A 72,089-nucleotide genomic window follows, 5' to 3' on the forward strand; every position below is an offset into this window, starting at 1 on the left:
ATGATACATAACCCCTCCCCCCCAAGAATAATAATTACAAAACTGTTTGGTCCTTGAATCTATTAAAACCGATATGTATGTATGGAATGGTAATTTCCATTTCATTGTATCTGAGGAAATATACTTGTGCACGAAAGCTTACACCTTGTTCTTAAAGGCGCCCCTGGACTCAAACTTTGTTCTTCTGCTTCAGACCAAGACTGCTACTCACCTGAATCTAACACTCAGTGGGATAGTGAGTTCAAAGGGGTAGGTCTGATTGACTGGGATCAGTTTCATCAAAGGTAATTAAACTTTTGAACCATGGAATAATGCACAGGATTGGCCCAATGGCTGTAGGGCTTTAATGAACACATGGTCCATTCCTTTGCAATGTCAGAACATTTTAGTTGTAACTCTGCTTAAAAACAGCTGAGCAATTCAGAAAGCCTTCAGTGACAATCGATGGAGCTGTCCAACGTGCTGAACTCACCGGCTCTTCATTCCATGGAAGTTAGCTCTCATTCTTTCTTCATAACTGCCAGATATTGATTTCTTTCTTTGCATCCCTATAAATAATGCAAACCTTGTTTAAGTTCAAGTAATTTTCATCTTGGATTTTGGAGCTATTGATTGGTCCAGACAACTGAGAATCCGTATAATTTTTCAGCAGTGGTTATTAATTCAAATGCTTACGTGTGGCATAAAAAAAGAGAAAAACTTTCACGGAGGTTCCCAACTAAAAATACAAGAAAATAATCAAGAAAATAACATGAGCAATAGCCATCAAGGTCTATGAGCATTGAGACTGAAGGCAACATTTGACACATCATACAGCTAAATATTTCGATGTGTATGCCCTCCAAAATAGGGCTGTCTTTTCCTGGTGCCTGAAGACTGGCAACAAACAACCTTTGTTACTCCATACTCCAGTTTGAGGTTTGTGGTGTAGAGTGAAGGGAAGAAAGGGACTACACCTTTCATACCAGCCTAAGACAACAAGGTTTTGCCAAAATCAGAAGTGATTAGGCCAGAATTAAGGATCTCCTGTAAACTCTTCAAGCTACTTTCATTCTTGTTGCCATTATTGTGTATCTTATCTTCTCATTTGAATTGTAAAATACGAGTAATTAACTTGCTAGGAACATTGATGCCATGGATTTCCCCATTTATAGGAGGGTAGGTCAAAAAGTATTGCTACAAAATCATAGAAACCTTTAAAAAACTAAAATATCAAAATGTGAAGCTATTGTTTCTTGACATATCCTTGACATCTAGGTCTATATTTTTTCCAGTTCCATCTCTTTAACCACTCCCCAAAGAATTCAGTTCCCCAAAGAATCCTTCAATTTCCACCACATCAAAACAGCAGTTTTGGCACCCCCGAGGGACACAAATTGTATTCCTTTTAAATGTTCTTTGAGTTTGGAAAACAAAAAGAAGTCTGAAAAGCTGTAGGGTGGGTGGGGTAAGGATTCCCAATTAAATTCTCATGGTACAGCCCTTGTTATCCTCAAAGAATGAGCAGAAGAATTTTCATAATGAAAAACAATTCCTAGATGCTTTTTCTGGCCTTTTTCTCACCAAAGCAGTTTTCAGTTTTCTTTAAACTTCTTCATAATAAACCCCTGCAATGATGTTCTGTCCTTCAAGACAATTGTTTTGTTTGGAATAAACATTTTGTTTGAAATAAACTTTTAAAAATAAACCTGTATAAATAAACCCTAGTAGCAATTCTTTTGACCTACCCTTGTATATTAGAGCCTTTTATTAGCTCTCTGTACACCAAATACTTTAGGACAATTTGCAAAGCATCCTAAAAGACAGAATATTCCTGATATTCTTTCCACTCTTATCTATTGGGACATTGGGACATCTATTGGGACATTGGGACATCCCAAAACTATCCTATCTAGGATAATTTCTTCTTCTCCTGATGCTAGCTATAGGAATCTGCTGGAAGAAATTGTGAAATACAGCTATACTTTCCCAAACCATAGCAGTCATGTAAATTATGCCGGCCTACCCTTGTCTTTGACCTGGAAATTACAGATGGTACAGAACATGGCTGCATGGGTCTTCACTAAATCATCATGCAGGACCCATGCCCAGCCATTGCTGATGCAGCTGCACTGGTTGCCAGTCTGTTTCCAGATCAAGTTCAAGGTATTGGTTCTGACCTTTAAGATTATATGTGGCTTGGGTCCTACTTACCTTGGGACTGCTTACCTCCTTATGCCCTCCACAAAGTGCTTATTTCTGCAGGTATGAATCTGCTGATGGTCTTGGGGAAGTACGCCTGGCCTTGACCAAGGCCGGGACCTTTTCTGTCCTGGCCCCTACTTGGTGGAATGAGCTCCCTGAAGACCCGTTGGCCCTATCGGAACTCTCTGGGTTCTGCATGGCCTACAAGTTGGAGCTCTTCCACCAGGTGTTTGGTTGAGACTGGGCGCAATGAGTACTGGGGAATAGCATCTGGTATCTCCCCCCATGGGTCTTAGGCTAAGGTATTAGACCAGCCAAGAACCCTTCATTTCTTTTTTCTTTCATTCCCAGTTTTCTGGCCTATACTGGCTACAGCTGCAGCAGAGGGATTTTTACCGCCATCTTGATTTTATTAGGTTTTGGAGGGTTTATTGTTTTATTGTGATAACTAGTAATCAAGCCCGCTGTAATCTAAATACAGCGGGCGCTAGACCAGGGAGCCCCTGGCAGTCGCGCGGAAGGCGGCTGCCGGGGGTTCCCTTTGTGGGCGGCCTATCAGGCTGCCAGGCATGGAGCCTGGTCTCATCTTCTTGAAACTTGGGTGGTCTTTAGAGAAGAAGGTTTTCAAGCTACGCCCCCCCCCCCCAGGCCATGGAGACGACAGAAATAGGAATATTCCCATTGCCTTAAATGGCGGCATTGACTTTAATGATGCTGAATTGCTTCGGAGCCCAGATCTGAATAATCTGTTTTGGATGGCTTTAAATTGGTCCAAATCGGGTCCTGATGAACCTGAAATAGTCTGATTTTGTTTTTTATTTTTTTCCCACATGCCTAGTTTAGAATATAGTGGTTTGCATTGAGGGGCAAAAAAACCAGCAACCTTATGTAGTATGGAAGAGCTGAAGGGGAGAATTAGGGTTCATCATGTATTTTCCAGATTCCCTCCCTTGCTAGGGTATCAACTACTATAGACTCTGTCTGCTTTACAGGTAGCCTTTGGGGCTGCAGGTACTTAGGAGCAGATCATTTTTTCCTCTTCACTCTAGCTAATTCCATGTGACAGAGCCCTGAAAAGTTTCCTGTATCCTGAGTTGATAGGATGCTGTGAATGATGGATTAGGGATGGTTCTGTACACTTCCAACCATGTACCCTTCAACCCTGTTCTTACCCTGTAGAATCCTATAAATGGACAGGAAGACAAACAGACCAAAGGTCTGGCCCTCCCCCCATTTCCAGTTTCCCTCTCCCCCACTTTGGTGGACCCTCAACATTGCAAGATTCCTAAAGTGCCACCAGCATGCTCATTTTAGGGAAGGCATTATTATTTTCCACCCCATTGCTTTTCTAAATGAAATTGCAGGACATCCCTCCAACTCTTTGTGGGTTGCTCCATTTCGGTGTCCTACTGAGAGGCAGAAGAACAACACATTTAACATGAGGAAGAGTGGGGTGGGGGAGATCTCATTGAAAAGCTCCCAAAGCAAAAGGAAGCTGCATTCCCATCCCCGTACACACAGACAGAGCTCTAGTATCCTTTTGCCCCTACAATCAGACTGTATCAAGTGTAGCACTTAAGTGGCAATTCCGATTGATGGTGTGATTGTGAGAACTCTCCAGGTCCATTAAATGGCGTGGGGGGGAGGGGGGAGGCTACAGTCACAGGAACCTTTACAAGTTATAAATATTAATGGGCAAGATGTTTAAAAGGCTGGAGGTTTTGTGGTGGCTTGCCTACCTTTATGATATGATTAAAAGGATGATTAAAGTGAGTTAAGGGTAAACTAATCTGCATTCAGAGACCATAGAAACCTTTCTTGAAGTCTGGAATAATGACTTTAATCTGTATTAACTATTGTGAGGCTAGAGAACAAGAGGGAGACATTTTTGCCAGAATAAAAGCCCACGATGCCTTAAATGCCTTCACCCCACTCCCACTGCCATTTATTTGTTCCTGCCTCTTATCTTTGTACATGTGCCGCTCTTTCCTCAGTATAGCAATTTAAGACATGAAATATATCAGCTTTGATTATATTTCCATTAGAAAACTGGTTAAAGTGCAGCCCTAATTGCCCTAAAGAAATTAAATAGGCTTATACTACCTTAGCTAACTAGATTTTTCATTACCTTTTGAAATAAGAAGGGGACACTTTAACCACTGTGCAGTCTCTGATTACCAGAAGGGGAGTTTACGGAGAATAAAGCTAACCACAAGAGAGCTCTGCTGTTTTTCCTCCGAATGCAAATGAAACATATAGAGTTCTGCAAGGGAAAAAATTAATAATAAAAAATTGAATATCAAAGCTATAAAGTTCAGATTACATTTGCTCCCTGGTGCAAAAATGCTTCTGCACGCCTTCAATGTTTAATGTCAGCTAGACTCATTACTGTATATTTTGTTTTGCTTCCTGAGACAAGGGAGAGCTATAATCTTCCCTTGCCTCTTTCTTTCTTGTTGGATAGATTTGGATCCTGGGGGGCAAAAAGAAACAGGGAACACCAGTGAGCATTGCAATCCAGCTTGGTGCATGCGTGCAAGAGAACCTACCTAGCTGGGTGAAGGTTCCAGGCATGCAAAGAGATGTTACATACTGGGGCCTCTTCCACTCTTGCTCTTGAAAGGGATGGGCAAAGTGCCACCAGAAGCCCTGTACAGTCTTTGCAGTTTTGGAGATCCAAGGGGAGAGTCATTGCTAATTTTTGTGAATTGGGATAATACAGGCATTTCCCACTTTTCTGCCAATGCATTCCCCAAAGAGTGGGGTTCTGATCATAGAGATGGATATGGGGGAATATACATGTTGTTCTGTTCACCCAAAATGGCTGGCAACTGCACATAATGATAGGCTCATGTTTAACGTGGTCTTTTACATTCACATTGTGATGAATGAACAGGGCTTTAGAGAATGGGAAATGAAGCTGATCAGTTTTGGGTGTAAGAGTGCAGAATCAGAGTTTAGCCACCCCATCTCCCTCCCCTGCTTTCCCATAACTGGATCAGGCGACAGAGACTTTTTGACATTGATGACTGCCGAAGGATGGAGCCTGGGGCAGCTGTGACCCCAGAGTCCTTGACCTGCAGGCCACAAACAAAGTCATAGTCTCTGGGGAAGGAGAGGGTTCATCCTCGTCCTTTTCTCCCTTGCTCCTCGTACCTCCTCTGACTGCCAGGTTGAGATATGGCCCATGCTCCTTTAGCTGTTCTGCCTTTTGGTTTTAAAGGATTTTCTTTAGGCAGGACAATCCTCGTTGAAGCCTTCATGAAAGGGAGCATAGAGCTGCTGGGTATAAGTAACAGAGGGGGTGTTGTGGAACAACCAGGCCCTGGAGACAGTTCTGCTGAAGAACAGCTGGATTTCATGCCTATCAGCCACCAGTCAGCTACAGAGGAGCAACCAGATGAGAAATCACAGCTGGGAGGCAAGGAGGTATTGGTTACATTCCCTGCCCAGAGCTGACAGTTCAGGGTCAGCCATATATTTTGTCTGCTCCAGGATCACCAGATCTACAACAGCAACTTCCCCTGGTACCGTGGCCTGCCTGGCCCTTCCTTGTCTGGTGGGGTTTCCACTGGGGGCTTGCTCCATTCCTTGGTGGGGTCTACATCACCAGTCCTGAAGCCTCAAGCCACTCTGGCCCCAGGCCAAATGTATAACCGCTATGTAATATATAAATTCTGCTTTTCAGTCAAAATGGCTCATATGTTAAGCATGCATCCTGGTCTATTTCTTTCCCATGTGTTTACATACTCATATTTATAGGTAGGCTGAGTGAATACTGTGACTCCATCTTCCCAGGGTGAAAGGTTTTCAATGCCCTGAAAGCCAAGAAGGAAGGAGCTAGCCAGGCGCTGCCCTGCCTCTTTTGCTGGAATAGCAAAAATAATGAACTGGGAGGGGTGGGTCCCAGTGAAGAAACAAATGCGTCTGAAGCACCACAAGCTAAGTTTAGCTATTATATGACCTTATACACTAACACTTATAAATTCCTTAATAAGTTGAAGTTGGTCCTTAAATATTTAAAAAATCCCTTGAAAAAGCTATAAGGTGAAACGCGTCGGGACTTGTGTGAAATAATAATAATAATAATAATAATAATAATAATAATAATAATAATAATAATAATAATAATAATTCAATTTATTTCCTGCTACTCCCTTGCGGCTCAGTAAAAGAATTATTGAAGAGAGATGACTCTATATAAGTCCAATTTGGAAATTTTATTGTTATATTGGTTTCCCAGTGCATCTGTATTGTTCTTTCTTGCTGGAATGGCATTTGCTTGGGTTTACCTGGAGGCCAAGTTCAGATCTCATTGCTTTAAGCTAGGGATGGCAAGGGGAGCAAAGCCATTTTCCAGCCCCTTACATTCCACATGTGATTGTGTGCATTCCTTCTTTCCTGACATTAATTTCAGAATAGCATTTTGAAGTCAAACCAGCATTTAACTTGTAACTTTTCTCAAACCAGTGTTTAAAAAAAACAAAATGTCCTCAAGATGCTTAACTGGGAGGAATTAGATTACTTAGCCTCTTTCCCACTAACTGTTTGTCTACTCCAGATTTACTTCCCAGCTGTTTTTCTACCTTGTGTTAAGCAGCTTGTTAAGGTGATTTTGAGTAGCAAGAAACTGAGGGGGGGGGGGAAAGTTAGCTTCCCCTTTTCTTTTCCCTCTGCCTTTGCCATTCCTTTGCTTAAACCCTCAACTTTGCAGTTTTACTTTTGCTTTAGAAATCTGTACAAAAGTGAAGCCTTACGTACCTGTGCAGATATTTTAAACCCAAGTTTGTCTCCTTTAAAGCTAGCATTCTAGGCACTGTGCCACACTAGCTTTCATTGAAACCAGCTCTAATAGCCTAAGATGTTCAGACAGCATAACTTCCAGGCGGGCAACATTATGGGTTGAGATAAGAAAATATATGGCAGCTTTGGGGGAGGCAAAATATTGTCACGCTTAAACTGCAAGGCATTTTAATTGCTCATCCAAAGGCTCAAGATAGTCAGGAAGTCAAATATATATGGTGCTAAAAGTCAATGTTAAAATATTGCAGTTTTAATGCTCCTCACCTCTTTTAGGAGATGCGGAACAGATGCCAACAAGAACCACATTCTTGGGGGAGGACAAAATGCCAAAGGAAATCAGAAGACAAGTCAGTGTAACTCATCCAGAAATGTCATGGTGCAGAACCTGATTTCTATCAACGGTCTTTGGACTGATGGGCAATGTAAGGAATTAGAGGGTTTTATCCTGTATTTAAAAAAACCCCAGAAGGTCCATATAAGGCCATGTCTGCACATGAATACGGACTTTGATCTGTGAAATTGTATAAAATCCCCAAACATGGCTGAGCTATTCCCCAGTCTGGTTAAGAGACACCAGCCAAGACTCAAGAAGTGTTTCTGACACACACAATCTGTGTATTTCCATAACATTGACTTCAGAAGCATTGTGCGCCGAATTTCCGGCACCACCGGGGATTGCCTTATGACAGACTCAGCGTGGCATTAGGAAGTTTTGCTTAACAAACTATGTGTGATTTTAATTGCAGAAGTTGCAAAGTACTTTTCTTTTTCATAAAGACCTAATGAGGACAGGTCTGAGAGCTGCTGAATGCCATATTTTCGTGCAATGCTGATTTTTTTTTCTGAGGGAGGGGGGAACCCTAAAATCCTTTGAAGCATTTCCAGCCAACTCCTTGGAGAGGCGAACACATTTTCTGAGGCATGATTCTAGGTTAAACAACGATGTCCCACGCTTGTTTACAAAGCAGTGCAACAGCTGCTGTGAGCCACTGCCCCCCCCCTTTGGACAGGCAGGAGGCACTGGGATGTGTTGCACTGAGCCATGCAGCCATCAAGTCATTCCTCAGAAGGCTTCAGCTTGTGGTAACATGGAAAGCCTTGCCAGTCTGACGAACAGCTAATGACATCAGGCTTGTTTCCGTTCTGCTTCCCTTCTCTTAGGAAGCATCATTATTAATCACCAGCAGAGAACTTTCCAGAGCACAAAAGCGGTCTGTTATTTTAGGCCCCAGCTATTTGTGAATCTGGAATACCATGAGAACATAGCTGTCCCCAGAGCCATGCATACCCTTGGGAGAAACGGTTTTCAGTAACGTCAAATAAATAGCATCGAAACGTTCTTCATGCTAATAAGCCCTGTTTTAAATTTCCTGCAAAATTTTAGAAGCCAGACAGGCATGAAACTTCAGTCAGGTTCTTAAGATAGTTTTTAAATAGCTTGATTTAAAAGCAGCACCTAAGGCATCTCCTTTTATTTTGACCGAATCAGAGAATGAAATAAATGAAATCCCTGCTTTGTACTATGAAGCAAAGGACTTGTCAAGATCTCAGAAGCTAAACAGGGGCAGCCCTGGCTAGTATTTGGATGGGAAGTCTGGGACTGTGACACAGGGTCAGGCGATGGCAAACTGGCTCTGGATGTCTCTGGCCTTGAAAACCCCAAGGGGTCACCATAACTCAGCTGTGACTTGATGGGGAAAAGGGCACCTCCCTACAGCTTTACCAAATGAAGGAATAAAACAAACAAGATTCCTGCTATTCTGCTACAAGACAAAGGAAGCTACAGGATACAGAACTATGCAGGATCCATTATATATGCCAATCAGCAAATGAAATCAGTTGTGCTTTAGAACAAACATTTTCTATTTCATAAGACTGCATTGCCCTTTGAACCCGAGGCATTCTAAACTTTAATGGGCAAATTAGAACATCAGATCTAAGGAGATGTCCACTTAATAAGTGCAAAGAAACTCTTCCGTAGAAGTGGACTCCTGGAGACTCCTGGAGTCTCATTCCACACTGCAATCAAGTGCTGAGGAGGTGTTGCACCTGTAGGTGCAAGAAAGAGCACTCTGACAGTGTAGATGCTACTGATATTTTAGACACAGGAGAGGTGCCTTGAAGAAGTGTGGAGTCTTACCCGACTCAAGCAAGAAAGATTAATGTTTGTCGGCTACCATATGTGTGCTTTGCTGATATAGATCTGGATGCACATTCCCATCCACAGCACTGCCTTGACGGGTATTTTGATGTGTATGGGGATGTGCACCACCTGGGGCCACCAGCTGTTGCTGGATTAGGGCCTTTGTGATTTGGATAGAAATGCACTTTTAATGTGCAAAACCCAATTAATTATGAGGAAAGGCCCCCAGTCTTTCAGAACAAGTTCCAGTGCACCTTCCGTCATACTGTTCTAGTTCTCAGTAATTGATGTTGTAGATTACTTCCACTTAATTCTGGGATTCTGGAAGCAAAAGAAGTATTACATGAAAAAAGGAACATAACCTATGCTGGTCCAGTAAGGGCTTATGGGAATGAGAGTAGGACTTCCTAATATTATCAGTACATTTTGAGTCCACCTTCCTTCCAGGGAGTTTACCTTGCTCGCACCTTCATTTTATCTTTACCATGGGAAATTTTACCATGGGAAAGTGTTTGGCTGTGGAAAAGTTTCTGGCATAGACCAGTGGTCCCCAACCTTTTTATCACAGGGACCAATCAACACTTGACAATTTTACTGAGGCCCAGGGGTAGTCTTTTGCTGAGGCACGTTGCCGCCTGAGCCCCTGCTCCGCTTGCTTTCCTGGCGGTGCTCCTGATTTCCTGCTGTCCACTGGGGGGCACTGCCAGCATCATCTGTGCAGTGCCACGCCGAGGTGGAGCCCCAGCCATGGCGGTCGCTGGAGAGCACCAAAGGTGAGCCGGTGGCAGAGTGACAGGGCAGCCCCCGGGGCAGCAGCCAGGGAGGAGGACTAGGAGGAGCCACGGCCTGGTACCGACTGATCCACAGACCAGTCCCGGTTCCTGGACCAAGGGGTTGGGGACCACTGGCATAGACTGTTTCTGCACTGGGAACTTCACTGCCCCGGCTCCTGTGAGGGAGCACAAATTCAGGGCAGATGAGGTGCCCTGCGGGACTTTCTGCAGGGCCTGCAAGATGGAGCTCTTCTGCCAGGCATATGGTTAAGGCTAGAGTGGCTCCCGGCGCTGTCAGCTGTGAACTCTAGCCAAAACCAACTAACTCTCTCACTCCCAGATACAGAGTAATAGATCTTTGCTGGACGGTGGGAGGGGAGTGGGTTAAATATTTATTATCCGCCATTATATTGTATTTTAATTATGTTTTAATGTTTTAATTATGTTTTACGGGATTTTATTGCACTCATGAATCTTTGTAAACCACTGAGAGACATTTGAGAGTGGCGGTTTATAAATATAAACAAACAAACAAATGCTCCCCCTGCAGCCTGGTGCGAAGCCTCCAGTGGGGAATAGATCTAGTGACACCCACTAAGCCTCATGATCTCAGTTAATATCAGAGCCTTAATGTTCCTGGTCTCAGTTTTTTACCCACTGCACCACATTACCTCACTATTATCTATTTCCTCTATTTATACCCCACTTTTCTGCCCAATGGGGAGACATTCTGGGAGTAGGTGGCTGGTTCAAAGTCACCGAGCAAGCTTCCACGGCAGAGTGGGGAATGAAGCCATGCTGGCTCTTTCAACGTGTACCTTGAATGTTTCTCCCTCTAATGCAAGAGTTTTCTTTGAAGTCTGTAGAGGACTTTGATTTGCATAAGGAAAAGAATGGATCTGTGTTGGAGCCTTCCAGTGCTATGAATGGGTCTATAAATGCAAATTATTCTACAAAGAGTATTAGTTCCTAATATTCTAAGGTCTAATCTGAAGCCAGTAATTGTTTATGACTTAACTTTCTATCTGTTCCAGTGTGGATTGTGCAAAATGCCTCAAGTGGTTATTGGCTAGTGTCCCCCAGCTTTCTATAAGTTCGCTTTTAATAGAAAAGTCAAAATACTGTATTCTAGAAAGTGTTTTATGAAATCTGTGCTTTAAAAAAAAGACTCCAGAATTGCTAAAGAAATACTCATGAAAATCAAAGAGCAACTTTGTGGGCAGGATGGAATGGAATAAGAAGACAAGCAAGTTAAAACTTGTCTGGAAACATTTCCATTATTTTGTCATGCTGAACATTCAATAATGTTCTTTGGTTGGCCATTCCCAAGGTGCTATAAAAGAGCAAAAGCAAAGCATACAGTAACCAGACGATTCAAGTTTGGGACTTGTATGTTGTCAGGTTTATATTTTTTCCTGACACATAAAGTGCCATGGAGTTAAGAGATGTAGTCACTCAAATGTTAACAGCTCCACCAGATGTCCTTAATAAAACCAGGTAATTCACAACAGGCAAGTTGCAACTTGGATAGTGTAACAAGCAAATCCTATATCCTTTAAGATTTGTGGGAAAGATCGCAGTGGCTGACTGCCCCAATTATTCACTATCTACTCGCAGACACATTTTACACCTGGTTTCTGGTTATCTGTGTCGCCATAGATTACAGTTCATGATTGGCATAAAAGTTGTAGTCCCAGCAAATGGTCTAAAGGCACATGGTACAAGTAGAGATACAAGAAAACTTGAAACAAACTCCATCAGCATTCAGATTCGCTACTGGACGGTTTGTCTACACACAACGTGTAGACAGTGTGAAGCCTTGATGATGTCAAGGAAATTTGTGCCAGCTTCTACACATTTTGTTGAATAACTCGTTTCAAGTGCTGCTGGGTAATAGGTGTGTGAAAGTAGCCAACTGGAGTGGTGGTTTGTCCTGATCAGTATAAAAATGGTGCCTGTGGAATCATGGATGCTCCTTGCTCTCCAGATAACTACAATGCCACAGAAGCCATGTAAGAATGTGTATGCACCAGTTCTTTCCAATCTGAACAGGTTGTCTGCCTTTCCTGTTAAGCAGTACTAGGCCACATGACCATGGCTAAAGATGCACCTGCGTTATATGATTGTTTCTGGTGTGTTCTGGAGGCTGCATTTGGCACCAGATGAAACCGTCTTCAAAAGCATGAACATATTACAATATTCTAATCTGAATGTTACCAAGGCAGGTAAACCCAATCTGGAGCCTCTTCACACTGCTACATTCATTCTGTAGTCATAATTTCATCCTTAAAAATCTAATAATAGTTGAATGTTTGTTATTCATAAGTTCTCAACACTTCATAAGAATCAGCATTCAACCAAGTTGTCTCTCACTCTGAAGGAGTATTCTATAGCACTTTTATTCACCAAAGGGAATTCTATGGCACTTGTAGTGAATAAAGCGCTTTCAGAGATTTATTTGTTCATTCTTTCAGTCACCATTTGAAGAAGGCCATTAGAAGCTTCATTTACAGACAGGTAGTGGATTGAACTTTGTATCCAAATTCAGGTGTTCTGGATCCAACAAGCTATAGTGGCTCTATCAATGGCGACGGACAGCAAAATCGATTCAACACAGAATTGTTCTGCTCTTCATATGATTCCTCCTCCATCTAACAAGATTTCCCTTTTAGAGAAAATAAACTTAAGCCATTGAGGCCGTGAATTTCCTTCCCGGGGAGCTGCTGTTGTCATTGCCTAGCACTGCCTTTCAGACAAAGAGGATGCCAACGGAGCCTTTGAAGCCCACAAATCCAGTGTGGCCAATCAGTCCTAGTCAGCTACAATATTGCTTCCCTTTGCAAGTGGCCATTGCCCAGGTTATTTATGACTCGTGGCATGTGACAGGTCCCCATCACTTCTCGATGCTCATTTATAGGTACCACTTCTTTCTTTATGACTGCCAGCCAAACACCTGTCTGTCATTGTTAATGGCTTAGTTCTCACCGACAGTGTGGAAAGGGCTCAAGGCAGAGTAGAACTCGACCAAATGCTTCATATAAAAAACCCGGGAAAACCCTGTCTATAGAAGGCTGGATTTCTTCAGAAGGGGTTTAGCCTAGTTCCCCTGCCAACACGCCGGTTTTTTATGTTCGCAGAATTGTTTGTCGTGGAGAAGCAATCCACCTGGTTAGCCCCCACCTGCCATGGGACGGATCATACTCAAGCTCTCCTTAGGAGCTGCTGGCGAGAACCAGGTTACTGTCTCTGCATAACAGAAAAGAGTCTCAGCCACTATCCAGTGTTTTATTATACTCCCAATGTAACATTTTATCACACATTCCTTTCACAAAGCCTGTCCCACCTTCCCAGCTGGCAGCTCTAAAGTCTACTAACATCAATCTTCTCCACAATGCTAGGAATGGGACCATGAATGATTTATTGCAATTACCCGTTCTGGTAAAGTGGAGCTCAGGTGAGGCGGCCTCAGTTGTAGTTAAGGGGATGGATTCTCTCTCGGAACAACCCAGGAGAGAAAAATATATTGGGTTGCCTTTTTTGTGCCTGCCTTCCTGCATAGCCTGAGACATGATTCAATTAAACCGAAGGCAAGACGTGCATGTTATGAGACTGTGAGTTGCTAACCCTGTCAGACAGGAGCCTGGGTGTTCACATTGATCTGCAGGCTGCCACACATTCATAATCCAAATTTGAAATGTACTATTTCCTTTGATCTTAATGCTTTACATATGAAGCGGCAATGAAAATGTTCTAATTTAAGATAATGCTTGTTTGTGAATCAGTACCAGTTAACATTATCGTGGTTTACTGAACATTTTGTAGAATAAAGTGGCTATACAAGATACATGGATCATGGGTCCCCAAATTCTGGTCAGCCTTGGTAGCCAGGTAAAAATCATGCTGTTGACCCCCCCCCCCCCATTCTTTCCCTTGAAGGACAAATCTGGTGTTTGAAGTCACATGGAACTTTGGAGGTTCTTTGAGCATGTCTGAGTGCACTACAGATATGAAAGCAAGTCCTCCTCCTCCTTTCTGATTTCAACTGTGAAGTGGAAGCTTATCTCTGTTCCTCAGAGAGATATTCAGAATGCAATGAGACACTGACTTTAGGCAGGCTTGGGGGAAATGAGATATGTTATTTTCCAAGCTTCTCTGAAGCACAACACAACAGGGACAAGTCCTTGTCAGTCTTCAGATTTGAGAAAATGGTGGAAGCTCTATTTGACACCTCACTGAGCCTGCAAGGCCCTTGTATGGTTGCATGACATCTCACTTTCCCCCAGTCTGGTGAAGGGTAATCATTTTTGCCAGAAGAATGGCTACAGGGACATTCCCGGGGAGATTGAAGGAAGCTGTGGTTTAGCCCCTATTGAAGAAATCACCTCTGGGTCCACAGGACCCAGCCAGCTACTGCCCCGTCTTGCACTCAGAGTTTCTGGAGAAGGTAGTTAAGAGGGTGGCTGCAGTCCAATTAAAAACATATCTAGATGAAGCATTGGTTCTGGACCCATTCCAATCTGGTTTCTGACCTGGCCATGGGGTAAAAACAGTTCTGGTTGCTCTGACAGATGAGCTCTGAAGGCAACAGGATCAAGGTGGATTGGCACTGCATGTACTTCTAGATCTCACAGCTGCATTGGATCTTGTATATCATGAGCTTCTGACTCACTGCCTTACTGACATGGGGATATAGGGGTCAGTCTTGCAGTGGGATACAAAGTCAGGGATAGAGGGTCACTATTGGGGAAGAAAAATTGTGCCACTGCCAACTCAAAGGCAGACTATCTCAAGGTGCAATTATCTCCCCAATATTATTCAACATATTTATGCGCCCTCTCACCCAATTTGTCCGGGGGTTTGGATGTGGATGACACCCAGCTCTTCCAGTTAATGAGTGGCCAACAAGATACCTCACCTGATTCTTTGGACAGGTGTTTGGGAGCTATCTGAGACTCAGCCCCTTGGAGAGGGAGGCACTGTGGCCAGGAAGGAAGGGACCAGAGGAAGAAGAGTACTTCCCTTGTCTTGGTGGGGTGCAGATGTAAGCGGCATAAACTGTCAGGAATTTGGGGGTGACCTTTGATGTCTCCTTTACTATGGAGACACATGTCACAAAAGTAGCTCATGGGGCAAAGCTGCTACTGCCCTACCTGGACCCAGAACACTTAGCCACAGTGATCCATTTTAACCTCTTTCCCTCTATTTCCTGCCAAGAATGCCTTGAACTGTTGTTCAGATTCCTCAAAGTTTGGAAAGAATATGAATGGTTGTGACTCAGCTTGGACCATGGTTGAAAAGGAACCTGCAGGGGCTGAGGTGGGAAATACATCTATTTGTATGTCTGGTGTACTCAGTCTTGTGGTTTTCCTTCATACTTTTCTTCCAGCCAAGGCAGTGAGAATAAATATAACAATAATTTGGGTAAACTCGTGTATAGATTTCCAAGCCCAGTAAAATTAACTTAACGGCTAATGTAATGAACATCTCAATTAATTCCTCATCATAGAAGTCTGTGTCTGTTCGTGACATTAAAACTGTTGTTGAAATTAATTGTTTTACAAGTAATTTTGTGATGTAATAACAACACAGACCAAAAATATTTTTTCCCTGGGGGCAATCCACTCATTTATTCCATTAACTCAACTGAAGTTACTGAGGGTTTTTACACTGGCACATAATTAGAATGTAACCTAAGCCCAGATCTCTTATTGACGCCATTTTGTGCTGCATGACTCTATCTATATCTTCTTGAAACTCACTCCCATTATGTTCAATGGGCTTTCCTCCTAAACTGAAAGTACAGTAGCTTAATACCCCAGTGAAACTGAAGCCATATGGAAATGTGTATGTAAAAACAAGTCTTGAGATATATAATTGTGTATATTAATTTGTACATTTGTCCCCATCTGTAAGTACTAAACTTTGCATCTGGATTCCAAATTCTTGAAAACAGAGAGGTGTGTGGTGATGAATAGACACCTACTTGAACTTTGTGACAAACAAATTAGAAGCAAAGCTTTAAGACACAGTTAAGTTATGGAAGGGCGATATAAAAAAATCTAATAAAATAAATAAATGATATTATAATGCACAATCAAATTATTATATGCTGTATAATACAATCATTCAGTAAAACCGTATTCCAAAGATAATTATATATTTCGTGTGTAAGATGTACCTCAGATTAAGAGACTGTGGGTTTATTTATTTACCTTTCTACTACAGTTAAATGCAACTGCAGTTCAAAGCGGGTTAAACAGAATGCCAGACGACCTTTGATTCTAACGGGCTTGCACTAGTAATATGAAACATAAGAAGAGACTTCCTGGAACAGACTAAAGATCTATCTGATCTGGCATTCTTTCTATCAGGAAAGGTCATGAGCAGGGCATCAAGAGGATGGTCTACAGCCTCTGAATGCAGAGGTCATTTAGGTACCATAATTCATAGCCACTGATAAACCCATCCTCAGTGAATGTGTAGCCTTTTAAAGCCAGCTAAAGAACGTAATGGCAAACTACCTTTGTTAGTCTCTTACCTTGAAAACCCTGCAGGTTCACCATAAATTGGCTGCAGCTTACACATACACACAAGCTAAAGATTGTCATCAAATCTTGGGGTATTGAATTCCACGTGGGAATTATGTTGGTGAGCAGAAATATAATGCATGATATATTTCTTCAAGATTATCAATCTATTTTGTATTGCATTATGTAATGTATAATAGTTCCTAAGTTATGTATAATCTCTTTTTTCTTTTCTGTTTCTCTATCTCTTTGTTGACTTACAGAAAATATTACAATTGTAATAGAGTTATTGTAATATTGTAATCTATCATTGTCATAGAGTTATATTTTAGGGTAAATTGTTGAGATCAATAACATGGTATAGCTATCATAGTGTAATTGTACATAGCCTGAATTTCCAAAACAGCCTTGGCAAAAAATGTTATAAGCTGTCTCTTCAAGTTGTGAGAAGTTCCAGGGGCTGGTGCTTACCTAGGGTGGGTATCTTTGGAGAAGACGGGGCTGGAGCGTGGTAACATGCTATACAATGATATAGGCTAGATATCAGGAAAAATAATTTCACAGTCAGAGTAGTTCAGCAGTGGAATAGGCTGCCTAAGGAGGTGGTAAGCTCCCCCTCACTGGCAGTCTTCAAACAAAGGTTGGATACACACTTTTCTTGGATGCTTTGGAAAGCTTTGGGCTGATCCTGCGTTGAGCAGGGGGTTGGACTAGATGGCTTTTGTGGTCACTTCCAACTTTATGATTCTATGATTCTATGTTTATATTAGTTCCTTGTTTACAAATATACAAGTCGAGTGCAGATGGAGGGGCACTCTTGAAAGTTACCAGATTTGTTACCCTACATCGGGTCAAGATATACTCACAGCAATGACTGCTCCTAATCTTTCCCCAAGTCTAAAAAAACACCCAATTTTCATGCTTTCATTTATTCATCTCCTATATTTATTTAGACATGTTTCTGCCTCCTTTCTGAAGAACCTGCTTGAGGCAACTTACAAAGTAAAGCAAAAGAAACCATCAATCATAAAAAGCATTAACCATTAAAACCCCAGCATGAAAACCAGCAAGAGCATAATATTAGCATAAAATGGCTTCTCATAAAACTGTTCTCAGGCTAGATGCAGACTGTAAAAAAGATTTTGCATAGACACCCATCTGTCCCTTTCCTCAAACTAGGCAGGAAACTCTTGCTCTGTGACACTGCTGCTCAATGCTCACTGACTTGGCAGGAACCTCCCACTGAACCCAGGGGAATTTAGGTATGGTTTCGGAGAGGACTAGGTTTTATTTCTTACTAAAATACATGATATAGATGATTTACCTGTGTGTGTATGCTCAGTAGGATGTTGCAGTCATCATAATTTTTGCCATCTCTTAGGCATGGTTTACTTTGCCTCTGTAGACAGCCAATTATTTTCTTAAAAACCTTAGACTTTAGAAGGACTTCCCATTGTAAATTGATGATCTGACATATCATGGGATAAAAACATCAGAGGAGGAAAAAGCCAGACCTGTACATAATTATCTCCTTTATAAAACCAAAAGAACCTACATACTTTGCACAGTTAGTTCTGGAGAACGTGTAATATTTTCATGCCAATCTTGAGAAAGCATATCTAGGATTCTGGGAGCCTGTTAAAGAAAAAGAAACGAGGGAGCAGACAGGGATTTTGGAAAATGAGAAATAATGGTTCTACTGAAACTCCCACTCAGATATCTATTCATACTGGATCCCCCCCTTTTTTTTTTGTTTTGGGTAAGAAGATGAGGTCCATTATAAAGCTTTTTCTAAAAGTCAAAGTCATTCTGAGGACCGCATAACGAGTACAATTCTCAAAATATTATAAACTTTATTTATCAACAGTATTTGTACCCTCCCCCGATTGTGTATACGGAGCATTCTTTCAAGTTTTGGTCCCAATAGTTAAATAGTGAGGCATCTGAGGCTGACATTTTCAAGGCCATCTAGCTGACCTTTACACCTGAGTGTGAATTTGAACTCAGGACTCCCTGGTTCAAATGTGCCATTCCCATCCACTGTAGCACAGTAACTGCCTATTAGAGTTGTATCATGAAGTGGCAGAAGCACATGTTTCGCTGTGCAAAAATGCATTTATTATGTACTCTTTGCTCACCAGTGCTTAATAAAATATACATAAAGATTATGAGTTCAGACATAACCCAACAAGGTCACATCAAGGCCTATCAGCACTTGGATAAAAGATGCTAATGATTTCTGATTCAGCTTGCATAAACTAGTCCGAATCAATGGCTTTAGGCTAGTTTCGAAAATTCCCCCAGTGAAAGTAATCCAGCTTGGACAGAATTATTAAAACATGGGGTGGAGCCAAAGCTATCCATATGTTGAATGCCATAACCAGGGTAGACCTGTCATGGCTATTCAAGCTGGGAAGGCAGGCGAAAAGAAATTGGCCTGAAAGGACAACATGTATCCCGCCATGAAGAAATGAGGACAGAGGGCTGTGGGCGAAGCATTGTCCAGTGACTGACATTTGTGCTGATAGGAGACAACAGTGGGAGTGCAGCCATGTCTCGGCAAACTTGATTAGGGTGGATGGGACCCTTCAATCCAGACGTTAAAAAACCTCACCATAATGCAAAGCATTCTCTTTTGATATGTTTAATAAAAACACAGAGATACTCATGTGAGCAGATGACTAATGTATCTACGGGACGCTACAGCCATGGAGCAATATGAAAAACAACGATGACTCAATCCAGAGTCATACATGTGCAATAAACATTAGCATTTTCAAATTCAGTAGATTAGTCAGATACAAAGCATGCTTTGGGTCCCTTGTACTCACCTTAATAAAGCCCATGATTTGTAGAAAGCTCGGTGCGACATTTTTGAAAGATGTCTGACAAGAATAACAGATTTTCCTTCCACAATGAATGTATGCAGTTGAACACATTTCGGATCCATCTTCTTGTATCTATTAAATTAATAAGATGTTTGAAAGGATGCAGGTTTTGATTTAATTATGAAAAATTAATTACCCAGATTGGTTTGAACACCCTTTGACAGACTTTCCTGCGTTAGGTGATACAAGTGCAGAAACGCAGAAGACGGGCTGTTGATGTTTTGATTTACTAAACTCCCAGACTTGCATGCATCTTAGTTAATATCATTAAGATCGCCCACAAAAATATATTCCGTAAGTCCATAAGGCCATTTCATTTTATTCATGTCCATGGTATATCGAGCTGCCTCAGTTTCTCGTCTACAATTGAAATGATCCACTTGCTAATAGCAAACCATGTTGCAGAATATGTCAGCTCATGAACAGGAATGGAAAGATTACCTATCCATAGGTAATTCCACAGGAGTAATAGAAAACAGGCATACTGTTAGGATAGGTAAAGGTAAAGGTATCCCCTGTGCAAGCACCGGGTCATGTCTGCCCCTTGGGGTGACGCCCTCTAGCGTTTTCATGGCAGACTCAATACGGGGTGGTTTGCCAGTGCCTTCCCCAGTCATTACCGTTTACCCCCCAGCAAGCTGGGTACTCATTTTACCGACCTCGGAAGAATGGAAGGTTGAGTCAACCTTGAGCCGGCTGCTGGGATTGAACTCCCAGCCTCATGGGCAGACAGCTTCAGGCAGCATGCCACTGCCTTACCACTCTGCGCCACAAGAGGCTCTACTGTTAGGATAGCAGATGACAATTACAATGTATTATAAAGGTTGTTATCTGTGACTCCTTTTTACAATAAAGGTGATCAAGAATAATGAAGGCTCTGTGGGGATCACTGATATGCAGGGAATGCAAGAAGTGGAGATGGGCACAATGCCTGCTGCCCTGCCCTGCCCCTAATATCCATTGATTAGGCATCCTCATGCAGTTGGACTCTACTGAAGTCCGCATCAATATATGTAAAATCGGATAATAAAGCAGGGTCAGTTATCCTAATCCCCTTTTGCATGTACTAATTATCTCAAAATTTCATCCATCTGACCAGGGCTAATATCATAACTAAATTCATTTATTAGGGCAGCCAGTGACCTAGAATGATAGACAGCCCCTCTTGTAATTAAACAGTGGGTTGGAGTCAGTGATAGATTTCTGTGAAGAAACAGGATTTGTATCCATGAAGCAGGACTCCCCCCCTTCAGTTCTTGGAGACTCAAAAGGACATCAGTGGGAGTTAGAAGTCTCCAGCAGGAAGGAGAAATCTGAAAAGCACTTCCCCCCCCTCCACCTGTGTAAATCCTCTGTGGGATACAAGCCATTAACTAGCACAATTTTATCTCCAATGCACAATACCAGATTGATTTTTAAAATGTTTCAGAGTACATTTTCATCGGGTTTAATATAGTCCACTTTAGATCAGGGTTTACGGATAATCCATGACCAGAAAACGAACAAAGAACTAACATTTTTGTTATGTGAATGTCTCCAGGTCAACACTGCAGTCGTAAGCAGAGTTGTGCCCTTGAGGTCAACTGAACACTTGAACTCCGCTTAGGATGGCAATTACAGTAGGGAAGCAGAACATCTCAGCACCATTTAATTAAAAGGCAGGGTCTTCTTCTCACTAGCCTGGCTGCTGTAGGCTTTATTGGTAATATTTTGAATGGAATACAAACATGTATAACTGAGCTGACCAGCCAGGAAGGGGCATTAGACGAGAGGCTTGCTTTGCTTTACCTTGTCTTTTAGCTGGCCTAAGTGGTCAGAATGATTGTCTGTTGTTGAGAACGGATTTATATAAAGGCACTCGCATCTCTTTGCTGTCTCTTGTTCTGTTCATTCCATATTGCTAAGTGAAAGACATTACTGAGAAGAAATTCACTGAGATGAAAATAGCATTTGGTGGATGGGGGAGCAGGGAGGGGGCAGCTATTTCGCAGACTTCAAAGCAGATAAAAGTATTCAGTAAAGTTTTATCTTTATTTTATAAGCACATCCAGGAGACTGAAAAAAAAAATGAAGCAGTGGTCAAAAGGCATTCTGGTTTAATGTTTTTCTCCAAGATGTACATAGCAGAAAAAATACTTTATTGAAGCTTACAGTAAAAACTTGATTCCCGTAGCATTTTTATAAGAATCCTTTCAATTTTTTTTTACATAAGTCCATTATGGTGGCTTCAAAATATTTATGGTATTCAGTTTTTTTTAAATTGTAGGCTAATGATATAGGCTTAATTCAGACAACGCATTAGACCAAAGCTTGTAAAAGCTGTACTTTTGAACCTCAACTATGATTTGAGACAGACCATGATTGCAGGCTGTTTTGCATGCTTTCATTTTCTCCTCTTTGTGTGCAGATTTGAAGACAATCACATACACACACCCCTTCCATTAAAGGTTTATTTCAAATATCCACAGATTCAATTTGGATAGGGGCCACATGAGAATAGGAGAGTGGATTTAACCCTTCAACCCACCCATGTTGTTGGGCTAATTGAAACTGAACTGACAATTTTTAGCATTTCCAATGGAGGAAAGATACATCTTTTTAAAAACATGGCCCATGATCTTCGTCACATCTGTCGGTGCACTCAGCACTCAACTTCATATGTTTATACCAGGCAGAGCAAAGGAAAACTTAGCAGTAAGAAAAACTGCTGCTAAGCACATGTCGCCTAGGCGTGCTTCCTTTTATTTGTTTATTGATTGATTCAATACATTGGGTTCCCTCCTTTTTCACAATTAGGGTCTGTCAATTTGGACATCATGCCAAACTGTGGCTGTGCATTCTTAAATGTAGTTTTGGTATGAGAATGGAGCCATAGGAATCCATAATGAAATGGAAACCTTTCTGGAATTTTTAGAACGCGATATTAACATTAACAAATAAGCTCGAATTCTTTTTCTTCCCTGGACATTGTATAAGAACGTACATTTGGTCAAAATATAATTTAGCCCTGTCATTTTAGAGGGAAAATTCTTCTGTAACAGAACTCTCTATTCAGAGATGAGAACCTTGCCTGGACTGAATAGAAAAGGGTTTAAGTGGTTGTGTGAACTGGCCCTTCATTATGGTGAATTGGCCCTTAATTACTGAGATGGTGATGACAATAATTTTTTTTATCAAGAATATAATTCCAAGTCCACAGTGGAGAAGTGCTTGGTGATTTATTTCAATTTTTGCTCCTGCAGAGACTTCATTTAGGTTGGATATAGAAGGGAGGGAAGTGCTGATTATAAGATAATGAATTTCAGGAAGAAACGTGTTGTTCATTCTTGGGTTTTATTGATCAAGTGCTTGTTGTTTACAATTAATAACAATCTGAACTTGGTCTTTGTCCAGGAGATGTAATCCTAGCTTGCTGTTTTTCAGCTCCACAGTGATACACTTAACATCCCTGTGATCCACTGCACAATCTGGAATTCTGAGAACAATTCTAAGCCTCCTTGAACAAAGTGGGACTTACTACTGAATAGTCCCACTGAAGATTGCTCTCCAAACCTCAGTGTCTTGAGCCCGAGTGAGAAAAGTGGGTTGTAAACAAGGTAAATACATGAATAATAGCCCTACTTGTCTGACTGGAAATGTTTGGAGCTTCTGATTCCAGTAAGATAAAAATCTCCCCAGTATACTTTGAGCATCATCTTTCCTCCTCCGCATTTTGTTCCACTTCTCCCTCATGTTCCATAACTTTTCAAAAATATGTTGATGTTATGGATTATTAAAAAAAAAAATCACAAGAGGCTTTCCTGCTACTCCTTAGTAAGGATTCTGAGGCACTTCCGCATTCAATAAAAACAAAAGAAAGATAAAAATGTCTACTGCTCTTAGTAACAATAACCAGAATTTGTCACAACCAAATCCTGTGGCACCTTAAAGACTCTTTATATGATGAAATGGGCTATGGCTTCTGACATTTTATGCCACAGTATATTTTCAGTGGTTAGGTAACAGAAGACTCTACATGACCATCTTTCCCCTTTGCCAAATAGTTACTTTTCTACATTCAACAACATGCTGAATCACAACAAAGGATCTCCAGGACATTGTGCCATCGAAATAATTTACCTCCCTTTACCCCATGTCCCACTGGGGCTGGTTCTGTGTCATGACCTTACTCCTTTCCATTGTTCACTGATTCCAGCAGAGATACTCCCTGTGGCATTTTGGAAGAAGTGAGCCAATTTGTGGTATTACTTCATGGTTCTATAACATGGAGGGGCTGTGGTTTATTGGCAGTTCAAGGCTCTATCTTCAGCATTTCCAGTTTAAAAGATCAGATGGTAAATGATGTGAAAGACCCCTGCCTGGAACCCTGAAGAGCTTTTGCCAGTCTGAGTAGACAATATTGGCCATTAAAGAGCAATAGTCTGATTCAGTATAAGGCAGCTTCATATGTATTCATTTCTAATCCCCACATGGCAATGAGAGCCAGTTTGGTGTAGTGGTTAGGAGTGCAGACTTCTAATCTGAAGAGCCGGGTTTGATTCTACACTCCCCCACATGCAGCCAGCTGGGTGACTTTGGAGTCACCACAGCACTGATAAAGCTGTTCTGACTGATATCAGGGCTCTCTCAGACTCACCTCCCTCACAGGGTGTCTGTTGTGGGGAGAGGAAAGGGAAGGCGACTGTAAGCCGCTTTGAGACTCCTTTGGATAGAGAAAAGCGGCATATAAGAACCAACTCTTCTTCTTCTAAATCCTCTATTGCACCCAATAGCCAGGAAGGAATTTGTGCCCTCTGCCTAGGGATGCCAGATTCTATTATAGCTCATCTCCAGACTAAAGAGATCAGTTCCCCTGGAGAAAATGGTAGCTTTGGAGAACAGAGTAGACTTCATAGCATGCTCCATTGAGGTCTCTCTCCACCCTAAATCTCACCTACTCCAGACTCCTGTCTCCAGGTATTACCCAACCCAACCCAACCCAGCTGGCACCCTACCTCTGTCCCACAAAGAAGACTCTAAGCTGACACTCCCAAATAGAAAACTTCCTCTCAGCAATCACATACTGAGGAATGAAATTACTTTTTAGTGGGATGAATAGGCTGATGTGTGATGATGACCGCTGTGTTTCAGATGTTCCCCCGTGTGGGAACAGGAAGAGGTGGGGCAACTTGCCCCAGCTCAAACTTCAGCCTGCAACCCAGCACAAAGACTCCAGATTGGAAATGGTCTCCCCGAGTCTACTATGGTGATACAGCCACCATTTTAGGAATGAATTTCCCTCTTTCCCTCAGTGACTGTGGCATGAGAGTAGGAAGAGTTTCTGTTCTCCATTGTGCCATTTTCAGGAGCCCAGCTCCCCAGCATTGGGGCTCTTGAAAAAGTCACACGGGCAGGGGGAACAGGCCTCTACCCTGCTGGGAACCCCAAATTTAGCAAAAACTGCAGGCTTGCATTGCAAATACTGAAATGTCTGGGTAGGATTGCCTCAGTCACCGAGAAATGAAGCAAACAAAATATGTGTATTTTTGTGTAAATGAATATATTTGGGCCTGTGGATTAGCATTTCCACCTATCTGTTGTATGAATCCTTATTCTTTCGCTCATCCAGAAGTCCCTGCCACAGGGCACAGTGATGAAAGAGAAATGGCCACCTCACGAGATCATCCTTGGTTTTGTAAAGGTGTCAGACACGGAAGTATATTTGAGCTATCTGAATAGCTATTTTCTCCACTTCAGAAAAGTACATTTCCCTCAGTATCATGTAGAATGAAATCATACTCTATCGGCAATGTGCCATTGGTAGCATGGTGATTTCTTGAAAACATTTGGCTCTGAGAAAGGAATGCAACAGCCTCATGCCCATTGTCTTGAGCTTAATACACAGTTTGTAATAGAAGTGTTATGAAAATTAGCTTGCGTGCTTCTGGCGGCCACTCTTCTGTCATAAATAACACCGCTGTTTAGATTACACACATATATGCCCAACCCCCAAACTCCTCCAAAAAAGATCTAATGCTCAGTAAGCTGTGTTTTAATTAGAAAAGTGTGAACTAATGAGCATCTAAATCCATCCAATAGCCTGTTTTTGGTATTAACTTAGAAATTGTAGGGTTTTATGAATTCATGTCAGACCCTTAGGGGTACATTTTCAAAGTGCTGCACAGAATTTTAGCCATGCAAATCCCATTAAAGACAGCAGGAGATGTGTGGCTAAAACCCATGCAATGCTTTAGAAATGATGTACCCCTTAATGTTATCTGAATAGGGGTTTGGCCTGTACATTTCTTGGCTTTAATTTTTCTTTTTTTCCTGAAAAAAACAAAACAAAACAAGATGTAGCTGCCTTTTGAAGAATAGAAAATAATATAATTTGGAAATATGAAAACCCTCCTGGGAGTGTAACTGCTGGGCTGCAATTATAACGGTGTGGCAAATCTAGATTTCCCCCCCTTAAAATATAACAGGAAAAACAATGTTGCAAATGTACAGAAAGTTCAACTAAAAGATGCAAATAAAGACAATAGTTGGCATGTGTGAAATAGACTGGATGAAATTAAGAAATGAAAATTCCATACAAATGAATCTCATAGTTCTGGCACCCTGGCATCCTGGTCAGAAAGTTCTTGGCTGTTCTCAAAGCTGCCATTGACAATAAAGTCATTATTTATATAAACGAATGATACGCATTTCTTCAATACCCACATAATTGTATTCATTAATAGTTGCTGTTATTGTCATTTCACCATCAAATTGCCAGGTGCTGCAGGGAAAGGCACAAAGGATGGTTAGGGAAGTGGGTAAGGCTTAGGCCTACTTTCAATAAGGAAGCAGGATTATGCTAAAGACTTTATGAAAAAAGATGAAGATCTGAAAGAAGTGAGAGGTGGTATCATGGAAGTCTTTCAGGAGGGACCATAAGGTCAACCAGGGGGAAAGGGCCAAGTCTTGATTGGGAAATACTTGGAAATTTTGGAGGTGGAGCCTAAGAAAGACGGTGTTTGGGGAGGGGAGGGATTTTAGCGGGGCATAATACTACAGAGCGTCTTCCAAAGCAGCCATTTTCTCCAGGTGAACTGAACTCTGAGATCTGGAGATCGGTTGTAATTCTAGGAGATCTCCAGCTACCACCTGGAGATTGGCAACCCTAGTCAAAATATTTCAGGGGCAGGAAAATTTTGGACATTTGAAAGCGGTGAAATGGAGAAGTGAAGGTCATTGATGAGGATGAATCAGGATAAGAGAGTTAGAGAAAACGAGGCCAAAGGAAACAGAAGGTTTGAAAAGAAGGTCAAGAAGTTTATGCAGTGAGGAAGCTTACAGAAGTCTTTTGCACCAAATTGACCCAAATCCTCAAATTGTCTCTGCCGTCATGCTCCAGTGTGACAGTTTCACTCCTGGGTATGGTAGCCAGTCTCCAGGTGGTGGCTGGAGATCTTTAGGATTTGGGGAGGAGTGGGACCTCATTGGGTAAAATCCCATAGAGACCATCCTACAAAGCAGCCATTTCCTTCAGGAAACAGATCATTGCTTGGAAATGAGTTCTAGTTCCAGGACTTCTCTAGGACCCCCCTGGAGGTTGCCAACTCTAAACTCCACCAATTAGCCTTGAGCCTTGAAATGGGAAGGCAGTTTGTGAGTTGTAACACAGAGGCCCATATTCATGACAACTCCAGACTGAATGTTTGGCCTGCTCATCTATGAAGACATAGGGGCTTTTCACACGCCTTCAAAATCGCACAATTGTTGCCAATTGAAAACGCTACTGATTTGCCATTATGCACAACGTCGTCGACAATCTGCCACACACCTGAAACCGATCCGCAAAAAGCGCTTCCTTGTAGCGCTTTCAGGGAAATCCCCCAAAGTGGATTCACCCTCCGGAAAGCGCTACACTCCTGCAACCCTGCACGGGCTCAACCCACCAGCGAGCCTCTGTTTAGAGGCTTCCCCGGCTTCAGTCCCTTCCCAGAGCTGTTTAGTCACTAAGCACAAACAACAGAGAAGCCCGTTTGCTGATGTATTTTCCCTTTATTTTTTACACTGTTTTCGGCCGAAAATCGGGCCCGTGAGGGGGGGGATTTTTTTTTTCACTCAGGGGGAGCGTGGCAATGATGAAACGACAGCTCAAACACACCTGCCAGCTGGATGGGTCTCTCCGTTGCAATGAATCAACACAGATTCGTTGCAACGGGTGTGTTAAAAAAAAACCTTTCTTAAAGGGAAAGGGGCTGTTTGGGAGCACGCTAACGGCTGCCCATTGGCTGCTTGATGGCCAGGGGCGGGACGAGCTCGGCAATAGCGCTTCCTTTCTAGCGATTTTTGCTGAGACCGGAAGCCTGTGGGAAACGCTCCAAAACGCAACTGGATTCCACTACAAAGGCAGGTATGCATAATGACGAATTCCACTATTTTAAATGGTGATTTTTTGTTCAGCAAACAATTTGCTATAAGGATCCCGGTGCGGAAAGCCCCATAGAGCTGGGTATAATAATTTCCTTTCTAACATCCAGTAACTGGATATATTTTCACATTTTCTTATTCAGATGTTAGCTCACTGGCCAATTAGCTCATAGCCCATTCTCTAGTTCCAATCAGGGAGTTGATTTTCTGATGACCTGTTTATCTCTTAGTTGACTCTTCCATGGCTGCAACACTATGGTCCTTCCTTGCATTATAGTGCGCAAAAAATGGCTTTTCACATGTGCACGTCCTTGCACAGCCAGATTGAATTCCATTCCCCCACTGCCCTGGCTGACTCACTACTCCAGCAAGTAGGAAACTGTTTAAGCAGACAGTTAAATCAGGTGCAAATCACATAAGTCAGTCATAAATAAATAAATGCTATGTTTTTAATATCCTGCCAGTCAATGTTCGCCTAAGTAGTCCTTAGCGATACTGATAGCTGCTGATCTGTTTGGACTGGCAGTATTTTTGTGCATGCGCAATTCTGGGAAAAAAAACACCCTTATGTTCAGCAGGCATCTGAGTCATTCCATGCTGAACTAAAAAGAGCTGGTGATTGGCTTACACTGGAGATTGGAGATGCCAAATTCAACTGTAATGGGATACCAATATGGCAATCATAAATCCAAATAGAGTAGTCTCTCTTCAGTTTCAGATGTGTTTTAATTCTTACTTCATATAAGTCTCAAACATTTCTCCTGCTGGTTTTGTCAAGGGACAAATTATTAGTGTTTCAGACAAACTTCATATAAGCAAATAATTGTCTCTTGGACAGAGTATAAGGTCATATTAACCGCAGCTACTCCTAGCTAATGGCGTTCCAGACTGAAGAGAGACGACTCTATTTGGATTTATTATTGCCATATTGGTGTCCCAGTACATCTGTACTATTTCATATTTGTTTCTTCACTGGAACCTACCCCTCCCAGTTCATTCATTTTTAAATTCAACTGTAAAACATGTTCACTGTGAAATTGGTGGCATCCTTTCTTCTTAAGTTAACTGACACTGCAGAAGTCCAACTTTGTGCTGGAGCTCCAAATGGCTCCAGCTCTTGCTGGAGAGAGCCAGTTTGGTGTATTGGGCAGGAGTGTGGACTTCTAATCTGGCATGCCAGGTTCGATTCTGCGCTCCCCCACATGCAACCAGCTGGGTGACCTTGGGCTCGCCATGACACTGATAAACTGTTCTGACCAAGCAGTGATATCAGGGCTCTCTCAGCCTCACCCACCCCACAGGGTGTCTGTTGTGGGGAGAGGAATGGGAAGGCGACTGTAAGCCGCTTTGAGCCTCCTTCGGGTAGGGAAAAGCGGCATATAAGAACCAACTCTTCTTCTTCTTCTTCTTGCTTCCTGCCTTTTCAAGGGCCAGCCTGATTCCTTTTGTGGGCAGTGACCTTTATTAATTTAGGGTCACTTTGACTGTTTCCACACTGGAGGCTCTGCACCAGTTGCAGGCTGGAATTTGAGTTGGGGCAGGTTGCCCTGCCTCTTCCTGCTCCCATATGGGGAGCATTTGGCCCAGTCCACCTCTGCCCCGGATTTGTGCTCCCACTTGGGAGCTGGGGCTGCAAAATTCCCAGTGCGTAAATGCTCTGCGTACTTTTCTCATAGAGAAATTAATCACCAAATGTTGGTTTATGTCTCACTTCTGGTGTTGGAGATAATGCAGGAGATGTGTATTTAACACAGTTAGAATAGCATCCTAATTGGTTCAGTTGGAGGCTTCCTGCTCCTTTGAACATACTTCCTACCTGCTTGCCTACAGAACAGACAGAATGAATGAATGCAGAACAACAGTCTAGCCTTTCTCAACTTTTTAACCATTGAGAACCCTGAAACATTATTCAGACTTTGAGAAACCCCAGAAGTGGCACGACTGTGCAGAATATGGCTGAGAAGCATAGCTGTGGACATGCCCACCCAGAGCCCCTTCCCTTCCCACCTTCTACACTCGCCATTTGGGGGGTGGGAGGCAGGTGGGTTAACCTCATATAGGGTCATATCACCCGATAAATCTTTAACAAACTTTAAATATATATAAAAATTAACTCACACCCAGTTGGGAAACCCTTCCAGGGCTGTCAAGAGTGCTGTTTTCATTTTGTGATGTCATTTCCAATTTTTGCTGAAATTGACATTCTATGCTGGCACACTATTAGTATACTCCTCCCCTTCCCTCGCATTCTCCTTGGGGTTGTTGGCAACCCTTGCTGAGTGACATTTAAACACCAGCAGCCTTCAGCCAAGGAAGAAGGGCCTGAGTGTCTCTCCACAGTCAGAATGTGTACTTGTCAACTGGGAAAACTGCTGGAGGTTTGAGGATGGTGCTTTGGGAGGCTGGAATGTGGGGAGGGGAGGGAGCTGAGTGAGAGAATGATCTCCTAGAGTCTGTTGCTTCCAGTAGGGTTGTCTCCACATAGGGAGGAAGAGCTCCTGTAATTACCACATTGATCCCCAAAGTTTCCTGAAGAAAATGGCTTTATACTCCCCACTGAAGTCTGCCCTTCCAAGTTACCCTGTCAGATCTCCTGCACTTTCACAGGCTGGAGCTGGCAACCACATTGTCAAGGGTTGCTGATCATGCAAGCTGGAGGTCAGTAGTAATTCTAGGATTACTCCAGGTCCTGCCTGGAGGTTAGCAACCAGCCTAGAGATACAGAGATTACAGTCGCTTGAGGAGATAAGGTGGACATTATCTGCTTAATGTTGAGAGGGAACATGATTGCCCTCTTTAAGTATTTGAAAGTTTGTCATTTGGAGGAGGGCAGGATGCTGTTCACACTGGCTGCAGAGGAAAGGACACGCAGCAATGGGTTTAAACTACAAGTACAACGATATAGGCTAGATATCAGGAAAAAAATTTCACAGTCAGAGTAGTTCAGCAGTGGAATAGGCTGCCTAAGGAGGTGGTGAACTCCCCCTCACTGGCAGTCTTCAAGCAAAGGTTGGGTACACACTTTTCTTGGATGCTTTAGGATGCTTTGGGCTGATCCTGCGTTGAGCAGGGGGTTGGACTAGATGGCCTGTATGGCCCCTTCCAACTCTATGATTCTATGATTCTACTTCTTTTCCCTAGGCCCAGAAGCAAAAAGTGGAAAGATGACAGCTTCTAGCCTCACATCCCTGCCGGCTAGGTCTGGAAACCACCTTTTAGCTACCATTTGTGGTGGTGCTTTAGTGTAGTTCAGGTTAGGAGGACATCATTGGTGCAGGAAATAAGGACCCTTGAGTTTCAAGACTGATGTTACAGAAGGAATAACATTTGAGGTCCAAACACCTTAAGTTTTGCTAGTTCTGGGTTGGGAAATATTTGGAGATTTGGGAGGTGGAGCCTCGGAAGGGCAGGAATTAGGATGGGAGAGACTTCAATGGGCTATATAGCACCATAAAGTCCACCTTTCAAAATGGCCAATTTTTCTAGGCGAGCTGGTCTCTATCATCAGTTGTAATCTCCAGCTACCACCTGGTAGTTGGAAACCCAACATCTATGGCCTAATCAACTGGGTTAAAAAGGTCGTTCCTCTCGTGGGACACATGCACCCCTTTCACTGTGCTCCGTGGAGAAAACTATACCTGTAGAAGTCTGAATTTTGAAAAGGAGCAAGGCATGCATTTATCCTGGGAACAGGGTTGTGGGCACAGTTAAACTCTAGGCCAGGGGTAGTCAAACTGCGGCCCTCCAGATGTCCATGGACTACAATTCCCATGAGCCCCTGCCAGCATTTGCTCTTTGACTACCCCTGCTCTAGGCTCTTCCTTCCTTAGAATTGTGATTCAAAATCCTGAAATCACCAGGGACAGGTCTCTGGAGCTCCTACTACAAGGTGGAGGACTGCTGGGAGAAGAAGCTGCCATTGGGGTGGACGAGCTCACTCCAGTTTGTTCGTTTATTTCATTTATATCCTGCCTTTCTCCCCAGCGGGGACCCAAAGCACGTTGCATTGTTCTCCACCCCTCCATTTCCTCCTCACAACATGTAGGGCAGGTTAGGCTGAGAATATATGAATGACTGAAGGGAGCCCAGCAAACTTCCAGGAATTCACCCCTGGATTTTTTAGCGCCTGATCCTCTAGCCCATTAGTAGTCAACCTGTGGTCCTCCAGAGGTTCATGGAATACAAATCCCATGAGCCCCTGCCAGCGGACGCTGGCAGGGGCTCATGGGAATTGTAGTCCACGAACCTCTGGAGGACCACAGGTTGACTACCCCTGCTCTAGCCCCTACACAACATAGGTAGCCAGTCTTCAGGAAGAAGCAGTGAAGGGTCTTTCCCAACATCCACCACCTGAAATGATTTAGACGTGGATGCCAGGGATTTATTCTAGTACTGCTGATGTTCAGCCTAAGAGACATGGCTCTTCCTTGTGCACGGCCATATCTATGTGCTACGTGGGATTCCAGATTCCGTATATATTTCCATGGGTGAGGTCTCTGTATTACTGCTTTGCATATTAAATTATATCAAGGTATGCTGAGCTGCTAATAAGGCCCGACCTGCCAGATCTGTAAAAGAGTTTAACTGAGCCTCAAGGGGGGGGGGTGAAAACACCCCCTCCCCAAATGCATCCCATTGTTTATTAGCTTCCAGCCTTCATTCTGCCAAACAAGAGCTCCTGCTGATGTATCTATATCTTCACTAGGTGGAGCTGCAGGACGGCGGTTTGAAACCTCAGCCTCAGCTGCTTCCCCCCCATTGTCTGTGAGACAAATTTCCTTTGTTTGACAATTTACAAATCATCAGTGAAAATGACAATGGAAGAAGTTGAGGGAATTAGCCGAGCCATTGGCACACGGAACCTGCCTGCAGATTGCCATTGTGTGAGCACCCATCTTTTTTCCCATTCGCCATCCCGCCAATTACTTTCCTCGATAGCAATAATTTGATCATTTGTGTGTTAAATGATACACTCCCTTCCGATGCTACGGTTGCCACCAGACTTGGCAGTGTTAAACTGCAAATCATTCTCTTCTTAATCAGGAGCTGGATTAAAAACGGAGTCCTCCCCTCCCTCCGCACTCAGCAAGCAGCAGAGGGGGGAAAACCCTGGTCTTTCCCTGGAGAGAGGTGAGGTGCAATGGTGTCATCCCCTGCCCTGCATGTGCATGTTCACCCCCCACTCCAAACATTCCATTGGATGTAATAATTTGTGCATTACCACTTAAAATGAGAGGTTCTCTTTAAGGATTACAATCAATATTGCCTTGCTCGGGCTTGTTTAATCATTCAAAAAGCTCCCGGCCTTATCACTTTTCATTTTCTTCTGACATCCCATGATGGGCTGGCAAAATTCCTGCCCTCTCCCCAACACACCCAGTTTGCAAGACTGTCACAAAATTGCTATCCAAAATAGTTTTGAGATATCTATTTCTAAACCTTCATCCTCAATTCTGCTGTGCAAAATCTGGAAGTGTGTGTATGTGTGCGGAATAAATAAATAAAAGTGTGATTGCTTCGCCTCTCACTCATCTCCCCCTTCCACCGCCATAGTACGTTCTTTTATTTCCCCCCCCCTCCACTCTAATGACATTTGGCAGGCTCAACTGTGTAATGCTTGGCTGGTTTTATTGTTCTCTGCTCCCAGTGGGGAATAGTTGACACTGCTCTCTGTTTTCAATTGATACCCATTTTCAACAATATTGCTTTCTATTAGATTCCTGCACAGTTTGTGCCAGCCAAGCTGAATATGTACCCGGTTGACCTCCAAGCTTTAAATGCAACCAATAGGGCACCATTAGCAAATAAATAAATAAATAAATAAATAAATAAATAAATAAATAAGTGCATTCCCTTTGACGGGTCCTTTTCAATTATGACAGCCAAGCATCTGTTTTCATAAACTTCACAAAGCCTATAGATTAAAGCCCACAGAATGGAATGGCTATCGCCTTATTCATTTACAGGTGGATGATAAGAGAATGAGACCTTTATTTTTGTGTGGAGCAGGAATCTGGTATTGTTGCCAGAGGGAGAAACTACCTGAATTTCACTGTCTCCCATATTTACACAAATCCCATCCATGTACTCTGTACTCCTGATGGATTTCATAACAAATAAAATCTTTGGGGATTCCCTTTCCCAGTGGATTTTTCTTGTGGATTGCGTTGCTGCATGTCATGGCCAAAGGTGACATAGGTGCATGCAAAGGCATCCAGCAAGGAATGGGAGGCTCATACCAGACAAACAAAATGGTTGGAGAAATTGGCTGGGAGGGACTGTGTTTTTTTCTCTTTAACAAACAAAGAGGCAGGTCTGTGACAGAGACTTTGGTCTTTGTCAGAAGGCTTCCAGCAGATGTTCTTAAGTGCAGCTCCCTAGATATTGATGGGTGATTGGTGAACCATTTAGAGAATGGCAAAAGTCAATAGCAATAAGCTCCTTTTAACTGAAATAGAAATGAGGTCATTACCATTGTGTCAGAAACTAGCTTCTTTGCAATTAAAACCTCTGTGGCGGAGAGAGAAGGGGGGAGGAGGGAGAGAGGGGAAAGGAGGAGGAGGAGGAGAAGAGAGACATGCACATCTCAAATGGCATCAGATTTTATAGACAGAAACGTGTTCTGTACTTGGCGCTCCTCGCACTTGAGAAGCTTCTGAAAGCAAGAAGCAGAAACCCTGTGCAGGGCTGTAATAATCCAAGAATCGCTCCTTCCCAATGGTCCCATTTTGGTAACTCCAATGTGTTCTGACTATTTCCAATAAAGACACCCACATCATGACAGTTTATAGTGATTCCTGACAATGCCTAATTTATCTCATGCCCAGCACTTTGAAAAGGTGAACCTAGCATTAGAGTAGTGCTTCTGGAACACATTTTGTCCTGGTTTAAAATCAGGAGGTTGCTTCACCCGACAGACAGACAGACAGACAGACAGACAGACAGACAGACAGACAGACAGACAGACAGACAAATAGCCTGATATAGTGAGTAGGATCTATGAGACTCTAGTTTGATTCTCTACTCTGTCATTTGCTGGGTTACACATTTGCAACCTAACCTATAGCACAGGATTGATGTGAGGATACAGTAGAATTGAAGAGAACAATGTGAGATGGTTTGTGACCCCTTTGTGGAGGAAAGCAAGATATACATGAAGAAAATAAATAATAGTTATATAGATCAAAAATCTTATGTGTCCGTCCGTCCGTCCGTCCGTCCGTCCGTCCTTCCTTCCTTCCTTCCTTCCTTCCTTCCTTCCTTCCTTCCTTCCTTCCTTCCTTCCTTCCTTCCTTCCTCCCTCCCTCCCTCCCTCCCTCCCTCCCATCCATCCATCGTCAGGTCCCAGAATAATGACGACTGCAATTATGGTATAGCTCAATTAATGCCATTGCCAACATTTCCTACCACCCTGCCCTGGCATACCATTGTGACCAAACTTTGTACTTTGTCAACAGCAAAGACGTTTCATGGATTTCCCACGTATTCATTGACTCTATGTATTTAAAACTATAACATCTGAACTAAACTGGTCCCACATGGTAGCCTTTGTAAAATGGTTCTACTAGCATGGTGTTTTTTTTTTGGGGGGGGGGGCTCCTATTGCTTTGATGCAGAAATTATTCCCGTCCTAGCTAGTTCAGGCAAAACAGGAGGGCATGTTAAGTTTTTTTAAAAAGATGAGGGGTTCCAATAGGAACAGTTTATTCTACTCTTGCAGCTTGAAAGCCAGAAATCTGCTCAGTAAACCTTTAGGATGCTTTAGGATGCTTTGGCCTGATCCTGCGTTGAGCAGGGGGTTGGACTAGATGGCCTGCATGGCCCCTTCCAACTCTATGATTCTATGATTCTATGATTCTATTCTATTGAAGCTGATCCTGCATTGAGCAGGGGGTTGGACTAGATGGCCTGCATGGCCCCTTCCAACTCTATGATTCTATGATTCTAACCTTATTGGAAACAGGTTCCAAAAGACTTGACAAAGAAAACATTTCAACAAAAATCACAGGTATCTTGTGGCCTTTCATTATCGTCAGTCATGGATAAGGTAACTACTTTAACCTACCTAAACAAGCATACTATCTTAGACATTTTTGTTTTTAAAAAGAGATTTATAGAGAATAGGTCTAGCAGAGGTCATTAGTTATGATAGCCAAATGGAACCTCCATGTTCAGAGATACTATACCCATGACTATCAGGAACTGGGGACAGACAATATACGAATGCTATGGCCTTCATGCTTTTTTGGGGAGCTTCTCATAGTCAAGACTGCTTGCTTTAAACAGAGTCCTAGAAAAGAACTATATTGGAATCATCCAGCATAGCAATACTTATTGTAGTCCATCATATCTCTTTTTCATAGAATCATAGAATAATAGAGTTGGAAGGGGCCATACAGGCCATCTAGTCCAACCCCCTGCTCAACGCAGGATCAGCCCAAAGCATCCTAAAGCATCCAAGAAAAGTGTGTATCCAACCTTTGCTTGAAGACTGCCAGTGAGGGGGAGCTCACCACCTCCTTAGGCAGCCTATTCCACTGCTGAACTAATCTAACTGTGAAAATATTTTTCCTGGTATCTAGCCTATATTGTTGTACTTGTAGTTTAAACCCTTTACTGTGCGTCCTTTCCTCTGCAGTCAACGGCATCCTGCCCTTCTCCAAGTGACAACCTTTCAAATACTTAAAGAGGGAAATCATGTCCCCTCCCAACCTCCTTTTCTCCAGGCTGAACATTCCCAAGTCCCTCAACCTATCCTGGAAAACTGTAATTTTTTCTGATGGGAAAGTTTTTTTTTATTCTTTACTACTTTGAATAGAACTTCACAAAGCCAGCACCTTTTGTTCCTTTGAAGATTGTACTAGAAGTACCTGTATCTTTAGAGTCACAGACACTTTATGGTGTTGAATGCCCTACTTTTTTTAAAGACAGGAATGACTGCTGTATTGTTTGGAACTAGACAGAATTGTCTTTTTCAACTAGACAAAAACTGAGTATTTTAAAAAGCATGACAATACACATGATGCGCCCGAAATGACATTTGATGTTGAATGGTCTACAACCACAACTTTACCACCAATCCAGAATTCCATTGAGGAGGGGTGTGTTGCAATTTGGACTTCTAGCAAAGCACTCAGAGGGATATTAACCATTGGCTGCTGAGTAGACTCAGCATGGATTTGACTAGGAAGGGGAGGAACAGCATGAGAATTGTGCTTGAAGTTTTGCTGAGAACATGTTCCACTTGACAAATCAACCATCCACAGCCCTCAAATAGATTATCATTCCATGAGCTAGTGAAGGCCAGTGCATACAAGCAGTTTTGAGAGGAAAGCATCTACATGAGAAGACTTTGACAATTTCCACACATCAGTAAAAAAAACATTATGCCAACTGAATGGTAAAATGCTAAACTTTATCACACTTCTCAGCCACTACTCATCTTTTTGCTGCCTCACCTTTGTCTGCCTTCTTTTCACATCTTACCTTCCACATCTTCTGCTGGAAATTGTGGAAGAGAACAACGCACTTTATATGCATCATGCTTCCACCTGTCAATCAATCCAGGCAACCAATCCCCTTTCTCCATGTTTTAAAGGTCCCGCGATGCTCGCTAATTTTTTTAAATCCGTTGAAATGCCTGTGCATAGAATCATAGATGCATAGGGCTTTTTGAATGCCACCCCATATGGGATCACGTCCTTTGATACTCCTGATTTTTTTTTTTTTGCGGGGGGAGAAAACTTTACAGAGGCATGCTTTGTATTACAACTTTGAAAAAATTATTTTATTTCTGGCCTGCATGCTTGTCTGACAATTCCTTGCTCCAGGAAGTTAGCAATTTTCTAAAAGAAACTCCCATCCATGGGAACAAGGGAGAGGGAGGTGGGTGTAAGGGGGGATGAGGCAGGTACCTTAAGTGCGTTTGAGCCTCCATACCTTCCCTCTGCTGGTTGCTCTATGGTAGCTCATGCTAAATAGGTTGGTGAATCCACTTTATGCGATTCCTGAACTCGCATTTTAAAATGGAGGATGTTGCAAGCTGGTTACTGTCCAGACACTGGATGTTGGCAATGTCATATGGAGGGGCCGGAATATAGCGACTTCTTTTGGCAAACATTACACTACATTTAACAGGTGCAGAAATGCCCCCAGTCTAAATATTTATCATATCTGTTCAACGTCCTTTTACCAGATGATTTATCTCATGGTAGTAAAGGAGAGAAGTCACAATTCAGATGCCATTTCTGAAATGGGGAGGTTGGATGAATTGGGGAAGAGAATGCCTCATACAGCTGCACATTTCAGAGATAAATGAAAATTTTGTTGGCATTAGAAATATGAAATTGCTTCATGAATGTGGGTTAAGAAGCACCTTGGTATAGTGGCTGGATTAAGATCAGCGAGATTCAGGCTCAAACCCTTGCTTTGCCATGGCCCAGTGAGTCTGTCTTGGCTTAACCAATATCACAAGGTGGCTGTTGTAAGGGATAAAATGGAGGAAGGAAGAATGACGTTGCCTGGGCCTCTACTGGGGAGAAAAGTGGGGTATATCTAATGAAAGACATGAAAAATGAGTGGTGTGACAGTCATTGACTGGAAAATAGTATCCTATCACTATCAGTTTGAAAGAGACAACTTATGCATTTTGGGCTGAATCTTAAAATGGGTTGTACACTGAGGAAGTAATAAAAGCATGTCTGTAAATCAGAGTAGACTGATCTGAATCACCAAAAATTAAATACCCAAAATTGTACAAGGACAGCACAAATAGCCAGAGAACGGACTGTAATTACCAGAATGGACTATATTAAGGAGGAGGGGGAGATGATGAACAAACTAGAGACATCGAGATGGATCTAGACAATATTGCTTCCCAGTTTTCTTAAATAAACATGAATTGGTTGACAGAGAGGAGAGTGAAATAGATTAGACAGAGACGGTATGATTGAGGATGGTGCATAGGCAGGGGGCAACTTAGGAAGCATTGATCACCATCTCATTAGGCCCGAGAGTGTAGGAAAATGAATGCTAAATGACATGAAGGAAGCCAAGAATGAGATGTAAATCAGAACAGGGTTTCTCCGGAGAATGCTACTGAAAAGAGAAGGATCTAAAGGTAGAAGTGGGAAAAAGGAGGACTAGGAATGCTTAGAGAAAAGAGAAATAGTGCACAATGAATAGAATGGCTGGTAGCTGAATCATGTGCAGAGAGAGAGAGAGAGAGAGAGAGAGAGAGAGAGAGAGAGAGAGAGAGAGAGAGAGAGAGAAACATCTAAATGGCTTTCAAATTCTCTTACTAGGAGCCCAGGGAAGGGGGACCCCTTCTACTTGAGAAGCAATTGAGTGCCAGCCTTCTTGGACAGACTGTTTAACATTATCTGCTTCTTAGTGGATATTTTATCATGTGCCTTGGACAATTACCACTGCTGAGATACAAGCAGGCAGAGGGAAGAATGGGGAGGAAGAATGACAGACCAGGGATCATCAGGATGCGCCCATCCATTTTTAATTAATTGATAGTAATTACATAGCCTAAAATGAAAGAAATAAGTGAAATAAAAACCAACAATACATTCCTCCAGAGTGCCCAGCAATCAGCAATTTCCACCAACTGTAGATGCCCATGTTCTAGAACTGTTTCTTGCCTAGCTGATTGCCCCTTTGTGATGGACTTTCATGTCTGAGGAGTATGATCATATTTCTCCTCAACCCTTTTAGCTTTGGGCTTTGGTTCCTTCAACTTTTCTTCACAGCACTTGTTTTTGAGGCTCCCAGCTATCTTCACTGCCTTCCTCTGAATCCCTTCCAGTTTCTCCACATCTTTAATAAAGTATGGGGCTCAGAACATAACCCAGATGGTCTGACTAGCACAGAATAGAAAGCAACAATTTCTTCTTGTAACTCTATTAGCATGCTTCTGCTAATGTAGCTCATCACATTTGCCTTATTTGCAGCTATGAGCATTTCCTCACTGGAGGCTCTGTGCCAGGCTGCAGGCTGGAGCTTGAACTTGGGAAGGTTGCCTTGCCTCTTCCTGCTCCTGCATTGGGGAGCATTTGGCCTGGTGCACCTCATCTGCCCTGGATTTGTGCTCCTGCATGGGAGCTGAGGCAGCAAAGTTCCCAGTGTGAAAACGGTTGGTGGCACACTGTCAACTCATTCTTATTGACTGCAGTTCTGATATAATACTCAGAGTTGGAAGGGGCCATACAGGCCATCTAGTCCAACCCCCTGCTCAATGCAGGATCAGCCCTAACCATCCTAAAGCATCCAAGAAAAGTGTGTATCCAGCCTTTGCTTGAAGACTGCCAGTGAGGGGGAGCTCACCACCTCCTTAGGCAGCCTATTCCACTGCTGAACTACTCTGACTGTGAAAATTTTTTTCCTGATATCTAGCCTATATCGTTGTACTTGAAGTTTAAACCCATTACTGCGTGTCCTTTCCTCTGCAGCCAATGGGAACAGCATCCTGCCCTCCTCCAAATGACAACCTTTCAAATACTTAAAGAGGGCTATCATGTCCCCTCTCAACCTCCTTTTCTCCAGGCTGAACATTCCCAAGTCCCTCAACCTATCTTCATAGGGATTGGTCCCTTGGCCCCAGATCATCTTCATCTCTCTCCTCTGTACCCTTTCAATTTTATCTACATCCTTTCTATGTAAACCACCCTGAGCCATATGGAAGGGCGGTAGAGAAATAAAATAAAATAAATAAAATAAAATGGACACCAGCCAGAACATTGCACGGCTGAGGGAGGCGGTGTGGGATTGGGGATTGTGGCAACAGCGGAACCATGGGATTTTCAAGAGTCTGGCTCGACTGAATGGCTGACAACAGCAACCACAACATAGAAAAATGACTCCTGCAAGTCAAATGTAATGAAGCGTCCCTACCAAACGCAAGAGCAGCCTTTGCAAGCGCTCTAGATCAAGAGGCCTGTTATGAGACAGACAAATTTTCAATCTCAACTACACACCGAGACTCTCTGAAGTGAACATTATTGAGCATGGAGGGGAAAGGGAAGCCAGAAAATATGTAAACACACCAGCAACATCAAGCAGCCAGACCCCAGATGTTGCCCAAATAGTAATCTCCAGAAGTTGCAGGGAAACCTGAGCTCTAATTGGCTGCTGCCTCTTCTAGGGCCAGGAGGACAAATCATGCACCCCCCCAAGAAATATCACCCTTAATACTACCATTTGTCTTGGTCCTGCACAGTGCATTAATCATAGTTCCCCTTATACTATGTAATACTGGTGATCGCGTCTAGATCCCACATTCTGGGTGAGATGAAGGATTATCTCTGATTAAATGATATGTGCAGTTCACTGTGATGCAGCACGTTTGCACAGCTGATGAAAACCCCCTCGCTAAATTCCACTTTTGCTTCTTTGGGGGTTGGACTCATGCCATAAGAAGGCTTTGACAATTCACATCATTTTAATTATATTTTGCACTCTTTTTTTTTCTAGTTTTGCTAAAGTTACGTGGTTGTGTGTATGAAAAGAGGCTGTAAATTTACGACTGCCACTGCTCTGGGAACCCCTTGAAATGAATTCTCTGCCTCAAGGGTCCTTTTAACCTGGATACATCAATGTAAAGAAAATAAATGGGACGCTGTTAAGGGAAAGAACAACCAAGAAGTTAAAGGGAAAGTTAAAAAAAAAAAAAGGAAAGGAAAGGAAAAAAGAAAAAGAAAAGTGAGCCTATGTTTGAAAAAGGGAACAAAATATACTAATCAGATGACAAAGAATGAAGCAGGTGAATTCCTCAGGGGTTGGAAGCCAAATGATACACACGTGCACAGATTTGTGCGAGGTGTTAAATAGAGTGCACAATGCATGTACGTTTTATATTCATCTGTCGCCTTTGAAAGGTGATGGAGATTGATGCACTGTTAAGGCCTTTCATTTCCATGAGCAATACCTGCAAATATTTTCCTCTTATGCTGTTTGGCCTTTCATTATTTATGGCATACAGAAAATGTCTAGCAGTCTTGAGTCACCTGGATGTACAGAGGAGAAGACAGTGCAAATTAGAATCATAGAGTTGGAAGGGGCCATACAGGCCATCTAGTCCAACCCCCTGCTCAACACAGGATCAGCCCAAAGCATCCTAAAGCAATTAAAAAGATGATCTTTCTTTGGGTGCCATGGACAAACCAAAAAATGCTTGCAAAGAGCCGTGTGATTCTTCTAGAGCCAGTGGGGTGTGGGTTTAAAAAGCTGGCTCTGGCTACATTTCAAGTCACCCCCCCCCCCGCCTATTGTTGTTCCCTTGTCCACAAAACAGAGGAGATGAAACAACCTTGTTTCCGCAGGCCCGGGATCATTCACCCTCCATGATGTCTTAATCTCTGGCCTTCCTTAATCGAATCCTAACTGTGTGGAATCATGGCTGTTACAGGTTGCGAGGTGGATTACAACACGTGAGATATCTGGAGCCATTTCAATCAGGTCTTCAATTAAGTTGCAAGCCCTGTGTTTGAAATAAAAAAGGCTCCAGCCTAGAAGCCGTGCCTTATGCTTTTATTACAGTGTGACAGAAGAGCCTGTTGTTTAAAAACGTACCTAGAGGGATGATGATGACGCTCTGATTCTGGTCCTTCCGTCCCCGCTGTGTCTGTCTACATGGTGCTTTAGTGGCAGTTCGATATTCCATTTCGGACTCCGAAGACAGATGATGCTTTCAGGATTGCTTCAGCTAAGAGAGGCCATAAATACCCATGATTTACAGGTGTTAACATGAAAGCTATATAAATACTTTTGTAGAAAAGCATCCCAAATATGCAGCAGGCTGGGAGATATTATCAGTGTTTGGGGTGAAAGAGTCAAGACAAGGAGATGCACGAGCACAGGCATGATAGAGGAGAAGCGGTTGCCAATGGGCTCCCTCTCGAGCCTGTACTTCAGGCTGTAAAATCCATGCTTCCTGATGGGGAGCATGATGCAACTGGATGAATGGTACATGTATTCACCGCTTTTCTTCCCAAAAGTACCCAAAGCAGATTGCAGCTTTAATACATACAAGGAAAACACAACACGGGGGGGGGGGGGGGGGAACCATACTAACTTAACCAGGCTTCGTTTCTTGATGGCTGTGGAAGGAATTCATGAATGGGTGGACATTCTTTTTTATGTATGTTTTAAAGTTGTTAAACATTTATTGGGTGATATGGCCATGTACGGTTATGTTGACCTCCCCACCCCCAAATGGCCAATGATAGACCCGGAGGGCATGGGAAGGGGGAGGGCTTTGACTGGGCATGTACACAGCTCTGCTTCCCAACCATATTCTGCATGATTGCTCCACGTTTGGGGTCTTTTGAAGCCTGAAAAATGTTTCAAGAGTTTCTCAGTGGTAAAAAGGTTGACAAAGGCTGAACTAAACTAAACACAAACTGTAATCCAGTTTCATCCAGAGTATACCTTGGCCATGTTGTTTAGTTTAGTTTATGATATTGTCTTCTTGCTTTTGGTTTTATGGATTTTTTAGATTGAGCATGCTATTTTGGGGGGGTGCGAATTCTTGAAGATTTGGAGGCGGAGTCTACAGATAGGGAAGTTTAGGGAGGCGAGAGACTTCTGTGGGGTATCATGCTATAGAATCCAGTCTCCAAAGCCACCACTTTTCCCCAGGGGAACCGATCTCTGTAGCCCAGAGGGTATCATTTGCAATTTTGAGGGTTCCATCTGCACCCTGATGGCATAGTTTAGGCACATAGTTCAGGTGTTATATGGATCATCCACTAAGTTTATTATACTGGTTTATTGAATGTGCAAATAACATTGAAAAATGTGTACATTTTCAAAGAAAAATGCAAGAACACAGAAAAACAAGAACTTTTCAGCTTCAAACAACAGAGATGAGAAATTCTAAACCACTCTAAAAGAGGGGCGGTTAATTTTGCAAACATTTTCTTGCAAAAAAAAAAAAGAATACCCTGGTCCGCCTTGTTGCATGGCAAAGCACCGTGAAGCCGACTGCGGCATTCTTTGCCCCCTCTGGGCCACCATAGGGCATGGAGGAGCCAGGCCTGCAATGCCCAGCTCTTCCCTGTCCACACGGGCCTGCTGCGGGACAGGTCCTGTTTGCCCCTGCAGCAGCTAAGGGAAGGAGGATTCATCCATGTTCCCTTAGCCCAGGGCAACTGAGGGCCTGATCCGCAGCAGGCCTGGATGGGGCCTGCCCAGCGGCTGCATCATGTGGAAACGGGCATCTGACCCGCTTCCATATGACCACCCTTTCGGCCTTTTCCACCTGTGCGGAATAGGCCTTAGAGATACATTTTCCAGTGGAGAATATGATGCTGCTTTATGCCATCAGATTTATGCCTTATGCTTTTATGCCTTATACATTCCTTATGCAACAGTACTTATACTTTCAGTCACTCTCTCTGTGTTATTTGGTCTTGTAAAAACATTCACACTATTGCACAGATATCCACAACAAGACTGAGACATCAGTGGAAATAAAAGCAGCAATTTCCCAGGATCCTCATTTTAGTTTAATCTGCTTTTTTAAAAAGGAAAGGAAATGTTAAAATGGCTGATTTTGCAATTTCAAAACAAGGGTGTCATAAAGGCACTCTGTAGGATCTTTAATGTCATGCAAATCTCCCGACAGTTGGCTGAATAAAAAGCACCAGTACTCAGGGGGGAAAAAAGAATACTCATTTTTGAACTTTTGGAAAGTGCATTGTTGAGCAGCCCCCCCCCCCCGAATGCCATTACCTGCAAAGAATCCTCTCTTCAAATTGGTTTTTCTAAATACACCCGGATTGACCGGGGCTCTAGAGTGGAAGAGAAATAAGTTCATTGTTTACCTATGCTTATTTCACTGGTACATTTATGGGCAATGATTGGTTTATTTGATTTTTATCCGGGAGATCAAGGCAGCAGACATGCTCCCCCTTCTATTTTATTTTCACAACAAACCACTGAGGTAGATCAGGCCAGCGAGCTTCATGTCCGAAAGATGTCTTGAACCCAGGTTTCTTCCATATTGGTCTGACAGTTGAACCACAGAAAGACACACACACAAACATACATATACACAACACAGCTGTATGAATGGGCTCTCAGTGACGACATCGCGCACACAATGGAATTATGAGATGACTGAAAGCAAATTTTACTTTAGCCACTTTCATAACAACCTTTCTTTTAATTGTATCTGGGCCTCTCCAACTCCTGTATATTGTTCCTCCAATATCTTGTGCAGCAACCCCGTGTCCTTACTGGATTAAATTGTTCCGTGCTCTGCCTTCGTCATCGCCATATCTCTGTCCTTCATCACTCGTCTCCTTTTGAAAGGCCTGTCATTCCCCGAATTCTCCTTTGTATACCTTTTGATCTCTTTCTGCATTTTTGTTTCATTTCCCTCCCTCCCTTTGTCTCTTCCTTCCTTGTTTATCCCAGTGGCAGTGGAAAACTGTTAATTATTACTACCAGACTCGTGCTTCTGTTTCAACAAAGCCTGAACAGCCTGATCACGTTCATGTTGCTTGGTGCATCTTCCCATGGGTTGTAACGGGCACCTTGCAAAGCATCACACAATAGCATCTTAGGTCCATCCTTGGATGTGTCTCAATGCAGCTTCTTCCAGAGCTGCAGCACTAATCCCCTGGCCATACCTTGGAAACAGTTTCTTCAACTTGCCTTTCCCCTTGATCTCTAAGATCAAACCCTTATGAAAGAGTAATGGACAGTGATGTTACTCTTCTCAATAGGCCAGAGCAGACAGGCAGAGGAGAAGGTATGCCAGCAATCTAATTCAAAGGAATACCATGCCAGTATGACTACTGCTCATTAATTAAGCAAGGGCAGGAATGCTGCCAGAATGTTAGTAAGCAGACCCCTTCTCTCATAGAATCATACAGTTGGAAGGGGCCATACAGGCCATCTAGTCCAACCCCCTGCTCAACGCAGGATCAGCCCTAAGCATCCTAAAGCATCCAAGAAAAGTGTGTATCCAGCCTTTGCTTGAAGGCTGCCAGTGAGGGGGAGCTCACCACCTCCTTAGGCAGCCTATTCCACTGCTGAACTACTCTGACTGTGAATATTTCCCCCCTAATATCTAGCCTATATCATTGTACTTGAAGTTTAAATTCATTACTGCGCGTCCTTTCCTCTGCAGCCAACGGAAACAGCATCCTGCCCTCCTCCAAGTGACAACCTTTCAAATACTTAAAGAGGGCTTTCATGTCCCCTCTCAACCTCCTCTTCTCCAGGCTGAACATTCCCAAGTCTTCAACCTATCTTCATCAGTCCCTCTCACTGCAGAGTAGTTTAACTCTCACTGCAGGGTAGTTTACGGATAGATGCCCATAAATACCCTTCCTTTAATCTCATGGTAAATATTATTTGTGATGCAGCACTTCTGGATACTAAAATAGCTGTCAGAGAGTTCATAAGTGTAAAAAAATTGTCTCTCCCAATTAGGACAGCAACATGGATGCCAATCTCCAGAACAAGCCTGGACAAATAGCTTAGCTGCCAGTATGTTAGCAGGCTGCCCCCTTCTCTCACTGAGGGGCAGTTTTGCTGCTGAATTTGTGGACCCCTCCACATTAGCTTTCCCCAAATACTTTCTCCCCATTCCATACTTATTTTCTTAGTTAGCCTTGTGTGTGTGTGTTTTCCAGCATGATGTGGTGGTTAAGAGCACTGGACTCTAATCTGAAGAGTTGGTTTGATTCTCCACTCCTCCTCCATATGCAGCCACCTGGGTGACCTTGAGCTAGTCACAGTCCTGTTAGAGCTGTGCTCACAGAGCAGTTCTTCCAGAGCTCTATCACCTGCCTCACAGAGTGTCTGCTGTGGGGAGATTAAGGAAAGGTGATTGTAAACTGCGTTGAGACTCCTTCGGTTAGTGAAAAGCAGGGGTATAAAAAACAACTGTTCTTCTTGTTCTGTGATCCTGAGTTAATCCCTCTCACTAAGTCCCTGATTAAAAGCTAATTCTCCCGAACTAATATTAGGAGACCTCCTATTTAGATAACAAACATTCTTCATTTCATTTTATTGAAGTTATGCTTTTTGTTTCATTGTACTAACTTTTAATCCTAGTTTTACAGCATTGCAGATATCTTTTTAGAGAAGTGGGTAATAAAGAACTTTAATAAAACGAACTACTTTTATATTTTTCTAATGTCTGCACATTTATAGCCTGGAGGTTCTTTTTAAGACTATGGCTTGGGGCAGACATAATTTAAGTTGAGCAAACAAATGTAATTTTATACAATTTAAACACTTTCCAAGATTCATATTTTCCCACAGTTCAACTAGTTAGGTATCAGTCACAGAATTCAGTATTTGGTCCAGCCCATGAATTTAAACTACTTACTATGTGTACATTAATTGTGTGATCCAGTGTTTAATTTCCCCCATATTTTCTGAGAGTGGTATTGTGTCAGTTTTCCTCCAAGCCAAAGGTAATTCAAAAAACATATTGATTTCCACTGTAGCTTCATGTGTTCAGTCTGTGGGGGCACCTTTGGGCCCTATGTGCCCATAGCTCACTAGGGCAAGCAACAGAGGAACCAGCCAGGGGTCACCTGCCAGTTGCATGGGGTGGGCTGGCAGTCCCATGGGGTTGAACAGCAGACTGCTGGGAATTTGAGGCCTCAGATGGCTCAGGGTCTGCTCTGCCTGCAGTAAGACCTCCAAGCTGTGCTCCAGGCTATAAAGGTCACCAGACAGGATGGTCCTATGGCACAGAGACACATGTGCAGCCTTTACCCACCACGTGTCAAGAGCAAGACCATTGGTGGGCCAAATGCTTGGCACCCAGAGCAGGATGGATTTGGACTGTAGTCTAGCAGGGATGGCTGCAGTAGGCAGGTGGCAGGCTGGCCCTGCATGGGAGCAAGCAAGTGAGCATCCCTCTCCTTTGGCTTCTGAGGTGCCACAGCTAATGCTCTACTCTGTTCACTGCTGCAGCAGCAGGCAGACAGGCAAGTGCTCACTGCCTCTCCTGTGCCACCTTTATAGAAGTCATTTTTGATATATTTATTGGTGCAGAAGATTTTGAAGATTAATCTACAAATGAGATAAGAAGCTTTTCTTTTGGGACTGATAGATAAATATCTTTAAAATAGTCACTGAACTTTGTTTTTGTATGTGATAATAGCAGCAAGACTTTTACATGCTCAGAACTGAAAAAGTGTTAGAATACCTATGGTAGAGCAGGGGTAGTCAACCTGTGGTCCTCCAGATGTTCATGAACTACAATTCCCATGAGCAAATGCTGGCAGGGGCTCATGGGAATTGTAGTTCATGAACATCTGGAGGATCACAGGTTGACTATCCCTGTGGTAGTGGACTGGCTGCTGAAGATGCTGGAAATTTGCAGAGTGGGCTAAACATGATTTTTATTAGAGAAATGATATCTAATTGACTTCTTGCCTGAAATGGGGGAAAGTGATGATTTGTGAAAAATAGTTTTGAAATAGTTTTGATATATGTAAGCTTATTGTAAATTGATAATTGCCAAATAATTCAAATTTATGTCCTAGTCAACTGGAAACTGAAAAATTAACTGTGATTATTTTGCCCTATTCTTTTTTATTCTTTTTTCTTCATATGTGTTTTCTAGAACTTTTATCTTTTTGTATTAAAAAATCTTAATAAAATAAATGTTAAAAAATAATGTAAAAAACCTGCATTTTCAAAGTTGTGGCTGCCAAATAAATGCACTCAAGAAAAAAGAATTGTTCATAAAAGCATACACAGAATCCAAAGCTTGGAAAATCTGTCATAAGCTGTTTTTCCAGAAAAGGCCATAGTGTCAATTGTTCTACTATTACGTCGTAGAGGAATTTGGGTCAAATGATGTCTTGGCATTCACATGATTGTAGCACAATTAAACACATTATATATTAGTTTGTAAATATATTTTTATTGCAGACTAATTTCGGGTTTGATTTATATGTCTGAAACCTGAGTTTATGCTACTATGAAATTAGATGGGAGATATAGCATTCAGGAAAAGCAACACCATTCATTTTTCAAGGAACTTGGCTCGATATTGAACAGTCATATTCATTTAATAACACACTTGCCCTAATTTAGGAACCAGCTGTTCTTCTACAGAACACCTGGTAATCTACTTGCATGGGTGATACTATTTTGCATTCTCTTTCTCTTTGTCACTCTGGACAGCAGACACAATCTGAGATACTTCTGTGCTTAACAGGAACTATTTATTTACAATAACTGTCAGGAACATCCCGGGCAAAACTGTGATAGGGACAATCAAACAATAAAATACCTTGTCTCTTCTTATCTTTAAGCAGCTCACTCCTTAATCCATAAGAAGATTTTAGCAACAGCCACTACCTGAAAGCAGTGCATATACTGCAGAAATATAGAACTGAACAATTCTTGTAAAGCTGCTTGAAGTCAGTACTGTTGACAAGATTCATTCCACTGTAAATCACATTGCCAAAAAAAAAAAAAAGCCCCAGTTAAAAAACAAGTTTTTAATAATTTCCGAAAGGCCTTTGTGTTGGAATTTTATCCCCGGTTTTTAGATTTGAATTGCCTATTTGAAATATATTTTTATAACTGTAGTTTTTATTTTGCTTTTCTTTAAGCCACTTTGATCACAACTTTTGTGACATAATAATGTTCCAAATACAAACACTATATATGGATTTATTTTTCATAAATCAATCCGCATTTGTTTGAGAATGTTATAATGTGTACCTGACTTCCTTTGTCTACTAAACTTTATAGAAGTATTATTCAGGGAACTATCTAAGAATGATTAAAAACTTAGAGATCCTGTTGACAACTACTTTGAAAAAGAGCAAAATCTGCAATGAAATACACAGAGATATACAAAGAAATTCCATGAATCAGACAGCATATTGTTTCCCGCAGGTAAAGAGAGTATCTTTTAAAAATAATTTCCATCATGCTGACCCTTGTCCACTGTTCCTAGATGAAGCATTCCCAAGCAGACATAAAGTCTGCCACATTTTCAGTTTTCAACTATTTTGCTTGCATATTGTCAGCTGCAAAACGTTTTCAAAACTCTGTGAGACTTTTGTTAGAAACAAAAAGACAGGTAGATGCAGGAATCAGTTTGAACATGTTTGTAGGCATGTGTGTCGCCTGCTGAACTGCTAAATGAAGGTATAACATGGAAATTTAGATTCCCATCATGGGCACAGTGATAGGGTGGGCAACTGAGGGTTGGCAATTTATAGGAGCTTTAAGTATGGGACCAGGTGTTGTGCAGCATTGTACAACATCACAACAGTGTTTCTACTCGCATAACATGGTGTTCTTGCTAGACTCTAGCAGTTCCCTAAAGTTTCTGGTTTTATCATAGAGTTTTGGGGAATTGGCAGAGCATTGTGGAAATATGTGATGTCACTTCCAGTTCTGTGACTGTAATTAAGGGGACTGGGACAGTTAAAATATAATTATTGTCCATAGATGTGGCTGAACTATTGCATCACATGCAAAACACACACACAAACACACAGAAGCCTCATACTTTTAATTAAGACCTATGACACAAAACAGTTCATAATCTTTTGAGTTCCCCAGAACTCTTTGTCCAGTTGGGTGTTAGAAAGAAAAGGGGGACGCACATCTTTCAGACCGTGGGGAATGCATTTTTCAGGCAACTGCTTAACCGGCAATCCATTTCTTTTCCTACTGACACCTGGGGCATGGGGTGGGAATTGAAATGCTGGGAGAGAATGCATACTGGTAGGGTTGCCATATCCAGTTTGGGAAACTGGGAGATTTGGGGATGGAGCCTGGAGAGGACAGTGACCTCAGCGGGATACTATGACTTAGAGTCCACCCTCCAAAGCAGCCATTTTCTCCAGAGGAACACATCACTGTAGTCTAGAGATGAACTAGAATTCCAGGAGATTCCCAGGTCCCACCTGGAGGCTGGCATCCCTACAGTAGATGTAAGTGCCCAGGTGTGATGGAAACATGACAGGCTCCACCTCCCCACAGATCTTTCTGCAGGTCGCCAGCTGCATCCAGGCAACCTGGCTGTCACATATCTATGACTGGGAATTTATAATCTAAGCAGTTGTACCATTCTAAATCCATTGAAGACCAGTGGATCCCCTGGAATTATAGCTCATGTCCAGAGTACAGAGATCAGTTCTTCAGGAGAAAATGAATGCTATGTTAGGTGGGCTGTATGACACAAAGAACTCCTGTTTTTCCCAGGCTCCACCCACAAATCTCCAGGAATTCCCGAACTGCGATCTGGAAATGCTATCCCCCCCTCCACACAGGCGGGCAGTGGAGAATGACAGCTCTAAAACAGTGGGCTCAGAAGGCTATAATTCTGATTAGGATCCTCATCAAATGATATTGTATTCATGACAAAGCACATCTCCAGTTCTCCATTTTAGTTTCGCTTTTCATTTTACAAACTAACCCTTGGTTAGTTTATATTTGTACAGAACAGCCAACCCTCCTTTTTTTGCAGCACAACAAAGTTGAAAAAGAATTGGTAAATACCTTTTTTTTTCCTGCCTGAGGCAGTCTGTTGCAATGTGTTTTTATTCTACAAAGGGATGAACAAGCCTTCAGGAAAGACCTCTGAATTTGACCCCAGTGGGCATGAGTTAGACTGGATATTTTACAATGCCACAAGAAGAAGAAAGTAGGCCATTGCCCAAAGATGTGATCTGGATTTTTTTTTTTAAATTGACGAGAGCATAATTAATTTCAGGGCCTGCTCTGTCTAGTGTCTCAGTCTGGTTGTTTAATTTTTGGATTCTGAAGTCATAGGTCTGTTGTTTCATGTTCCTGTGTATTGAAATGTTAAAGAACCAGTCTCTTTGCAGTGTATTTAGTCTGGACATTCCAGTCTTTGAACTACCACCAGTGAAAGGAATAACTTTACACAGAGCGGGAGAGAGAGAGATGGAGAGACAAAGATATACAAGCACTTGATTGCTCCAGTGATCTCTACAGTTCCAAGGCCAGCAGGAGGCCCGCACTGAAAATATTCATAAAGACGGGGAGGGGGGAGAAATCAAACAATTATCCCAGCTCTTGGGGGACATAAGAAGGAAGCTTTCATTAGCCTTGCCATCATCTCCACTTTTAATCACCTCTATTCTTATGAAATTAAAAAAGAAAAATTTGATCAAGGCTCTAGGAAAGCCCAGAAGTGCCTTCTGGGGTTATCTCAACCAGTCACCTGTTTGAACGAGACAGCTTTTCACCATCAGACAGAGATGCATTTTTAATAATTAACTATTTCTTTTAGCATGGCTCGAAGTGAAAAATTAATAAGGCTCAGCAGCGAGACAGGCTTCACAGTGAGGATCGGGAAGAAACTAAAGGAATGCAGCAATTTTGGAGAATTGGCTAGAGCCCTTTCCTTCCATTGTCCCCCACCCCCTCATGCAGATTCTGTTTCTACATTGGGAGCATTACAGCTATCCTCCCCCTTGAAAAATCATCATCTCATTAAAATCTTTTTCTTTTTGTCTGCCAGTGCCCCTGATTCCCCCACCCTTTCCTGTGGAAGCCTTTCTGCAAACTTTCAGTACTCCCTTAGGGAATTTTGTGGCATGCTGATGTTGCCCTGGGCTTTTCCTTTATTTATTCACTTAGGCAGAATTGAAGAGTAAACTGGAGTGTTTCTGGAAAAAACTGGGGGCTAACTGTGGTGATGATACTGCAACAGTAATGCAGGTGTCTACTCCTTGGCTTTATCGTAGGCAATGCGGGCCAATCCATTCATGAGGCAATCAAGAAACCCTCTACTTGTGGATTTCCTAGGTTTAATTAAGAAAGATTCATTCTTCATCATTGTCTTCATGTTGCTGTTTCTGAGAGCCAGCTTGGTGTAGTGGTTAGGAGTGTGGACTTCTAATCTGACGAGACGGGTTCGATTCTGCACTCCCCCACATGCAGCCAACTGGGTGACCTTGGGCTTGCCACGGCACTGATAAAACTGTTCTGACCGAGCAGGAATATCAGGGCTCTCTCAGCCTCACCTCCCTCACAGGGTGTCTATTGTGGGGAGAGGAAAGGGAATGTGAATGTAAGCCACTTTGAGACTCCTTTGGTTAGAGAAAAGCGGCATATAAGAACCAACTCTCCTTCTCCTTCTCCTTCTCCTTCTCCTTCTCCTTCTCCTTCTCCTTCTCCTTCTCCTTCTTCTCCGCTGTTTCCATTCTTCTTTCAGTCGACTACCAGTCAAGATGAAGACTGGTATTTTTTCAGACACAAGGTTTAAATCTCCTCTTGGTTCCACTAGTTCAAGGGACCCCCATCTTGTTGAGCTTGGGGCCCTTCTAGAATTTTGAGAACAGGGGATGAGCATAAAATGTTTCCCATAAAGGGTGGGAGCCAATCACAGAATGCTGGAAAGTTTCAGGGCGATAATCCTTTTATTATAAAGTTACTTCTGTGCTTCCTGCTCCGAAAAGTCAGAGGAAAGCCAGAACTGTCTCTTTGCCTTCATGGGGGGGGGGGGGGCACCAGGAAATCCATCAGCAGATGCCACAGAGCCCACAGAAACAAGACTTCACAAGTTGTAATGCCCTTCTGTGACTGAATGCTTATTTTGTGTTACAAATGATTCCTTCTATGTGAGACCCCTCTCTATGAACCAGGATTCCAGCTGGAAACAAACACACACACACAATCAAGAGGCTCAAAGATTATTTAAACCTTAGATGTGAAAACTTCCATTGTCTTTTCACACTCTGTCTTTAGACCTGATCTAGCTAAGCAAGAATATGCTTGGTTCAGCCCTCTGATGAGCCACTTAAGAAGTCTCCTGGGGTCATTGCAAGCTTGGAAGTATATCTATTATCAAAAGCCTAACAGGATTTACTCTAGTGTAAACTGTCATGAGTGAGATGCTGCTGCTGAAGTCAGATCTGATTTACAGAAGCTTATGCTGGAATAAATGTATTTAGTATTTACTGTGTCTCTGGTTCTATTTTTGACTAAAGGCCAACATGGGTACCCATCTTGAATTCCTGTCAAAATGCTGGGAGAGCCAGAGGCTTCTATGTTTTATATATGACATGGGGACTTGTAACAAAATATTGAACAAGGTCCCATTGCTGATACAGAAGAAGAGACACTGATTAATTACCTGATATCCCAAGACCCCATGATCCTAATTAGCTTAGTATACAAATAAGGAATTTAATGACCATTGTCTTGTTAGACGGGTAGAGAGTTATCTGTTTGCTGATTGACCTGATAGGAACAATTACTATTGATTTCATCAAGGTTCTGACTGGGGGAGGGGAGGAGAGGCTACTGACATTTTATGAGTAAATTTAGAAAGAGCCATTAAGAAGGATGAGTAATTTGCCTCTTTGACAGATGTCACTTCTTCTCAAATTCAGGATAAAATATTTTCTCCCAAGGGTACTAATAAAAATCCATTCTTTAATCTGTGTTTTGAACTTTGACTGTCAAAACTGCAAATGCCTGAGTTCTGATAAGTTATTTGGCATATTTTAATCTCCTTGGGCTTCTATGAACTTTTATCTTTACCCACACATAAACACACACACATACACTGAGATAGATAGACAGACAGACAGACAGACAGAGAGAGATGACCAACAAGATTTTTGGTCATAGAGGTAATGCACCAATATATTCAGTAGCCATTTTGTTAATGCCATCAGCAATGCACCCACAAGTGGAGGAGCTTGTTGTAGTGGTTAAAAGCAGTAGCCTCTAATCTGGAGAACCAGGCTGCACTCCCTACTCCTTCTCCACATATGGCTAGCTGGGTGACCTTGACTAGCTGGGTGACCAGTCATAGTTCTCTCAGAGCTCTCTCAGCCCCACCTACCTTACAAGATATCTGTTGTGTTGAGAGGAAGGGTAGGTGATTGTACGCCACTTTGAGACTCCTTCAGGCAGGGTACATCGCCCAACTCCTCTTCTTGTCTTCTTTCTGGACTCTTTCAAGAAAGCAGAAAATTTCCTAGCACACAGTCCTTGTCTGGACTCTGGGGACATTTGGACGTACTTGAAAGTAGTTCTGACTGAGTTCAGCGAGACTTCCTTCCAAATAAGATGCATAGGAATCCGCAAATCATTAGTAGGAAAAATACAGTGTAAGGAAACAGATCATGGCAGTCATCACATGAAATAAGTGAGCTGAGGATACCCATGAAGCTGCCATACTGAGTCAGCCCCTGGTGTATCATGGTTTGTATTGTCTACTGTGGCTGGCAACAGTTGAGTAGAGTCTTTCACATCACCTTCTACTAGATCCTTTGGACTGTAAACGTTGGAGACTGAAACTGGGGGCCGTTCCGCATTCGTCCAAAATAGCACAATGGTTACTAATTGAAATCGCTACAGTTTTGCCGTTATGCACAACGTCGTTGACAATCTGCAACACTCCTGAAACCGATCCGCAAAAAGCGCTTCATTGTAGCGCTTTCAGGGAAATCCCAAAAAGTGGATTCACCCTCCGGAAAGCGCTACACTCCTGCAAGCAATCTGCAACACTAGCGGGAAAGTTCTGTGCATTACCATTGTTGCGGTTTCTGCAAAGTCCCTCCCCCTGGGTCTCTCCTCTGATCTTCCGGCAAAGCGATCGCCATTTTTTTTTCTCCGAGCGAGCGGAGATCAACGCACAGGCAAGCCTTCGTTTACCCAGTGAGGCTTCCCTGGCTGCAGTCCCTCTGTTTAAAGTCACCAAGCACAAGCATCGCAGAGGCCCGTTTGCTGGTTTATTTTCACTTTATTTTTCACACTGTTTTCGGCTGAAAATCGCACCCATGAGGGGGGGGGTTTCACTCGGGGGGGGGGGAGCGTGACAATGATGAAACGGCAGCTCAAACATCACCTGCTAGCTGGATGGGTCTCTCCGTTGCAACGAATCAACGCATATTTGTTGCAACGTGTGTGTGTGTGTTTTTTTAAACCTTCCTTAAAGGGAAAGGGGCTGTTTGGGAGCATGATAACGGCCGCCCATTGGCTGCTTGATGGCCAGGGGTGGGACACAGCTCAGCAATAGCGCTTCCTTTCTAGCGATTTTTGCCGAGACCGGAACCCTGTGGGAAACGATAGAAACGCAACTGGATTCCACTACAAAGGCAGGTATGCATAACGACGAATTCCACTATTTAAAATGGTGATTTTTCGTTCAGCAAACAATTTGCTACATGGATCCCGGTGCGGAATGGCCCTGGGAGTTTCTGTAATTCAAAGCAGTTGCTGTACCCCTCAGCCACAGCCAAGAGAGAGACGTGAACCTGGAATGGGGCTTTGGGGGTCTATGGTTGGGGTAGTGAGGAAGATCAGTCCTCCCCTACCCCTGGTGTTAGGCAGTGATTTAGGCCATTTGTTATCTTCGACCCTCTTTCACCCCTTATTAGAGGTTAATTGGGTTAGTATGTGTGTGTGTGTGTGAGAGAGAGAGATCGAGGAATTACCACCATCTTTGTTCTTTGATTTTGTTGTCCTCTTTTAATGAGGTTTTTATTGGATACTTGTAACCTGCCAAGAGCCAGTCTTGGGAGTGGTGGGAAATAAATTAAATAACAATATTATAATAACAGTCCATGGATTGGCGATTCAAAATGCGAAAGGAAGCTTCCATAAAGACTCCTTTTGCTGGAATGGTGAAAACAAAACTACGGCTTCAAAATTAGGAAAGCAAAAAACGCATTTGCTCTTCTCTCTCCCCCCCCCAGCTTATTAGTTAGGGAGAGCAAAATAAAAAGAGGTGGCTGGCATGGAACGGTTTATACAATCTGGGTTTATTATATATCGGTAATGAGGACACAGACAATGAATTGAAACGGAAACGGGAATGGTATATTGAAACTGCTGATGTTCAAACTTTGTTCAATTAAAATGTGCACAAAACAGGCATGCGAAAGCAAGCAAGGTTGTTGATTTAGCAAATGTGGAGCTCTCAATGAAAGATTAATCATTTGCAAGGCTTTATGCAGATTTAGTGTGTACGCTCCTGGAGCTAAACCAGAGATGCATTCGCCTGCTGTCTGTTTGTTGAGCCGCTATTGTTTCAATAGAGGAAAGAATCACCCCTGGTTAAGTCCTGTTTGGAAATGTATTTACGGTCGGGCCCTTGAGTCTCTGAAAGTTAAAGCACTGCTGCCAGGTGCTGACAGCACAGATCAATTCTGCTTTCTGGATGAGCTGACCTTTGTTGTACCAAGAAGAGGGAGTCTTTGGGGATAGAAACTTCAGGGCTCGCCTGTTAATGAGAGGAATCCAATTACCTGAGGAGCAGCTCCCTCTCCCCCAAATACGAAACACCAGAAACATGTGGGATATGATGGGGTGCTCTTGACACGTGTAAGACAGGATCCTGTCGTTTCTCCTCATCTAAAATTCTTTGTAGGAAGGCCGAATGCTGTGGGTAAATTGTCTGTTTCTCAGCAGTGGTGAATCCACTTCTATGAGGGCAACTCAGAAGGCAGCATTGTAATGAATAATAAATCCTCACCCAGGTAGCCAGCAGGGCCTCCAATCAATGTTTACAGCTTGTGTTGAGGCATAATCTTAAAGCAAATATTCCATTCTCAAAAACAAGCAGGAGAAGCTACGCCGTTGCTCATGCTACGCGCTTTGAAACCAGGGATGCTGGGAAATGTTTTGTTGTTGCTGGCAGCTCCCCATGAGAGAACTGACAAAGGATTTTTTTTGCGTTTTCCTTGACCCTTTTCACACAATGTCCCATGGAGGCTGAACACACATACATGTCTCTAAGAGGCTTTGTGGTAGCAAGAACAGCCACTGCTGATGTCCACGCATGAATTTAATTGAACTGCAGGATTCCCAGTCATGGGAATTCACGCTTCATTCACAGAGGACCTAGAATCCATGCATGATGAACTGGAACTTGTCACCATGACATCCCTGCTCATGTGTCTTCCACTTTCTCTCAGTGCCAGCAGGCCTATAACCACTCAAGATCCAAGAGGAGACAGGATGTTATTTTAACCCTTTCTCTGCCTCTGAAACCACAGGGTTGTTGGTGCGAGGTGAAGAAGAGAGCTACCCATCCTGCAAGGAAGGTACACATTCTGGGAGTGTTGGACATGTGACCCAGAAGAGATGGCTAATGAATGTCCATTCCACATATGAGCACATTACTTGCTTGTTTTATTTTGCTTCACATGACTTGGATGAGGCGGGAAATGCCACCAAGTTGCAGCCAACCCCAGAGGATTATCAAGGGATGAGAGGAACAAAGGGAGTCCCATTGCTTGCCTCTGTGTAGTGACCCTGGACTTCCTCAGTGACCTCCATCCAAGTCCTAACCAGGGCTGACCCTGCTTAGCTTCTGAGTTGACAAGATCAGGCTAGCTTCGGCCATCCAGGTCAAGGGTACTGCAACTAATTTCAAAGTAAGTGTGGTCAAATTAGAACTGAAAGTCTCTTTAGGAAGTGGAACAGCAAAAGGAAAAATGGCAGGTACAGCCTGGCTCAGGTGAGCCCCACCTTGGCCAACCCATCTGTTTATAGGAAACATATCCCTTGTTTACCATGAGACTACAATTTCTGTTTTACTACATGAGCTGCATTTCTACCTGCTTTTCCCCTGATAGAAGAATATTCATCATTGTGTGCATACAATCCTAATTTACCTATTCTTACTTCAAGTAACAGGTCCAACTTGGTTAGATCCCTTGTTCTGCATACAGGCAAAGAGGCACAGTCACTTCTGAGAGCCTGTTGATCCCCTCCCCTGGTTTCCCTCCTCCATCCATTCACAACCATCATTTAAAATTTCTAAACCCACGCCTAAGTTGCCAGATATACCTGTAAACCTAGAGCAGGCTGAAAATTTTAACATTCTGAGCAAAGAGCTTTAAAGCTAGAAATTATCTTAATGGTGTTATTTACCCCTCATTTATCAAACTAGCTGGTGCTATTTTTTCCCCACTGGCTTTACTGGATGCTATTCAACCGCTGACATTTATAGTCCACTTTGCAGTGCGGAATTGTGCTGGGGAATGTGGACATGTATTGTAACAGAGGGCTAAAACAGCAGGGCTGTTATTTCATAAAAAAGGAGAGCCTTCCAGAGCCTGCACTCCCTGTAATCTAGGAGTAAATGATTTGCAGTTTGAAGCTGTAGGCTAAGGTACTAGTGCACAGGTTAATGCATATCTGTAACTTGGGCAACGGCTGGTGAATAGTCATTAGAGGGCTGCTGCTCTCAGTTAAAACAGGAATGGGGCGGGGCAGCCACAAGGAAAGTGCTTGGAGGCTCCGAATGTCAGACTGCAGACGTGTAAGAGTTGAGTTCAAGTGGGACATATTCGCTACTTTTCTGGAACAGCAAATTCTTTTTTTTAAGTACAGGCATGGACTATTTTCTTGCAAAAATGGAGATAAAGCTAAAATTTGGGAGTCCTCAAAACTGTGGGGAAGGAGCCTGATCTCCCATTAGCAGGAGATCTACTTTGCAAGTAGGGTCAGTATCAGAGGCAGACATAGATAGATAGTGGTTGGCCTGTCAGTTGTAGGTGCTCAGAGACCCTTCCAAGTGCTACTGTTAAAGCTTAGCCTTACATGCATGAGCATAAAGTTGGAGAGCATTTACAGAGATGCTAAATCTTGTAGCTGCAGGATGAGTGGACTGGCTCTAGCTTTCTGGGAAATTTCCTGGTCAGGGAAACCACTGGCAACTGGAAGTAAGTTGGACTAAATGTTCCCTGTAGAACTGGTAGCATTGCAGGGTGTAGTCAACTACAACCCAGGCCATGACAATATGAGTGTACATCCAATGTCATTGCCACTGTGGCCCAAATGAAAGCTGAACAAATGTTTGCAGAGGCCCCTGCATTGCTGAGGCAGCTTGGCTCAGCTTGCTGCAGGGTTCATGATATCCTAGACCATCTCTGGGCCTTACGCATGAGCAGTTCACAACATCAGGAGTGTAGCAAAATGGCGGCAGTCTATTTTTAAAGCAAGCAGAAACTTGAGCCAGTCTCTCAGGTGGGTTACTGGATGTTTTAGTGTTATCCCTGTGAACTGAAGGAGGAAGAGATGTGAGCAGCTGGTCAGCAGTTCACATCGACAACCTGAAGCTGCATTATGCTGAATAAGACCCTTGATTCATCTGGGTCAGTACTGGCTACACAGACTGGCAAGGACTCTCTAGTGCAGGGTTAGTCAAACTGCGGCCCTCCAGATGTCCATGGACTACAATTCCCATGAGCCCCTGCCAGCGTTTGCTGGCAGGGGCTCATGGGAATTGTAGTCCATGGACATCTGGAGGGCCGCAGTTTGACTAACCCTGCCTTACAGGTGCTCTGCTTCAGGACACCACTGATCTAGCCTCTCTGCTCTGCCAACAGGGTATACCCTATGCAGGGGAATATAAGGGGTATCCCCTCCTTAAACTTTGTCTGAAATGTCTCTCCACCCTACAGAATGTACCTTCTGCTTACTGGCTCCTTTTCACAGTAGTTGCTAGCAGTGTTTCCTGCATAGGGGTCTATACCGACAGACTTGTGCTATTCCTTCATTGCAGTTTACACTATCTGGGAATACATGGCTGGTTTTGATATCAGGAGCCCATGCGCTTGCCTGGTTGTGTACCTAAAGAATACTTTGCAGCGCAAGGTGTAGATTCGAGTCTTGCCATATAATCTTACGTCATTGCTGACTGACATGTTGCAAGCCCCCAAGTGAATTCTGCCTTACTGCCAGCTTCCCATTTAGTAGAATTTAATCTCTTACTCCTGTTTACTCAGGGAACGATTGGGAAGATGATGAGAATATATCTGTTATGAATGTGCCGCTGTTTGTTCTTTTCTTGCATATTGTAGCTTTTGTGTCTTCTCACCTTGGAAAAAAGCTGCTCTGCAGGACACTGCTGTGTCCTTTTGCGGGAAGGGACATAACAGTTCTTCAGGAGGCATGGTCTCCCAAGGAAGTCATGGAAGAATTCTGGGTGATAAGGCTGGAGGAGCTAGGCTTCCTTCCCTGTGTGTTTGCCTGTCAAACAGGTACATGAATGGCATCTGCCCACCTACCTGAATGGAATGGTGTGCTTACAGACTCCTATTGGTATTTCACAGGCCAAAGGTGCTGTGTGATCTTATGTCCCTTCCTTTCTGTCCTGTGTATTACTGGGATCATGGGAAGCATCAGCATTAATTAGGTGGCTTCTTCCAGCTGTGCCTGAGACAGGTTAATTGTGGGTGGCGTTGCTATGATCTCCAGGGCCATTGTTATGTAGTCAGCTCCTTCAGGTTTGGTCTTCTGGGGAATTTATTTACATCCCAGGGCAGTCTAGCAGACTGTTTCACACAACAGCCAATGGGTTATCCTGGAGGGCCAACAAACAAGGCACAGAGGCCAAGGCTTTCCCCTGATGTTACTTCCTAACACTTGAATTCAGAAGTTTGCTGCCTCTACCTATGGAGGTTCCTTCTGCACATAAGATTCACTCACATTGGTTAATGCAAACCTGAAACACAATTAATGCATAATGACAAGCTGTTATTGTAAGAGATGCTTTTTGGTTCAAGAAAATCAGGACTGAGATTATGAAAAAAAAATCTGTCATCCCATTTCTTTAAAGAGAAGTCTTGTCTACTAGATCATTGCCTGTCATTTATGTCAGTGTAACTGCTCTTCTATATGGGCCTATACATAGTGTCTGAACATGAAGCTGTGGACTGATATATAGATGAAGCCATTTGAGTTAGTCCTCAGTGCAAAATACTCCCCTATAGCTATCATGTAAACAGCTGTGGGAGAGGAGAAATAGTGGAACATACAAAGGAAATCATTTTGGATCTATTTCCATCTTTGTAAAGTGTTCTTCAATCTGTGCTGGGAGGGAGAGAGGGAGGGGGAAGAGAGGGATAGAGTGAGAGAGAGGGAGGGGAGGGGAGAGGGAGAGAGAGAGAGAGAGAGAGAGAGAGAGAGAGAGAGAGAGAGAGAGAGAGAGAGGTGTAAATGTCTCTCTATGTGATCGTTCCAGGGAGGAGGGACGAATGGAGGTTTGTTTACTACAGCTTTACTTCATTAATATTTTAGTCTCAGGTGCAGAACTCTGAGAGTCTCACCAAAATCGCAGAAGCACTGATTGCGGTATTTGTGACAGTGCCGAGGGGCATATCCATTATTTATCCTGGGCTGCGCTACCCATACAGCTTTCAGGGAATATTTTCAGACAGAATTACTAATTAGCACATATGTGGAATCTTCTCAAAAAACCAGTTGGGAACTCTCCTCATTACTTTTTAATTTTTTTCTATTTGCCAAACGTTCTGTCAAAAGATGGAAATTCAAAATGATGGTTGGGAGGGATTTTGCATACTAAGCGTGTGAGATAAAAAGGAAGGTACCTGGGGGCAGTTTGACAGGTACCCTTCATGGCGGACCATGCTGTGGTAGGTTTCTAAAAACGTCAGGGGCTCAGATCTGCCTGGAAGGAGGTGACCAGATGTCCCACAGAAGGCTCATGTTCCTTCGCAAGTTGCATAAGAGAGGGGAGGAGGCGCAGTTTTTCGTCAGCTTTGTAGCATCATAAGGTGATAAGGAGCATCAGCCAAAATCCCTTTCTCTGCATCTTCTGTCTAGAACAGAGGGATCCTGTCCTCTGTGTCCTCTTTGCTCCATGCAGCATTACACTGCAAGAAAGGATCTCAGTGTCAACATTTTATTAATGTGTGTTAATAGAGACCATCTTCAGGTCTCAGCTCTATCACCCTCCCTCCAAGTCTCTCAAAAGTTGAATTTCTGAATTGGGTATTCATGTGAACGCCTACGTCCGTAGTGGCATAGTGGTTAAGAGCAATCTGGCAAGACAGGTTTGACTTCCCGCTCCTTCACATGCAGCCAACTGGGTGACCTGATAGTGCTGTTCTGATTGAGCACTCCTGTCAGAGCTCTGTCAGCCTCACTTACCTCACAGGGTGTCTGTTGTGAGGAGAGGAAAGGAAGGCAATTGTAAGCCACTCTGAGACTCCTTTCGGCAGTGAAAAGCAGGGGACAAAAACCAACTCTTCCTCTAGAGCATAAACATGTAAAAACCTGTGTACCAATACTAAGGCATTTTGTACACTCTATATATATACACACACACATACACAAAGGGAGAGAGACCGCATTGTACACAATTATATATATTTGAATGGTTATATTTTTCTACTGTACCATGAACCCAAACAACTAATGCACGGTTTTATTTTCAATAGGTGATGGGCAGATCTTCCCCAGACTCTGCCCCCATGCCTTCAGGAATTTCCCAGTTCACACTTGCCATCCCTAGAACCAGCAAATGACTCTGTACCAGGAAGCTCCCTATATCTTTTTAGAAAATGAAATACAATCATTTTGAACAAATCGTCATAATCACCAGACAACACCCTTCCCTCTGGTGGAGTTGTGTTTCCCTGCCACCATTAGCTGGCTGGTGGATGAATTTACCAGTTGAAGGAGAAAGGCCCAACCCCATGTTGCTGACATTGCATAGGAAGCGATGTTGTCATGCCAATGACTTGGGCAGTGCTCTGGTATTTGGATGAAAACTCTACAATAGAAGCTGGTTTTACCATAGAAGTTTTGCCTAAATACCAGAGAGTTGCCTGGAAGTCACTGGCATGATGACATCGTCACTTAGAATAATAGAATCATGGAGTTGGAAGGGAACTCCAGGGTCCTCTCATCCAACTGCACAGTGCAGGAACTCATAACTACCTGCCCACCCACAGTGACCTCAATTTCATGCCCAAGTGATCCTGATGTGATGTGGGCCAGGGGTAGTCAACCTGTGGTTCTGTGGCAGAGGCTCATGGGAATTGTAGTCCACAAACATCTGGAGAACCACAGGTTGACTACCCCTGATGTGGGCAACTTCCTACGAAATGTAGGCAATGTGGACTTGGTCTTTCTCCTTTAAGTCCCTCCACTCCCCACTGGTTTTCAGGAGGGACCTGGCAACCCTAATTCGCATAGGGTTTTCAGTCACTGAGGTTTTCTTGTAGTCACAGTAAAACGCTGTAAGCTACCAAAGGCCTAGTAGGCCCAAATCCTACAGTTGTTGTTCCTGGTGTAGCATCTGCTCTAGGGCATGTTTAATTATGTGGTGTGCTTCTGTATATAAGATTCACCTAGGTTACCCGAGAATTGCTTTGCTGAAGTGTTAAAATTACAGCTATTGCAAAATCACCTTATCATCAGAGAAGGTCAAAGGAGATCCTGCCTGCCTGCTGTTTCACACCCCAAATAGCTTATTTCATATGCCACTCAAATAGATGTCTGTCTTTTATATTTCTTTTTCTTGATATTTTGCCAAAGCTAGATTTGAGCCTTTTATTTTCAGCAAGTGGTGAGGGCTATATGAAATTTCCAAGATTAGATTTATTTAATTTAAAAATAGCTTTCATGGGTTTCAGTTAGCTCTATCATCTAATGTATCATTATCTCCACAGACCAACAGATTTCCCTCACTAATTCTATTCATTCATTCATTCATTCATTCATTCATTCATTGCCCTCCCCTAAACCTTAGGGCGGTTAATATATGTATTGTTCAAATCTCAAGGGAATAGATTCTACGTCCTGATCCAGAGATCTTATATTTGTATGACATAACTGCTGTTATGGTTCTACTGTATGTAGGGTGGCCAACCAAGTGGCTGGATATTTCCCAGAACTACCACTGGTCTCATATGCCAGGGCTCCAATTTCATTGGAGTGAATGGCTGCTTTTGAAGGTAGAGTCTATGGCATTATAGCCTTCTGAACACCCTCTGGCCTCCACGTGCTTCACCCCCCAAAGGTACTTCCCAACCCAGAGCTAGCAACACTAGTTCTGTCTCTGGAAAAACAAAGGACATCCTGTGTCTTTCTAAGTGATGTTGTGACTTTCTAAGCCCTAGGCAGACTTAAGAGGGATGTAATCCTGCTTAGTAATGCAAGTGTGTAGTACTGCATGTGTACATATCAGGAAAAGGTTTTTCACAGTCAGAGTAGTTCAGCAGTGGAATAGGCTGCCTAAGGAGGTGGTGAGCTCCCCCTCACTGGCAGTCTTCAAGCAGAGGTTGGATACACACTTTTCTTGGATGCTTTAGGATGCTTAGGGCTAATCCTGCGTTGAGCAGGGGGTTGGACTAGATGGCCTGTATGGCCCCTTCCAACTCTATGATTCTATACATGTAGCTTTTCACATATATCAGGCAAAATATACACCGAAGCCATCTTTATTTAGGCTAGATGGCCTTCAGTCTATTTCTTCCTTTCTACCATTGTATATTAAACCACAGCAAATTTGAAGTGGTGCTGTGAAGTATGCTATAAAATATTGATGTAGTCAATGGTGAAAGTAAACCAGTATGGGATTGGTAAAAAAAAATGGCTGAGATCCAGACCACAGCAGTCTTTGGAATGGGATCTCCCATCTATAGCAGCTCAGCTGAGGCTCCTGACATCATTAAGTGAGCAAAGGTGGTCAGGCTAAGTAGAGGAGAAGCCCAGATGCAAATGAGGTGCAATACCATATACAATACGGGTGTGAACCCTAACCTTAGACTCAAACATGAAAGATCTGTTTTTATCTACATACTTTTCTAACATACTGTTTCTAACATACTTTTTTATCATACTGTTGCTCCAAGCAGCTTTGAGTGGCATACTTGGTTCTCTTTTGTGATATCTGTACATCAACACTGCAAAGAAGGTTATGCTGAGTGTGATTGCCCAAAGGTCACCCAACAAGTTTCATGCAGCAGTACTGGAGAAGCAAGAGTGGTTGTGGGAAGGGTTGCCCCTCCTAGCACTGGTGGGAGGAAATGGAAGGAAAAATTGGAACATGTGCTGGCATCATGCCTACACAGAGATTAAAGTGATGGCATGGACACTCGGATTTGAAAAACTGAAAGTGCCAGAGTGACCTATGGTGGCACTTCCGATTTGTGCTGGAGGTGACATCAGCTTGACTGTTTCCACCCCTGCAGCCTGTAAACCCTAGTTGAGCATGAATGAGAAGCAGAAAAAGAGGTTACTTTTACCCCTGACAAAAGCCCACTCAGCATGAATGAAGTTACCGTACATCTCTGAAGGTAAATTCCATTAATTTGGCTTGATAAGCTCAAGTGGAAGAAAACATTTGTAATTTGTGCAAGCATTTATTTATTTATTTTTGCATTTATATGCCACCCGCCCTTATGGCTTTGAGGGGTTTAGAGAGACCATTAGCTGGGCAATGAAGTGCAGTTAAGTTTGGTAATTGTCAACCGTTTTAACATCAATTTTAACAACATGTGGAAATGCATTGCCTAACTATGTGATCTTATGAGGCTGCTGCTACTTGTTACGTTCTTGAACATATAAGGTGCGCTTGATAATCAGATGTTTACAACATTGCCCAGATACTGCCATCTGACCTCAGTACACTAAGTATTTGTTAAGTGATTTTTAAAAGCAACTTCTTTTAAAACCTGACTGCATTAGAAAAGCCAGATTCAGAAGATTAACAGTGAGATTTCCAATAGCCCAGTTGCTACATTTCAATTAACTGTTCTTTAATTATGGAGGGTCTTTAATCTCCTAGAATTCTTCTGGTAGACACCAATCGATATGAGGCCCCTGTAACTGAAGTCTCCTTTCCCTTAGGGTGAACAGGACGAGTTTAATTTGCCTGAGGGCTTTTGACTGCAAAATCCCAACCATATTTAAACAAGGAAATTGAAGGAACAGTGATGAGATCCCAGATCAAGGCAGATGTTTCCTCTTTGTGATGTTCAGGCCTTAATATTCCCATGAAAACAATTTTGCATTTTAATATTTTTCATAAGTTTCTTCAGGTGTGCAATTGAAATCTATTAGGTATGCTTAGTGCAGGCAGACAATTGTGGCTTGATGTATGTTCTAAGGGCCTCACTCTGTTTCAGCTGTGCTCTGGCCTCTTTGTGTTCCCATATCAGTAGTCAGGGTGATACCCATACACCAGGGGAACCTCTAGTGCAGCGGTTCTCAACCTGGGGGTCAAACCTGGTACTCCAGATTAGAGTTAACTGCTTTTAACACTATACCATGCTGAACTTCTGACAAAAAACCAACAGTGTTGATGTCTGTTATTCAGGGTTTAATAATTAAGTAGAGTTTCCCTCCACAACACACCCCTCTGCAGTCTGAATATTCTTTTGCTATGTTGATGTCTGGCCAGAGTTTACTGGGGATGCCAGCCTCCAGGTGCTCTTGGAGATCCCTGAAATTATAGCTCATCACCAGAGTATAGAGATCATGTTCCCTGGAGAAAATGGATGCTTTGGAGGATGGGCCAAAAGAGCACATGTACTTCTTCTCCATCCTGAACTTCTGACCAGTAATATCACACAGGGCTCCTTGCTAAATACCTCAGCAACTTCTCAGTTCTAGACAGCTGGCAATAGTAATATTTACTGTGAACACAAAGAAGAGGAAGAAGAAGAATTGGTTCTTATATACCACTTTTCTCTACCCAAAGGAGTCACAAAGTGACTTACAGTCGCCTTCCCTTTCCTCTCCCCACAACTGACACCCTGTGAGGTAGGTGAGGCCGAGAGAGCTTCTGACATGACTGCTCTGTAAGAACGGCACTATTAGGGCTGTGATGAGCCCAAGGTCACCCAGCTGGCTGCATGTGGAAGAGCAGGGAATCAAACCTTGCTCGCCAGATTAGAAGACACCATTCTTAACTAATACACCAAGACCAATCTCATCGAGCTGATGCTACCTCTTCAAATCTAGAAGTTACTGGGTCCAATGCAAGGGGTTTCATTGATTTCAATTAACCACAAGCATTTGGTTTATTTTTAGAGACTGCAACCTGTTAGTCTTTTTAGCTCAGCCGTCAGAAGGGGCTATGAGAAAATGTTATAGTAATAATAACTTTATTTTTCTAACCCATTCAGTCCTGTGAGGCTCAGGACAAGCAACATCAGATAATAAAATACAACCATAAATAGGTTAAAGGCACATATGAATATAAATTAATTAAAACAATTCTGCACTTTTTACTGTACATCTGATTTGATTTCAGTCTCTGTGGGGGTGAATGGATCTTCCTTCTGTATTTCCACAGAGATTTCTCCAGGGAGAAATGCTAGTGCTAGATAGATCAGGAAAGGGATAGATAGGAAGGGATAGATCCTGTTTATCTCCACTTCTTTATTGCTATCCCGTTTGTGGACTGATATTCTCAGGGAATTCTGCTTCCTTCTCCTTTTATTGCACCTCTCCCACACTCACAGCCTGATATCCATTTCTGACACCATGAAAGTAGACATGGCTCCTGCATCTCCATTCTAGACAAGTAAAATAGATTAGACCTCCCTCTCCTGCATGTTCTAGAAATGTTATTCCAATAAACCAGTTATATTACTGGGAATTTACCAACAAATTTGTATTCATTTTTAGTGATGAGAGGCCAATATGCTAAAATCTGATATGCCGACAAACTCTGCTCATGTCCCGCCAAGAAACCTGAGTCAGTGGAGCACGTTCTCCTCCTCTGTGAGCAATGCAACCATCTTAGAGAACATTACATATATCCTCTCATGTGGGCAAGAAAGATCCACGGTCCCTTGACAGCAGTGCACTCTCTTTTACTGGATCACAATCCTCAAGTAACCGAAGGCATTGCAAAATTCCTCCACGGGATTTTCTGCATGGGATCTGAATTGCTTTGTCTTTTATATACATCAGGGGTAGTCAAACTGCGGCCCTCCAGATGTCCATGGACTACAATTCCCAGGAGCGAATGCTGGCAGGGGCTCCTGGGAATTGTAGTCCATGGACATCTGGAGGGTTGCAGTTTGACTACCCCTGATATACATGTTCTGTTATGTTATTCTGCCAATAAAGATATTTGACTATTCATTTTTATTTATTTTGTTGGTTTTAAAGGTACCACTGGACTCTAAACCTGTTCTGCTGCTTCAGACCAACATGGCTACCCACTTGAATCTATCTCAGTGCTTTGCATTGTAGGTTAGCCTTGAACACTCTGCTAACTACCTTAAATATTTCCCAATACTACTATGGTTGCTTCTTTCTCTGAGGCTGCAAGGGTCAATGGGAGTTAATAACTCACTTGGCTAGGTGCCTTAAGTTTCAAAGTTTGTTTACATACTTTTGCATGGGCGTTGGTGTTTTTTTTTTAAATAAGGGCAAACAATTCTTGTTGTTATAACAATGGGACATGACAAGGCATGTATTTCTGGGCCATTAAGGCACTTCTTTTTGGCCTACTGCCTCACAGTACTCCCGGGGCTTTCATTAATGGCTTAGTAATACGACACGCCCTATAGTGTCTTATTGCTTAATTGGACTCCAGACAAATTCAGTTAAACCACATATGTTGTTCTCTTTATTGCTACGACTATGCAGTTTTTTTATTTCCTGCATTCTCTGGTGTTTTTGGAGGCATCTGAGTTACACTAAATGTGTCTCTTGAGAGCACAGATTGTGAAGACAAAGGTTTAAGTGTGCCTCACAGGCATTCCCAAGAAAACTGGAAATATGTTCTAGAAAGTTCAGTAATACGAACAAATGAAATTACACGAAAAGTGCTGGAAGAAGGTGTTAGGATCATCAGAGGAGTACTGCATCTGTTTTGAAGGCTGTAATAGGACTTGTAGAAGCCAGTAAAGTGGGACCCTCCAGTTGGGTCATCCCAAGTCGTTATGTGGCACTGCATAATCTGAGAGGAGCATCCCAAGATCTCTTGCCAATGACACCAAAGCGATTTATCAGAAGGTACACTGCTTATTGATCTTCAGACACTGTTGTCCCAAAGGGATGTTTGGGTTTGTTGTATAGTCATGCTGGTTCCACAGAATTTGGCAAACTGATTTAGAATGGCATGGACTCAAAGAGATACATAGACGAGCAACATGGGATTGCGATGTGACATTGATTTGACTCCTAGATAAAATCCTTTGTTGAATTTCATCTTCCAGTTCCACCTTCTTCTGATTCTACAAAAGTATAGTCCCAATGTCTGGAGGACGTTCCTGAATCCACTGGATTAAGCAAGGGCTATGTTATTGGGAATCAGTTAAAACTTCCATCTCTCTGTTTATCAAATGCTCTATGAAAACCAACAGTGTACATGAATAGAAGTATGCTTCAGAGCAGACTTCCACTAGCCGTTTACAGTAGTTACAAAAATAAGCAATCAAAAAAACCTGCCAGTCAATGATCTCTTTGGAAATTTCAAATATTTGCTATCAAAAGCAACAGCACAATCTTTGCTCTTGAACTTCATTTAAAAAGTGACCTGGGCTCATTCTGCATGTGTAAGATAATGCGCTTTCAATGTATTTTTGCAACTGGATTTTCCTACTTCTAAAGTCCATTGAAAGTGCATTAACCAATGTGTGTAGAATTGGCCCTGTGCTCTATTTTGAGGATCAAGTCTATATCAGTAAAACTGTTCCAGTTCATATTTATGAGTTCTGCTGTTTGTCCTTGGTCTGTGTTATGGCAAAGCCAGTTTTTGACCAATGCAGAACTTAATGGAATTTTCTAGAAACAAAGTTAAAGTGATCAATAACAAACTACCAGGGAAAGAGTAACACTGTAATCCTAAACAGAGTTACATTGATTCCAGTGGGTTTAAGAAAGATATAATTCTGCTCAGAGTTACATTGTAAAGCATTATTTCTTCTGTATGAGTCAAACAGGGCACATCTGAATCAAATGAAGTCTATGCCAGCTTGTAAAACCAACAGAAAAAGAAGTAGAGGGAGTCAGTTTAGAAGGTGTTTTGAAATTGAAAGGAGATTGGTTACTGATGAACTGGTAAACTGCATGCTCCTTTGGTTGGAAATTTAAAATTGGATGTTTAGGCAGTTAAAGTCACCTAGAGGCGGACCTGAGGAAAACTGTGAAAGCAACACTTAGAAAAAAGGACCTGAAAGAGCCTGGACCAAAAAAGCAGCTAAATAAAGTGTATACAGCTTTTATATATCAGAAATACATTTGTATACAAGGCATTGCTTTCCTTAGGTAAAGAACGAGAAAACTCCAAGTGATGGTAGGATTGGTGGACAGACCGTGTGTCACACAGCACACATGGATTTCCTCTACCTATTTTACACTCATACACCAGCCTTTGAAGTTGTGACAGACAGGGCCAGATGTGGAGTGTGGGGTCACAAGATGCAATGGTCAGCCTCTGGAATGCTATTGTTGTGGAAATTGTAATCACATAAGGCAAAATTGTACATTGCCATGTTACTATGCCTGTGATGCCAAAGGCACTATTGGAATTAGATACAACCCATACAATGTGCTCATGTCTGTGATCTGTCCACAAGTTTATGAATGGGAGAAGAGAGGAAGGCAAAAAAGGGATCAAAGCAGAACTTCTGAGCCACAGAAAAAGGGGGTACAAGGAACAGTTGGCAAAGAGGAGAGAGGGAGAGAAGTTGCAAGATGATGAACAAATCCTCAATGGCCATTGGTTGGGGACTGGAAGAACAAAAAGAAGACTGTTAACAAAATAAGATGGCCACTGAGAGTAGACCTGTACCTTTATTAGATGGAAATATAAAAAGAAGATGCAGGTATGAGGGTCTTTCAGAATGCTGAGGGAAAGAGAAAAGGATGAGCTAAAAGAACAGAGTGGGGAAAATGAATTCTTAACATTGAAACAGTTTCAAGTAAGTGAGTACATAGACTGGAAAAGGTGAGTCCAAGAATTTTGGGAAATGCTGCTACAGGATGAACATGAATAATCCCAAGTACCACTGACATAAGGAAGGACGAACTGAGGAGAAAAAATAAGATAATATTAGGAAAGAGAACTGGCAGAAAGCAGAATGGGGAGGAGAAGAAAGGATGAGGAGATGGGAGCAAAAAAGTTAAAGAATTACAATCAGCAAGAAGTTAAGAAGTGGTGGAGGGTAAATTGGCTGGGTCACAGTTACTCCACAGAGGGAGGCTGTTTTTTTCTTGCCTTTAAAACTCTATGGGGTTGCCAGAAGTTGACTGTGATATGAAGGCACTTGACACACACTAAATGTGATGGATATTGCTGATCCCAATGGACATACTGACCACCAACCATGGCCATTAGTCATCTGCAAGGTTGTGCAACTATAGCTGAACTGAAGCCTTTTTTCATCATGGTGCATCCCTTTAGTGATATTTTTCAGTCAAGCCACGTTATTCAGTAACATTACAAAGATCTCAATCCCTCCCAAAAAGCACTTTTGTGACTTCATCAGTACACGCTTTCAAGTGAACATATTCTTTAAAGCTTTGTATTGAATTTTGATTTCTGATGCCTCCCACTGGGAATAAAAATAGAGATCTTGCAAGTAGAGACATTAAAAAAAAAACCCTACATTGTTTATGTGGATATTCCCATGTACTTGCAGGTTTATTTTAT

The 72,089-nt window shown here is 42.7% G+C and overlaps 1 long non-coding RNA gene across 1 annotated transcript; it reads right to left on the minus strand.

Annotated features, from left to right (window-relative positions):
- Positions 1-17,851: 17,851 nt before the first annotated feature.
- Positions 17,852-45,077, minus strand: LOC143844318 (uncharacterized). The gene is made up of 4 exons (XR_013233949.1): positions 44,963-45,077; positions 42,293-42,425; positions 19,262-19,390; positions 17,852-18,065 (listed from the first exon to the last, which is right to left on the minus strand). It is a non-coding gene; the product is annotated as an uncharacterized LOC143844318 (long non-coding RNA).
- Between the last annotated feature and the right edge of the window lie 27,012 nt (positions 45,078-72,089).

Source organism: Paroedura picta, chromosome 9 (assembly GCF_049243985.1).
Source record: "Paroedura picta isolate Pp20150507F chromosome 9, Ppicta_v3.0, whole genome shotgun sequence".
NCBI classification, from domain to species: domain Eukaryota; kingdom Metazoa; phylum Chordata; class Lepidosauria; order Squamata; family Gekkonidae; genus Paroedura; species Paroedura picta.